Below are 72,089 nucleotides of genomic sequence, written 5' to 3'. Positions count from 1 at the left end.
AAATTTTTTTAACCCTATGTGCAGTGTCGGGATTCGCCAGGTGCGCTGCGTACAAGGCAATCGATTCACCAACTACGCTGCGCACACTCTCCGGATTTTTTTAACTTTAAGGGAATAAGTTTTATGTTGAAGGATGCACATTGGGGTCCGCCAATGTGTTAAAATGGAAAATTTTTCGACTTTCGGAAAGTTTTATAATGAAGGGCAAGTTGAACTTCGATGGTTTTGGGTATTTTCAATGCATAGGGGGGCTTTGTCGCCGATATGCAAAAATGGAAAATTTCCAACTTTTTGGGAAATGTTTCAACTTTTCGGGAAAGTGTCTTTTATTACAGGCAAGTGGTTGCTCCTAAAAATCAATAGTTTTGGACATTTTCAGTGCACAAGGGGACTGTCAATATTTGACACATTGACAAATTTTCCAACTTTTCTGGTAAGAGTTTAGGGAAAGTTGTTGGCAGTTCAAAATCAACAGTTTTGGACATTCTCAATGCACAAGGGGCGCCGATGTCCCCAAATAAAACAAATCTGTTGTTTGTGGAATGAGTTTTATATCGAAGGGAAAGTTGTTGGCAGTGGAAATTCAATTATTTAGGATAATTTCAATGCACAGGGGCCTCCGCAGGTCAAAATGGAAAGTTTTTCAACTTTATGGCAATAAGTTTAATATTAAAGAGCATTGGCAGTTGAAAATCAATAGTTTTGGACATTTTAATGTACACATGGGCCGATCTGCCAAAATGGAAAATTTTCCTAGTTTATGGGAATTTATGAATGGTGTATTAGAGTACTCATTTTACACTTCATATCAGTAACGAAAAAACTAAGTGATGTGTTGCTACATCTTCCCGAAATTGTAAAACCAATGCACTTATTTACAGTGTATGGTAAACTTACTGGCGCTATGCAAGAGTAGTACAGATTATAGCGCCGGAGAGAGAGGAGAGTGGTTTGTAATTTTCTAGATTGTACTGGTTTATTCGAAAAGGTGCACCAGTTGGACGGACAAACATCTACAAATTGGTTGATGGGAAACGTTTTCAGCGCATTAATCATGCCAAACATTTCATAAATGTGAGCACGAAAGCTATTGTACATACCCACAGAAAACATTTCGTTTATTCCATTGCCATTTTGGGGTCAATATTATTCTAAGGTATCATTTGATTCAATTTTGTTTAGCTGGTTTGCTATCTAGTTTTTTTCCACAAATTATTATCCATTGCGTTGGTTGAACAGGCTGCTAAAACATCACCGACTGATTGCTTTCGCGACGAGAGTATGAAATAATTTTGAGCGGCCCAAAATAAGTATTAACTTACATAACCCTTTACTTTGTATGACAGACATGCTAACAATTTCACACGCGCGTTCCTTATTATTGTTCTAGTAGCAAACAGGTTTGTCACAAATGGTTAAGGAAAAATATCAGAATTAATTTACTAGCTTAGCACACGAAATGAGCATGTACAAAAGATGCAGAAAATCAAGAAGAGTACTGTTTTTGTCGCTTTTTATTAACGATATTGTAGCACGAAACTAGTGCATAAATTATTGGCCTCTCCCGGATGCCACACGGTCTCTAGACTGAGCTTGTCCAGAGCAAGTTATTACTGATATTACCTCTTTTTAATTATTCCGTCAAGTAGGTATTGTACAAAGAAATTATCTCTCAAACATATCGAGTATCAATGATTTGTATAGAGAAAGTTTTGTGTATGTCTCTACGCTAGGGAATTTTAGCTCACTACGCAAATCACCCCGGTCTCTATGCTAGGGAATTTTAGCTCACTACGCAAATCACCCCGGTCAGTCTGCTTCGCTCTCCATCAGCTACCATGTGTCCTTTTACTTGTCAGAGTTTATAGTCAGTTCAATTCTCGCAGCTTCCCTTTTAAAAAGCACAAATGCCTCTTCCTCTGATCTGCTATCAACGTCAAAGATGTCGCCTCAACTTCAGCACCCAAAATTAAGACATCGCGAGTTTCATTTTAGTGGTAAGTTATATGTTCGTTTGGCATAAGGATTCTCGGCATAATAATCATTTTATTATAATGGTCATTTGGGATAAAGGGTCCTTTGGCATAATAGTCATTTGGCATATTTTTCACCGAAGCGGCGGCCCCTTGCAAGCAAATCTGTGATTCACTCAATTAGTCGGTTTACTCAAATATAGGGGCTATCGCTAGTTTCCATTATTTTAGGTTACAAAAAACGAAATGATAATAACATTCTATAAATAACATAGAAATGCCACGGCATTATTCTGGTTCTACGACCTCTTTTGGTGAAATTTTATGAGGATTGTTAGTTCGGTCAGCTGTGAATTATTTACCCCTCGACGCAGCAAGTACATCGCGGAAACATCGCAGAGAAAACATTCAACTTTGCATATATTTGAACTTCAAAAATTGGGATTGATAACATCGATTGTACTTTAAAATAATGACCCTGTTGAGATGATAGCGAATAATAGGTTTGTTCCAGTACATGGAAGTTACTCCCTGTTGCTCCGGAGCAAAAAATTCTCGCTCCTTTTCACTCCGGTTTGCCACCAGAAGAAGAAAAAAGAGAAGATGATAGTACAGGAACGATTTTCTCCCTGTTTGCTCCGGAGTACTTCCAGTTTCTCCTGGTATTGGAACAAACCTAATGCTTACCTTTCACTGCCTCCTAAGTAACATCTATTTTTTAGGGGTTGGTGATCGGTTATTCGAGAAATCAGACAAGCTGCTAGCCCAAAATCCTGCACTACTAACAACCACAGTTCCAGTCATTGAAGCAAGTAAACCAACCATTCTCGTAACACCATCCGCGAAAAAAGTAGGCGTTACTCTGGGGTTCGAAATAAACAGCCCGCGGGTACAGTCTCCCTCTGTATCCGGACGCAACACACCGGAGATCAGCGAAGAGGGCAAACAACAACAGACACAGAAACCTATTCCCAGGGAACTACAACGGAATGCTCAGGAACTATTCAATAAGGAACGAGGGGCGGATAAACAGCACATACATATGGTTGTCATCGGCCATGTCGATGCCGGTAAAAGTACGTTAATGGGACACTTACTGTGCGACACTGGCTATATTTCCCAGCGGATAATGCACAAAAATGAGCAAGAAAGTAAAAAGATGGGCAAGCAGAGTTTTATGTATGCATGGGTGCTAGATGAAACAGGTGAAGAACGAGAACGAGGTATAACTATGGATGTGGGAAGCTCAAAGTTCGAAACTGCCAGTAAACAGGTTTGTTTAATGAAGATTATTTTAACTTGCACCTAACAATTTTCTTTTTGCTCATCAGATAACTCTTTTGGATGCACCTGGTCACAAGGACTTCATACCGAACATGATCTCAGGAGCGAATCAAGCAGACGTTGCTCTACTTGTTGTAGATGCCACCAGAGGAGAATTTGAAACTGGCTTTGAGCAAGGTGGCCAAACTCGTGAGCATGCTTTGCTAGTGCGTTCATTAGGAGTTAACCAATTAGGAGTCGTAATCAACAAGCTGGACACCGTGAATTGGTCGAAGGATCGTTTCGATGAGATTGTTGGCAAACTGAAAATTTTCCTCAAGCAAGCCGGATTCAAAGACACCGATGTGATGTATGTCCCTTGTTCTGGTCTGACTGGACAAAATTTAGTGAAAGACCCAACTGATCCAGAGTTACTGAAATGGTATAAAGGACCGACTCTGCTTAAAGTAATTGGTAATTTTCATCGAATCATTCTGTTTACGTTCAGGCTTATTTTCTGGTACGCTTATTTTTAGATACATTCAAAACTCCTGAACGCTTGATTGACAAACCCTTCCGTATGTCAATTTCGGATATATTCAAAGGTACTGGTTCCGGATTTTGTATCTCTGGTCGTATCGTATCCGGTGTGATTTGTGTCAATGATAAAGTGTTGGTTTGTCCCAGCAAGGAGCAAGCGGTTGTGAAAAATATCGCAATCGATGAGGTGCAATACACAACCTGTTTCGCTGGCGATCAGGTTTCGATCACACTGGCAAACGTGGACATGGCTAACATCGCCGTTGGGTTTTTACTCGGTGACATTTACAATCCGATTCCGCTGGCAACACGAATCCGTGCTCGTATTGTGGTGTTTAATATCAAAGTTCCCATTACAATGGGCTATCCAGTGCTTCTGCATCACCAGTCACTCATCGAACCGGCGATAATTTATAAACTGAAGGCACAGTTGCACAAGGGTACGGGCGAGATAGTGAAGAAAAATCCTCGCTGCTTGGGAAATAATTCGTGTGCTCTTGTTGACATTGAATTCCAACGATCTATTGGTATGGAACGATACGCAGACTGCAAGGAGTTAGGCAGAATTATGCTTAGGGTGAGTGGAGTAACGATCGCTGCTGGGCTTGTTACAGATATTGTGAAATGAGGTAGGTTCATAAGGGTGGTTTTTACAGTCAAAGATTTGCAATAAAATGAAAATGACAAATACAACCGTTAAGTCCAACTGTAACTTGCATTTAGGTATCTAATGTTACAATGATATGACAGTGATAGAGGAACTGAAAGAATACTCCTTGTTTTGGATTGGCAGCATTCTTCTGAATATTTAAAATTTTAAAAGGTATGTACCTAATCAGTTTTGTTGGAGAGCAGTTACCATATCTACCACAGCGTGCTATGTAGAAATCATAAGTTTAAATACCGATTTGCGTCAAGAATTTCCCGGTCGTCACGGTTGAGTCATCGTTATTGCACGGCCGGATGGCACATCCTTCAATATTTCTGCGAATCAGTGTAGCTGCGTACTGACGTCGCAAGTCCAAAACAGAGGGAAGAGCTGTCAAGGGATTGTTGAGGAAAGCATCAAGCTTGTTCATCACTGTTTTTTTCAGACGTAAAACGCTTAAATAGGACTGGACAAGCATACAGGTGAGCACGTTCTAATTATAATTTTAGTGTATTTGGAGGCCGTTCATAACCATGTAGACTCGTGGGTGGAGAGGGGTCTAGCGTGGGACCCCCCCCCCCCCCGGTCCATGAGTAGAAGTTGATGGATCGATATCTAGTCCAGATACCCAGTAAAGTTTAGCCGGAATAAACCGGAATTCTGGCTGGTTCCAGTTATTATTTCCGGCTCCAATAAAACAACCGATTCTAGTTAGAATCGGTTGTGTCACTTGAGCCGGACTACGAACTGGAACCAGCCAGAATTCTAGTTCGTTTCCGGCTGAACTTTACTGGGTAGTAGTGTTCACCTCTCTGGCGTCGGTAAAGAAGAAGTAGAATCCAACTTCCTATACTTACTAGCAAATATCCTCCTCCCATGATACCTGTGGAGTGCGTAGTAGTGTATCTACGGCCTCTAGCAAAAGCAAGTATCGGACTAACCATTCCTTCCCTTTCCTTCCGCGATCTACGTTCGGGCCTGGTCGGCACCGGTATTGATCAATAAACAATTTGGGATTACTAGGAGTTGCACATTGAAAGATGTTTCGCCGCTACTCCCAAGCATAATTATCTACATATTCCCTGTGCAACTTCAGATAGTCCAGATCGATAACGGAGTAGCGCAGCCAGGAGTGGTTGCACAAGCTCAAGCTCACGTATTACTAGTTATAAACGAGATTTAAAAAGCGTTCTATTCAGCATACATGTCGATTCAGCTAGATATACTTATACGTAACGCCGGAACCGTTATAGTAATTCTTAAATAGAAATATTTTGCGACAATGTCTTTGGAATCTTAGTAGGATTATCGAATATTTATTGAGGTAAATTGAAGAAGAAAAAATTTTATAGCATGTTGGTCCGATTTTTAGGTGGAAATAAGTAAAACGCCACATTTGAAAAAAAAAATATCCAGTGCAGTAGCAAATATGATTGGTAGTGTGTAGCAGCACTTTTCTCCAGAATAACTTCTTGCAGCCGCCTTGGTATAGATTGAATGAAATTTTATCGCGTTCGGATTAATTTTAGCCCGCTCGTTGATGATAGCTTTTTTCAACTGCTTAGCGATGTCAAATGTCCTAACCTGAGCAAACACATTCGTTGACAGAATTCCCAAGCCTTTGCGATGGGATTCAAGTTTGGACTACTTACTGGCCAGTCTATAACAGGAATGTTATGGTCCATCAGAACGTTCTTGTTTTTAGTGGCTGCACTGCCTATGATCGCAAGTCAATCCCCTAACGTTAGGAAATCCTATAGAAAACGGGACAAACATGCGATCACGGGAAGTGCATGGAACATCTTGCTGAATACAACAACGTCAACAATCAACAGTCGGATACGCCGACCGGAATGTTCATTTCTGCCTTAATTTTTGCAAACGAAAGCTTTGATTCAACAGAGAGATGCTAAATATACCGTTTGTTTCCGTCTGTTAAGGACGATGGATGCCCTGGGCGCCGTTTTGTATCGTATTGAGCACCAAACCGAACATAATTTCTCACTACTCCGGTTTATTCTACAAGCTATCTCGCAGAGAGAAGCTTCTTTCTACTTAAAAATATCGATTTTTCCATGCTCCTCCGTCAATGCCGTCGTTCCCTTCGGCATGGTCCTTGAAAATTTAGAAAATAACGCGATTTAAAGCGTACAGAAGCTCTGTACAATATTTGTATAACCTTAAATTGACTTGATTCACCATTATTTGCAATAATACCAACGAAAAGCGCAAGCGAACAAGCTCAACTTATAAACTGAAAATTATTTCCAACTCTTAATACACAAGACAAGCGCTTTTGTTCACACACACACACACACACACACACACACACACACACACACACACACACACACACACACACACACACACACACACACACACACACACACACACACACACACACACACACACACACACACACACACACACACACACACACACACACACACACACACACACACACACACAAGTATAGATCAATATGTTCGCTTTATTTGGATACATATACTAGTGCGTTTCTTGAAATAAACCTATGGCACTGACACTAATACTCATGGAAATAGTAGCCTCAAAAATGATACCGGTGTTATATTTATATCCATCAGAGCGTACACGGATACGAAAAACTACCCAAAGTACCGTGTTGAAGGTTGTTTCCCTTTAACCACGGCAAAATCACAACTCATGGTAGGCTTTTTTATACTCAACTTTGAGTTTAATATACTTAAATTTATGTTGAATTTACTTAATTTTGAGTATACCCTAAACAACTTAAAAGTACCTTATTCCACGGAAGACCTCGACTGAGTCGAATCTCTCGTTTTGTTTTTGACAACACTAAAAAGTGCGAAAGAGACGCAAAACTAAAAAGTACCTAAATTTAAGTTAAAAGAACTTATTCTTTCGGTTGTTTTATTTTTCCGTGTATATCGTCAACGTGTGCACGGAAAAAACCGTTCATAAATTCATGAAAAAAAGATCACGATTTACAAAAACCTTGACCAAGTTTCTGAAAATATGAATAATCAACCTCGTATTCATGAAACTATTTGTGTTTCCAAAATACTAGTTCGTCCCGAATATACACATGGTCTTACATTAGAATGTTTGGTTGAAGTACTTTTGTTGTTCCATGTTCCATGGACATGTTTAGTTTTTGTTATGATTCTTGTCCTTAATTTGGGAATACACAGATGACAGTCAAACGATGCTTATGGTTTCAGGAGCTTATTCGCAATTTTTGTAATTTCTCATCACGTTACCGTGTTATTTTATTCATGTGTTTACTGATAGACCATCGGGATTTATATTCATAATATCAGGATCTTCGTCACGATGTTTTATATTTTTGTCACGAGTGATGTGATACATGTTCATAATTGCAGGATAAGCTCCTCATGAATTTCGTAATTTCTGATCACGTTATCGTGATATTGTATTCTAGAGCTTACTTTCGAATTTGATTCGTGGAGTAATGGGACTCATGTTCATTATATCAGTGCACAGTGGTCCAGATCGCTAATTTAGGAGGAATTTTTACTTTCTGACAAACCTGTATAATTTAGCCGTATCATGTCTTAGGATGAATTTGTGTACTTTAGAAGATGCTTCTTTTTATTGGAATAGTTATTAGGGTGGTTCTAATTTATCTAAAATACGATAATAAACTTTTTACTGATGAAAGATAGAGCTCCACAGTCTTCCACAAAGTTGTAAAGTAACTTATTTTGAATAAATTTGTTGAATATATTAAAGCTCTATCTCTTTTAGTTTTTGTTATACAAGAAATTAAAAAAAAAAGATTAGGGTGTTCCTGAAAAAAACGTTTTTTTAGTATAACTTTCGTATCTTTTACTTTTTGTTAACACAACCTTTGAACAGCTTATTGAAAACTTCAAGCCGAGTATTTTTCTCCAAGACACCGAAGGTCTAACTTTTTTCTTTAAAAAGTTATGGACACTTTTCGTTAAAAAAATAGCCTATTTCAAGGCTCAATATCGCTGATGCGGGCACCTAAAATTGAATTCTGTTTCCACCACATGAAAGACCATACTTATTAGTATATTTGAGCAAAAATTGGCGAATACGATATTTTTTTAAAATTTGCAATTTAGATTTAAAGTTTGTAGTTTTGCAGGTTCAACGCATTAAAGCATTTACACACATATCGTTGTATTATGAAAAAAGCCACTTTCAAATATCATTCTCTCATCGCAGCAAGCTTTGCATAAGTGAAACGACTGTCAAAAAAGGTTTCTGATTTTATTCGTTTTAAATAAAACTAGTAAATATGGATATTAGTCGAAGAGAGTTGGCGAATTTGCTTATTGCTGGTAAAAAGACAGATGAACTGCTTAAGTTCATTACAAGTAGTAATCCAAATGTAAAATTGAGACTTGTTAGTGCTCGGAAGAAAATAAAAATCTTCATGTTGGAATTTAGAAGGTTGTGGATTCGGAGTAAGCGCACGCAAATTCGGTTTGAGCTGGAAAATTTTGTGTGGCTTGAAGGAAAGCTAAGATTCGAAGTCGAAGGTAAAGGTAAAGGCCGAAAGAGGAAACCATTTTCCGAAATATGTCGCAGAGCCAAAATAAAAAGATTAGGAAAGTTGCGCGATAAGTATTCCACGGAAGAACTTGGTTTAGCGTCAGCCGTCAACGCTAATTCTACTGGTTTCCGTTTAGTTGGCAGACAAATCGAACGATTGTCGAAAAGTCCCGTCAGATCTACCGTAGAGAATTTAGGATCTATGGCTGTCCCGATTGCAGAAGCGTTTACTGCGGAGGAGGCACTTAGATTTATTTGTGAAAATGATTTTTCTAAGGCGCAGTACCAAAACATACGCAGCTCAGTTATGCAGAAGGGTTTGGACATTTATCCCGCGTATAATAAAATAGTAGAAGAAAAGAAACTATGCTATCCGATCGGTATGTACTATTCTCAAAGATTCGTCCCTGAATCAACAATTTTTTTCAGGAATTTCTGTTCAGCCTTCTTGTGCGTATGTTCCCCTTCAAGCTCTTGTTAACCATACCGTGGAACGACTCATCTCGTTTCTGAATATTGGAGTTCTACCACTGCATCCTGAGGATAATACGTTTGTTATCTTTAAGTGGGGCTGCGATGGAAGCAGCAACCATTCCCGGTAGGCAACATTATTTTTCTTCTAAACTTTGACTGACAGTCTCTTTTCCACTTGAACATAGATACAAGCAAATGTGCGTTGACGAAGATGAAAATGGAGAACTATTCGAGTATAACGATTCGCATATATTTGCTCTATCTATAGTACCTTTACGTGTAGTTAGTCGCCGGAAAGATGAGTCAAGAGATTGCATTCTTTGGAATAATGATTTTCCATCTTCAGTATCCCTGTGCCGACCAGTAAAATTAATTTTCAAGAAGGAAAATCCTGAACTAACAAAGGATGAAGTTGCCGCGATGAACAAGCAAATCGATGAATTAGTCCCGACTATAGTAAATGTTAATATGCGCAAGATTCCGATTAGTTCAAGCTTCATATTTTCCATGGTTGATACGAAGGTAGTGAATGACGTAACAGGCACACCGTCTCAAGCGTGTTATATATGCAAACGCTCCGGAAAGCGATTGAATGATCCTTTACAGGAAGCCAGCGATCCACCGGATAGTTTATATGTTTTTTCACCTTTACATGCATTAATACGAGCAATGGAGTTACTATTGAATATTGCTTACCGTTTAGCTCTAGCAAAACCGCTTTGGCGCGTAGGCAAAAATACCAGCGAGCTTAAGGAACGACAAATAAAAATTCGACAAGCGTTACGTGACCGTTTAGGTCTTCGTATTAGCGAACCTTTGCCAGGTGGCGGAAATTCTAACGATGGTAACACAGCTCGAAAATTTTTCAGAAACCGAGATGTCGTTGCAGAAGAAACCGGGTTGGACGAAATGTTGCTAGAACGTATTTATGTGCTATTAACAATCATCAACAGCAAATTGGGAATTAACGCGGATGCTTACCGGAGTTACGCCGAAGATACACGATTGCTTTATGTACGCCTGTATGGTTGGTACGCTCTCTCACTAACCGTGCATAAACTCCTGGTCCATGGAGGAAGCATTATTCAACATAACATGCTGCCAGTAGGTATGTGCAGTGAAGAAGTTCAAGAAACCAGGAATAAAAGTATTCGCAGATTCCGAGAATTCCACGCACGCAAATTCGATCGACTCGTCAATCTTGATGACGTTTTCAAGAGACTTCTTGTTTCATCAGATCCTATAATTTCTCTTAAATGTAAACGTCGAATTCAACGAGCACCGCTGGATATACCTGAAAATGCAATGCATCTACTTTTGAATTAATTGGCATTGAATAAATTCTCCTTATATAAATCATAAATTGTTGTCATAGCCAAATTATTTTTAATGAACACATTCTGTATTGTTGATATGTAAGCAAAACAGAAAAGGAAATACAAAGGCTTTAGGCAATTTCTTTTATGTCGCTATGCGATAAAATTTAAAACTTTGGTTAGTAAATTTAAAATTACATGCTTAAAAAAAATAATATTTTCCAATTTTTGCTCAAATATACTTAAAAGTATGTTCTTTTCTATGGTTCAATCCGAACTTACTTTTATTTGCCCCAATCAGAGATAATGACATTTGAAAAAGGGCTATTTATGAGCGAAAAGTTTCCATAACTTTTGAAAGTATAAAGTTAGACTTTCAGAGTTATGAAAAAACGTGGATTGAAGTTTTCTAAAAGCTGTTCAAAGGTTGTTTTAACAAAATATAAAATTTCTTTCGAACATTAACAAGTCTCAATTTTACATTTGGATTACTACTTGTAATGAACTTAAGCAGTTCATCTGTCTTTTTACCAGCAATAAGCAAATTCGCCAACTCTCTTCGACTAATATCCATATTTACTAGTTTTATTTAAAACGAATAAAATCAGAAACCTTTTTTGACAGTTGTTTCACTTATGCAAAGCTTGCTGCGATGAGAGAATGATATTTGAAAGTGGCTTTTTTCATAATACAACGATATGTGTGTAAATGCTTTAATGCGTTGAACCTGCAAAACTACAAACTTTAAATCTAAATTGCAAATTTTAAAAAAATATCGTATTCGCCAATTTTTGCTCAAATATACTAATAAGTATGGTCTTTCATGTGGTGGAAACAGAATTCAATTTTAGGTGCCCGCATCAGCGATATTGAGCCTTGAAATAGGCTATTTTTTTAACGAAAAGTGTCCATAACTTTTTAAAGAAAAAAGTTAGACCTTCGGTGTCTTGGAGAAAAATACTCGGCTTGAAGTTTTCAATAAGCTGTTCAAAGGTTGTGTTAACAAAAAGTAAAAGATACGAAAGTTATACTAAAAAAACGTTTTTTTCAGGAACACCCTAATCTTTTTTTTTAAATTTCTTGTATAACAAAAACTAAAAGAGATAGAGCTTTAATATGTTCAACAAATTTATTCAAAATAAGTTACTTTACAACTTTGTGGAAGACTGTGGAGCTCTATCTTTCATCAGTAAAAAGTTTATTTTCGTATTTTAGATAAATTAGAACCACCCTAATAACTATTCCAATAAAAAGAAGCATCTTCTAAAGTACACAAATTCATCCTAAGACATGATACGGCTAAATTATACAGGTTTGTCAGAAAGTAAAAATTCCTCCTAAATTAGCGATCTGGACCACTGGTTTTATCATGATATTCGTAATTTCTCTTCGCCTTATCGCGATCTGTTATTTTTTCATCACCATCGTTTTTTTACTCGGTGTAACGTGACAATATCAACTGGATCATTAAAGTGTGACTAATTCGCGGTATTTTTCTTTGTGATATTATATCACGAATGCGATTTGTGGTGCTCAGCGCAATTTTCGTTTTCTGTCCAGACATCACACTGAGCCTTATCAAATGACGATGTTCGAGGTCCTGAACTATTCCACGAGCACTGATATTGGATCGTGACTAATATATTAGGAATAATGAATTAGTTCACTAGGATTGAATAAAAGTCCAAGTTTCGGGAAAGGGTTCACGAGAAAATATCCAGAATGCTTTGATTTTGTTAACTTATGATCCTAAATTCATGAATTACATCATGAGTAAACTTTTGGTTTTGAATAATGTTCATAAAGTTATAATCTTGTTTACGTACAGAAAATCGTTGGCGGAAACCGTGACTGAAGTTCACAAAACAAAGTTTTATATGGGCGTTACTGAAGAGAAATTGAACATATTTATAAAACGCATGATTTTTGTTCATGGTCCAGTTTTCGTGAAGTAAATACATGATTGTTCCAGAATCCATGGCGCTTTATTAACTATCCTATATTTCTCCTTAGTGGGGAACAATTCTGGTAAAAACTATATTTTCTCCATTAAGGAGTAAATTGTTAAAAATTATCTTTGCGCGTGAAGAGCATAAAACCCATAACTATATTAGTTAAGGAATTTACGCTTCGATTTCGTTTCATCGGAATCCGACACTATCTTAGAGACAGGAATTTTTGAATTTTATAGAATTCCATAGAAAAATTCATCAGTTTTACTAACATCTATTGAAATATCATTAATTCATACTCATATCAAAGGATTATCAACAATAAACATCATCCATTTATCGTATTTTCTAAATAGAAGGATTCATGTTAATCAAAAATTCATAACATCATTTTTCATAACATCATTTTTCATAACAAAAAACAACTTAAGTACGTTGATATCACATAATATTTTTCGGAAAGAGATAGTAATCTTAGTTTTCTTAGAGATAGTTTATCTTTTACTAAAATAAATGTTCGAAATCAGTTTTTACGGACTATTCCCCGATAATAATAATTTTGGCGATAAATTCTTCTGGAAATAGTTATGATGAACCAACTCAAACCATTATTTAGAGGCTTGCTATCTTTGGTAACGTTGTTGAGAATGATATTAGAAAAGGGATATTTGTAGACACGAAAATTTTCGACGCTGACGTACTTAAAAAACGGAAGACACAATTTTTCATCATTTTTCTTTTGCTTTCCGAGAAACAATATGTAGTTTTACTACACCGAAGATGTTTTGTTTTGTCGAGCTGTCTTATTTTATGAGCCTCGAATCACCATTATCGATGCGTGAAGTTTCTTTGGTAAACGGTGTTAACGATAATTGACAAAAGATATATGCAACATGGCTCTAAAATGCCATACGTATAATAAAACTTATATAAGTGCTTCGGTTAAAAATATTGAATAACTAAAGTGTGCAAAGTAGCCCCGCACGACGATAGTTAGTGGATAGTGTCATCCTCTCAATCGAATAAGGTAATTAACTTAGGAATATTGAAATTTGTTCACGAGAAGTGAAATTTGTGTGCATGGTTGGTTTAATATTGCAGTCTAGATAATACTAAACATCGACAGCATTATTTCAAATTGTTTCTACTGATTTATCAATTTTGAAGGCTCCAGTGAGACTCAAAAGTGATTGCTCTTTTAGCAATTCTGCATTGCTGGTGTAGGTTGCATTTTGGCCAAACTTGGACTAGGTATAGCCTGAGACGTGGCATGCAAATAGCAAAAAATCGGACGTCAAATGCAGCCAAAGTGTACTGTCAAATGCCGCCAGTCCATTTAAACTATGTGAGACGAACGATAGAATGAACAGAAAAAAAGAAAAGGAAAACTTCTATCGACAAGTCCCGTCCCAGGGTTTAGCAATATATCTATTTGAATATACTTTGAAAAACAGTATTCCGCATCAATTTTGCTATACAAAGATGTTTATATTATATTTATTAAATTTATACCTGTAAGTTATTACGTATTACACGGATTTCGTTTAAGTTCAACTGATCACACAAAAAATGAACATTTCATTACAAACATTACATAATTTATAATTTTTGAAATACGAGTTTCGTATTTTGGAGAAAAATATTTTGATTTTAAATTCTCTTGATTTAGTAATAATTAATTTTAACAGTCGTCAATGTTAAAAGCATATTTGATCGATGTTTGTTTTTGTCCTTATTATTTAAATAAACTTGAAATAAATCTGAAGACTTGACACGTTTATTTTTTATTTAAACATTTCATTCCTTCTAATTTCACATTTTCCACGTATGAAAAAAATCGAAAATTCTTCGTAGATTTTGGGAGGGAGTGGGTTGTAGGTTGGTAAAAATCTACTTAAGGTTGGACAGAGAAAGGGTAAAATTCGTAAACGAAAAAAGCAGTTTTTTCCACACCGTATGTCAGATCTTCATAAAAATCAATCAGCAGGACTGTAACAACATTCTACATATGCTGATTGATTTTTATGAAGATCTGACATACGCACAGTGGCTCAAAACAGCGTTTTGAGGTACTTAATTCATTGGAGTCAAAACTGTTCATATTATTTCATTATGAATTATGAATATCAAGCGATATCGATGTTTACCTTCCAGCAGACGCGCTAGTACACAGAGTGCGCGCCATTCAGAAAAACAAGCGAAAGCGTCTTTGAACACCAGCGCCTACTCGTTCAGTGAGCCATACGCGCGACTTCAAGAGGTCCAGACATACAGTTTTCAACAGGGTATAACTTCTGAACGAGTGATTATGGACAAACGGTTTTGTCTTCGTTTTGTAGGTGAAACCCAGTCCTATTAGAATAATTGATAGTATAATTACAGTTTTTGCCGATAGGCAAGTTACACGGGCTCAAAAACAGGTTAAAATAAAATCAAAATCAGCCATAAGTCTTTACACAGCATCCACAGCTATTTTGTTTCTTCGAAAAAGTTGTGTGTTTTGTAATGATAAAAAATACCTTCGAACATTGTTAACGCGAAAAATCAGAAACAAAAAAGTTATAAGTAAAAATAAGAATTGTAGAACTTCATCATAGAAAATGTCTTATAACTCAATAACGGTGAGTGACAGAGACAACATGTCTTCTGCAAAATTTATGAAAATACTCTCCTCTTCAATTTTGTCGAAGACAGCCAAGCGCTATCTCTTTTGGTTCAAAAGTTAAATTTTTTTAAAGCCTACTATGATCAATTTTTTAAAACAACAATGCTGCCAAAAGATGGCGCTTTTTGCACACACAAACATTGTAGAATATGTGAAATCGCTAATATGAACAGTTTTGACTCCAATGAATTAAGTACCTCTAAAAACTGTTTTGAGCCACTGTGATACGGTGTGGAAAAAACTGCTTTTTTCGTTTGCGAATTTTGCGCATTCTCTGTCCAACCTTAAGTGTACTGTGGGTAGGGGAGGAGTCCAAACGTTTCGGTCTACGTGGTTTATAATGATGCTCCCTAATGACAGCATGGAACGTGTTAACCCGCTTTACCCTCATTCTTCCCATAATTTAAGTTTTCAGTCGAATTAGACAATACATTTCAAAAAGACGCAAAAATATCGAAGAGTTGAAATAGCAATTCAAAATGCTATACCAATAAACAGTGAAGGGCGAATGACCAACTAGGTTGAAGCACCAAATAAACATACATATATACATACATGCATACATACATACACAATGAACCTACTACGCAGATATGATTAACTTGTTTTGGTAATACTATTAGGGCGAGCTGTTTGGAGCTCAAATTGCTATTTTTTCAAATCATAGATTACTTTCGGTAACCAGTGGGAAAGATTTAAAAAACGCAAACACTTCCTTTTCGAGCTACCACATAGCGGCATACGAAGACTACACGCAGAAAAATTTAGCATATTTAAACCAAAAATATGTGTTATTGAATCCAATCATTTAATGTTTATCACTTTAACAAACAAACTTATTGGTTTGAAAATATTTTTTTATTAGAACAACAACAAATTTTTGCTTTCAATAAATACATTTTTAGTATCAATAATTTTCTTTTGATTTCAATAAAATAATTATTGAAAAACGGAACGATAATTTTTATTGAAGCAATAAATAAATTTTATTGAATTCAATAAATAATTTAATTTATTGAATTTAATGCATAATTTTATTGAATCTACAAATGTTTTTTCTGCGTGTACACGCAGAAAAAAATACTGTTGACTTTGTTTTCGAATGGGCCGGATTAATTTAACTCTTACCTGTAATGCCCCAAGCAACACTTGTTAAGCGGGCCCTACACGAGCAGAAATATTGACAATAAATCATATATTGATGGTGTAAGTTCATCTTGAAAATATTGATTCTGTGAAGTTTAAAATGGGATTGATGGATTGAAGCAGTCTTATCAATATATTTATTGACAATATTTCTGTCTCGTGTAGGGTCCGCTTTAGATAATTAACATTGAAATATGATGAAGTAAGTGTGTAATCTGCCAAAATGATCGTCACAACGGCTTCCCTTTTACACGAACAGCCTGTGGTATGATTGTACAATAGAGTAGCTCGCGGTTGTATGGAAAAACTTCAAAATGATGTAAACTAGCGGGCACAGTACTTTTTGAGTTCATTTTGTGGTCCCAAATGCCTGTGCAAAATTTGGTAGCGGTTGGTTGCTTCCCGGGTTTGTGCATTCCATTCAAAGTTTGTATGGGATTTCATATGGGGAAATCAATTATTTTGCATTACGTTTAAACCTTTGTTAACAACTTTCTCAAAGACGGTAACAATCTACGAGTTTTCAAAAAATAGTTATAACGATTTTAAAACTTAGATTTCAATTCAAATGCAGAAATTTATTATTTTTTTCCTACACAGCCAGTGAACCACCGACATCGACATTTAAAACTTAAATAAATAAGAATATATTCATCGCAGAGGCTTGGTATCTTTGAATGAAATGTTCAGAATGAATTGTTGAATAACGTAGACGTAGTCAGAAAATGAAAAAGAGGGGGGTGGGACTTGTGCACTACCCAGTCCCCTTTTTAGAGTGTTTTGATATAAGACAAAGAATTACGTCCTTGTAAATGTGAACGACTGAACTTTCTTAATATTTTGATGGACCCAAATATGTATCATACTACAATTGTTGCTGTAGAAAGTAACATTTAGGATTTACACCAAAAAACTTATGTGTTGCTTTTGCTTGAGGCTAAAACTAACTCAGTTTTGGAAATCGTCGTGGGTTCTAACCTGAAGTATAATTCAGTTTTCTAATATCACTATTTTGCGTGAACCAAACTCAATTTCATCAAAAACTTGTTTCGTTCTTAGATTCTCAAACGAAAACGTCAATAGAAACAATTTCAAGAATTCACTACGGATATGCATTCTTTTAAATGCTGATTCTGAACGGCTAAGAAATGTAGTTACAAATATGTGAAACTTATAAATCGTTGTACTATTTTAAATGAGATAACAACAGAGCCCTTATATAGTAGCATTCAAACACGCAAGATTAATTTTTGATTCGGCGCTATAAACCCGCGTTGAAGATGTACGCCTTATGTTATATTAACCTCTCTAAAAAGGGGAACGGGGGGTACACAAGACCCCTCCCTTAAATTTTGGCTACGTCTATGTTATTCAGCAATTCATTCTGAACATTTCATTCAAAGGTACCAAGTCTCTGCGATGACTATATTCTCATTTATTTAAGTTTAAAGTATCTGTGTCCGTGGTATCCTGACAGTGTTGGAAGAAATAATAAAATTTGGATTCAACCATAAGTGTTAAAATCGTTATAACTATTTTTTGGAAACTCGTAGCTAGTTATCGCCTTCGACAAAGTTGTTAACAAAAGCTTGAATTATCGTTTTATAAAGCTGGTTTTTCATATTGAGTGAAATAGCGATCTTTATTATTATAAATGCAAAATAATTGATTTCCCCATAGAAAATCCCATAACTTTAAACGTAATGCGCAAACCCGGGAAGCAACCAACCGCTACCAAATTTTGCACAGGCTTTGGGAACCACAAAAGGAACTTAAAAAGTGCTGTGCTGAAAAATGTCATATGTCGAGCCACATGTACAATGTACAATCACCAGGTATCTGCTACGCCGCCATGATTTCAACACGCAGAAAAAAGATTGGTAGGTTCAATAAAAATATGAATTAAATTCAATAAATGAAATTAATAGTCGTGAGACAATAAATTTATTTATTGAATTCAATAAAATTTATTTATCGCTTCAATAAATAAAATTGTTCAACTTTTAATAAATATTTTATTGAAATTAAAACAAAATTACTGAAATTAAAATGTTTTTATTGAAAGCAAAAATTTATTCTTGTTGGCATAAAAAATATTTTTAGACCAATAAGTTTGTTGTTTGAAGTAGTAAACAATAAATGATAGGATATAATAACACATATTTTTGGGTTAAATATGCTTAATTTTTCCGCGTGAAAGCCAACATCTAAAACGTCACGCTAAGGTCGATCCACAATGAACAGAATCGATTACGTTCGACACAACTTTGTGAAAGTCGAGTTCGTTTAATTTATTGATGCATCATGGTGTACAGTTTTTGTTATTCATCGACATGTCCAAAACAACATTTTTCATCAATTAGCGGTCCTATATTTTCGCTTTTTAACAAACAACTAAAGATTGAATCATTCCGTACCATGCCTGACTATAGTGAAGATCGAGCTTCGAGCAAAACGAGCAGAACAATTTGAACTACAAATGGGATAGGGGTGCCATATACGAGACAACCACCGATAACTGTCGCTTCAAATTACATTTATTTACTGCCGGTAAAGAAGAAGATATAAGTACATGCTTGACAGTGCTGTCTAACAAGTAACCCAATGAATCTGTCACGCGAAGACATCTACGGCACGGCAACTGTCAGTGGGTAAGTAAAACAACCCAAGGTTGCAAAGAGCAAGCGTGTATTCGCGGAGATGAGAATCATGCCGTTAGCTATTCCATGATTGTATATACGCGAAAGTATCACAGCACTTGGACACACAACAAGAGAAGAAAGTGCGATGATTCGCTGAGAGAAATTCCTCACTACTTTGTGCCCTCGCAGTGAACATTCTTGTCATCATCGCATCCACACATAATTGCACATGCCAATAGAGACTAACACCGTAGTGGCATGACATTTACGAGTTTCATTCATTGTCATATTAGTAGGTAGCAGGTAGAACTTATACGCAGATGTTACGATCTCTGGTGTGCTGTTTAGCAAAAAGTGAGCAACCCAATCCCGTTTCTCCGAGCAGATAGTGTTCTTATTCTCGCTCTCAGATAGCCATCAGTTCGTTTTCTTCAAAGCCCATCAGTCAGTCGATGTAAAAAGGTTTGATGGTGCAGAAATATGTATGAAAAGTGAAAAAATCGACTTTTTCTCCTCGGGATCAAAAGGGAAAAAGTAGAAGGATATACACACAAAAGAAGATAAAATATCCATTTCATGTGATAGGTATTAGATATTTTGGGTTTTCCTTTAGTGCAAAAGTGATTCAATTTTGTAGTAGGCACGGTGCAATAAAAATTTGCAGCAAGAAGAAATTTACGTGGGATACAGATCTCGTGAGGAAGTTGTGAGCCTGCACAGTGATAAAAAAGTGTTGAGTGTAAAAAAGAAAGGAAGATAGCAAGTAACGAAACGTGTGTGGAATATCGATTTCGTATATCGTCACAAGAACCTCCGCTGAGCATTAGGATACAGGAACAACATTTGCATCTTTCCGCCCTGGAAACTAAGACTGCAAGGACTGGAAAATGTTTACGGGTACACTCCGTTTGAAAGTCTGCGAAGCCTGTGGTCTGCGACCGACGGATTTTCAAACGCGACATGCGATGACTTTTGGCAGACTGGGCGATCAACTCATCGATCCGTATGTCTCGATAGATGTTGACGAAAAATTCATAGGTAAACCATCTTTAACATTATGAGTAACCACTGGAGATCCATAATTGCATAATTGAGCCCTTTGTAATTGCTATCCCCTTTGCCGTTCTCGATTTATGATGGACCTTGAGATTTATAAAATTTTCCGCTGGAAAATCATCTACAACTACTAGAAAGAAAAATGCAGGTTGGAAAAATGTCTTCCTCTCATATTGACATTTCAAAATCACGGCAATAGTGTAAAATGAAAATGGCTGCCAGCAAGAAGGAAAATGGAAAAATGTATTGTGATGCATTGGGGGAGGAATTTTCTCGCCACTCGCTCCATTCCGCGAATTCCGTTTGAACACCCTCGGAAGCGGACATATCAAGTGCTGCTTGTATGAGGACGAGTTCTGACCTCATATCGATAAGAATTATAAATGTGCTCTAAATGATCTGCAAAGAAAAATGCGTCCAGTTGTGAGCTGTGAAGGGATCGCATGGTCCTGGATTTTCCCAGCAGAGCGCCAAGTATTCGTAATGCGAGGGGCTGAAAGAAAATTCTCCCTTTTGGAAAAGTCAGTGCTTATGGTATGGTAGCGTTTGTTGATGTTGGAACGAGAGCGAGAGCGAGTAAAATGAGGACAGTGTATATGTTGCTATGAGTCTATTACTCTCGGTGGTCGTGTATGGGCATGGTTGCCAGTGGTTGATGGACAGTTCATGTTTGGTTCTAGATTATAACTGTTTTAACTTTTATGCTCATATTTTTATCATTTCATCACATGTTGATTTTGTTCGACCGCATGTTCTACTCTTGTTACTCGAATAGTAGGAAAACACCTGTTAAAATCAACCTAGTAGTGCAATAATGACTTTCTTATTCATGAACACCATGAATACTAATGGCATTTTCGTTTCAGGCTTGGGTTTACACCGATGTAACCCCTTCTTGCTCAAATTGTTAAGGGACACAAACGTTTTCAAACAGCTATAACTTTTGAATTGCGCAAAAACGAGTAAGATAAATAAATGTGATTATTACCGTTTTTTGAGCACCAATTGTATAACAAGCATTAGTTAAAGAACAGAAGTTATTGCAATTTATCCGATTGGATTCCGACGGAGCAGGGACAATTTACGTTGACGACGAAAAACGAAATTTTAGGCTATCGTAGTTATTTCACAATATTATTGAAAACTGATAAAACCTATCAATTTAGACTGTATTCGGCTACATTTTCCATGCAATTGGACTATTGTAAATATTCTAGAAGAATTTTGTTGAGCATTAGAAGTTAAGGATTGAGCAGCTTCTAACACTGCGAGGGAAGCACCTATCTTTATGAAAAAAGGTTTTTCGGGTTTCTTGAGCCAACCTCTTTCAACGCTTTAGCGCTTATAAATTTTCAAACGCGGTCTCAAGCGTGAACCTACAAATTCATGCGCTCGCGTTATCATGAAACGGTCACTTCCGGAAATCTATCCTCGTACCAGTAGTCTAGGCCCATGCCTTCAATTGGACCAATTAAAAAAAGAAAGCTCTCATATCCACTGGACAACACGTTGCGTGGCGAGATGACCGAGAACTTGAGTGATATGGGGTAACTCACTGAAAACTAAATACACTCAGTTGTTTTTTACGCAGAGGATATATGCTGCGTAAATAAAAATTGCGTAAATTTTAAAATCCGTGTGAATGAAAACCGCGTAAATTTCAAGTTCTGCTTAAATTTCAAAATCCGCGTAAATGAAAACCGCGTAAATTTCAAAATCCGCGAAAATTTAAGAATCCGCGTTAATGGAAACCTCCTAAATGGGTACCTCGTAAATTCAAAAATCCGCTTAAGAAAAACCGCGCAAAAACCGCATTAAAAACAATGAGCAGAATGACCGTCCGCTCAACCATCCAAGAACGCACGCATACATGTGAATAGCCACACAGTTACAACATCGAATCAAATACACGCAGCAAATACGTTAACATACGAACGCTAAATCCCTTTGCGATCATCCACGCACACCTACGTCCGCGATCGCACAAACCTAGTAAGACCCCGGTAATAAGTAGAACGTTTTAGCACTTACGATGTTACAAACGCGGTCACGTCCGGAGGTCTTTTCCCTCCGTCCTAGCATCTTAGGTCCATGCATTCAGTTGGATCAATAAAAAAACAACGCACATATCCACTAGACAACACATGAGAACCGGGTACTCTAGTGATATGGAAGAACTCACTTTCTTCTAGCAGCTGAACAGTACATCGAAAATTAAGTTTCAGATTCGCGGCTCGCGCGCGATGATCCAAGAACACCCGCGAGTATGCGAAAGGACACACGGTTATAAAATAGAATTTATACACGCGAAGCTACATACACGTTAGCAGATGCGACATACAAACGCACACGCGATCGAACACACATATCTGAACTGTGCAATCACATTCAGAATAGCGGCCCGCTGTAACTGGCCTTAAGGTTGAACAGAGAAGGGGCAAAAATCGAAAACGAAAGAAGCAGATTTTTTCCACACCGTGTGTTAGATATTCATAAAAATTAATCAGCAGTACTGTAACAACATTCTACATAAAATGATTGATTTTTATGAAGTTCTAACAAACTGTGTGGAAAAAAACTGCTTTTGTCGTTTTCGATTTTTGCCCATTCTCTGTGCAACCTTAAGCAGTGTTTTGGTGAGTAACATTTTCCGTCTCGCCAGCAATTGTAGTGAGTAGTTCTGACGGGGAACCCTTCTGAGAACCTAACTCTACAGCTCCAATAGGACAACTCTCGGAAAAAACCCCTTAATAGCACAACCATTGACGCATTCCCTATAATATACTGCAGATATCCAAGAGTGATGAAAGAATGCTCTTTATCTGTTGTGTGTCCATCAAAAAACATCTTTAACTGGTCGGCAAGTGTACCCAGGAACCTATGGGTATCTATGGATTTTTTCACTAATTTGGACACTTTAGATGTTTTGGATTCAGGAACTTTTCCACTTTTTGATTCTGTGATATTGAAACGGATGAATGTATCTGGTTCTTGGTAATCCGGATTTTCCGGAGTGGTGTTCCAGTACTATTGCATTATTTATAAATGTTAATATCTATATTAATAATAATATGGGTATGAAAGTTCCTCTAATTGTCTCAGAAGTTTGTTATTTATTGTTACCGGATCATATCATCGCTGTTGTGCTATCTTATGCCAAACGCCATTTAGTTTATTTCGAGAAAAACGATTTTTAAAGTTTGAGATAAGACTATCTTGAAACTTTTAAATGGTATAAACAATTCAAAGAAGACTACTGATTCTTCTATTTATTCTGTATTAATTTCTCAAATGTTACGAAGATCGATTGACTATGTTGCGAGTTTTTACTAAAAATGTAAACAAAAGTCGCACTCACACGTGTCATAGGTGTGTATTGATGACAAAATTTGTATGATGTCATTAACGTGCATGGAAAATTTTCCATAGAAAAAAATCATGAATTATTAACTTTTATTCATATCTTTGGCTACATTTAGTCTATAACAATCGGTGAGATGCATTTTGAAGGAAACGAGTCAGGGAATCTAGAAAAATAGTTATTTTTAGTTACAGTGTTGCCAAATATGCTATATTTCCAGTTTAAAACTTAAACTGCATTTTTCTCACAATTCGTGTATTTTGTTTTGAAAATGATTATGCCATTGTGTTTCTAAGATAGTTTTACACATAAAAACATTATACATCGAGGTAACATGAGCCGATCCCCAGACACAGGCATTTGAAGCAAAAAATTAAAATTTTCTCAGCACGTTTCTCGCTATATCTCAGTTACCAAGCAAAATTCTGAAAACGCCATTTTATAGAGATTTTTTAGATAAGTGATGTGGCATATCTAACTCAGATTATCTCAGAATGGCGTTTGTCATAAGATATCATAACGGCCACGATATAGCAATTTGACCTCGAAACGGTCCCTCACGACCCCACGGGAACCTGCTTCGGGATGTTCGCCCTTCCCCAGGCCCCCGCTTACCGCATCATCAACTTCATTTCCCCAAAAGCTATGTTACCAAGCTGTTCTAAGATGTCACCAAATAACCGGCATTAAGCCGAACCGAACTGAGCACCATAATTTTTTCCTGGTATTTTTAACGCCAAAACTCGTTTTTTGATAATTTACTATTATCATTGACAGTTTTAGGTTGCTTATTTGCTTTCGATTACTATTTGTGTTCTCAAAAATAAATAGATGAACAGTGCTACATTGGATGCGATAGCGATTTTTAGGCAGGAACCCAAAATGGTACTTGGTTCTCTTTGGCTTAACACAGGCCAAATATCAACTTCCAGCTTGGGTAAAAACAATGGAATTTCATGGATTGAAATTTGAAAAGGTAACCGTCAAAAAACCGCGACCTCGGACGAGACAGGCTCAATTTAATTATTTAGGGGGGGGAATAGAGTTTCGATCAATTCGCTTCACCCATCTTTCCAAAATAATTTGACAAAAACTGTTTTTTACGCTAGAACCCTTACCCTCCCTTAAAGCATATTATTATCTAAAAGGTTTTTGTTTTTGAAAATTGTTGAAACTTCATAATCAAAAAACATTCATCGTAGGTAGGGTGTTTTGCCAATTTTAACCATGGTAGGCAAGGTTCCCCATTATGTCTTTGATTATTTTGACGATTACTCGATCTACAAAGGATGACGTAGTAAGACGGGACTATTCTGGTTTGAAGCTAAATAAACTACCAGATTTTCAGAAATCGTTTGCATCCCTAACGGTCTGTTTAATTTTTATGAAAGGAGATGGTAAAACTTTTACACAATCGTGGCTTCATCATCTTCATTTCATTTCATCTCTCGTTTTATCATCCTAAGATTTTCTTTTTTCATTCTAGCGGCGCCTACCTAATTGCTGTTACTTTATAATTGGAAACGGTTGTTTTCTCTATGGCACTATAAAGACCTGTTTTCTAAGTTCACTGTTATAAAATGCATAAAAGTACTGGCACTAGATAGAACCATTAGCATGAAGGTTTTTTTTCTTCCTAAAACCTGCTACATTTCGCTTGAGGTATTCTGCAGAAGATTCCCACATATTTATATCCTCAAGTGGTTGTACGTGTACAATATGCATACCCTTAGCTAATACTTAATGTAAACTGCATTCATCCTAAATTACTTCCGTTGAATCAGACCATGATACACAGCGTAATTTAGTATAGCAATTACAACATATTTTAAAGCGCTCATATCTTTCTTAAAATGTTACAGTTCGAGCTTTTACTTAATTACATGAATTAGTATACTAGTAAGGCAATCAAAGAATAATTATTATCAATTATTGGACATGGTACATATAGAGTTGAATGGGGTCAAATAGGTATGGGGGTACAATAGGTATAGCGCATTATCTTTGCTATGTTATTGCAGAAGTCTCATCTTGTGTGAATTAGAAACACGGTCGAGAACATCGTTGACGACTATCATTTCGGCTGTTACCATGGATCAGCTGTGTTAGTTACGGCGTCATTTATGTTTTCTATGTTCTGCGAAAACGCATTGTCTTTCGTCCTCCGTACAGCACATTTAATCAATGTAAAGAATGTTAAGTGAGTTTTTTCTTACGTTAAAGTTAATGCTGAACACGAGTTTTGTGTTGGTTTTCGACGTTTTTGTATTTTAACAGAATACGAACATCAACATGAAACATGCGCTTGGGGGCAGCCGCTTGGGGACACGATAGGTCAGCCGTTTAGGGGTACTATAAGGTCACTACTGTTCGTCTCACAGCTAATCAACCACGTGAGCCGGATTGGACAACTTCAATTCCACGCTCTGACGACGACGAGGATGCCGAAGAAGTCATTTGCAAGTTTAAAGCCAGAAGCAGCTGCCGGAACATGTTTTTTCAACATTTTCTTTCGCGGTTTCCTGATTTTTCACATAATTTGGAACTACTCATTTTCGTACCTGAATGACGTGAATTTAATTTTTAACTAATCTGCAGTATTAATACTCCTCAAATAAAAGTTGAACCGGTGCTTTTCTAAGCGTGTACATTGTTTAATTTAACCTCGACTATAGTGACCTATCGTACCACCAGATTTTAAAAACATCGAATAAAAGTATTCCCCTTATTGGATTTAGGTGATTTTTGGTGTTCCTGGAATCGCTGACCTCAATTTTCTAAGACCAGGAGCTGTATGCTTCGGCTTTGTGTCAGAGCTTCCTCGAGCTGCTATACATAATGGACGGCCTCTTAAGAGAAAAACTTAAGCCTTTACAATGAATCTCATCTGTATATTGTTTTAGGAGCAGAAAAAATGTCTACATATGGATCGTCAGAGTCACACTCATCCTGCGCGACGAGAGCATTATGATTTCTAGTGGTTGAGCGACGTAGCTTTTTAGTATTTCTGGAAAAGAGTGCTTAGAGCGTCTTCCAATTGAACGCTTTAGATTTCTCGGGCGGTTTTTGTATGCTGGGCATTAGGGGAGACCGGGGCTGGTTGGCCGAGTTTTGCTTTCGGAATTTCTGTACTCATTCTGGTTAGACTTTTTGAAAACCGGTTTGCGCTGTCATAAAGATACAAAATATGTAATTTTTTTCATTCATGAAAAAAATCAGGGAAAAAGAAAAATCGGCCAACCAACGCCAGGGCTGGGGTAGCTTGGCCGAGTTTGGTAAAATAAGTTAAACACGTCAAATGTTAATAAGTTAAACACGTCAGTGGAAAACTTTTAATTAAAAAAAAAAATCGTTTTTTCGTATATAGGTAAGGAAAATAAAATCCACGCTTACACTTTCGTTTGATTTCATTTTTCTGCTCCTTCAATACGGCTTTTATTGGGGAATCGGTCAAAATTTGAGACGATCGGCGTTTACGAACTTGCCACTTCTTCGAAACAGATCGTGCACACGCGGTCTGACGTCTTCAGAGAGGCTTACATCTGCAGCAGATTCTATGCTAATGGACGAGTTTTGTTCGGGGTTGGGTCGATCTCTGACAAATCCTGCCAGAAACTCCTCAGGAGGAAAAATTTCAGGATTGAAGCGGCACACGCCAGAGACTCTAAAACCTGCTTGACATTTAATTCATAAAATATTGGAATCAACTTTTTTATAAACAATTTCCGACTTTAAATGATTCTAATCTCTTATTTTTATTTGGTAATAATTTTAAATTATTTTTATTACTTATTTCTCGTGCATATTTTTGCTTATAATCATCAATATTAGCATAATATCAAATTATGCTTTGAAAAGGTTGGCATTTCACAAATATCAAAGTGTACATTTCTCTACACTAAATTTACAACTGGGCCAACCAGCCCCGCACAGAACTCGGCCAACCTACCCCAATGTATATTTTCGAGAACAATCATGATTTATACAAACAAATATAAGGTTACACTGGTAACCGTTATACCATTTACCGTTACACCACCAAAATACCTGAAATTGCGTCGGTACATTGGTGACCTAATACCCCACCAAAATCACTATAGATGTCGCTACTGCGCATAATAACCTTTTCATAAAAGGCACTCGGCCAACCTGCCCTTTCGGCCAACCAGCCCCGGTCACCGCTATAATAAGTCATATGGGCTTTCACCAAAATAGGCACATTTTTCAGCATTCCAAATATAAGTCATCCACATGATTTTCTGCGCGATTGTCGCACAGATGCAACTGCAATGTCGCATGCTGCAATGTCGCAATTGCATATTTCCATCCGGGAAATGATAACAAACTATTATCTGCTTCCACGTGGACCACAGTCACTTCTCTAAATTTTCTCTAAATTCCACTACAACCTAAGATCACAACTCTCTACCTCTCACTCAAAGAAGGCGCAAGGCAAGGCGTTTGATTTGCGGGACCGCCTCCTCCCTTTATCAACGAAATTGCTAGTGTCCAAAAGCGGGTAACCCACATGTTTAATTTTTACGGGAAACGGGAAAAGTTTACATTTCCAAATTACAGAAATTATTACTTGTAAAAACACAATATTGTGAAAATACATGTTTTAAGTTAGTAGTTAATTGATTGATGTTGTCTAGAAAAAAGATCATTTCATATAATACTTTTCAGTTCACGTACATTTCCGTAATTCATGGGAAGGGCGTGGTAGCTCCGGAGGTACCTATCACGAAAAAAAATCCGTTTATGAATCCATAAACAAAAGGTCACGATTTCGTGATCTGAACGATTTACGAAAACTGGCCAAGTTCCTGAAATTATGAATAATAAACCACGTATTCATGAAACATTTTGTGTATTCAAAGAACTAGTTCGCACCGAATATATACATGGCGTTATATTAGAATGTTTGGTTGGGTTACTGTTGTTGCCAGGACATGTTTAGTTTTTGTGGGGATTCTTGTTCATGATTTGGGAATGCACAACCGACAGTCAAACGTTCATGGTTTCAAAAGCATATTTGCTTATGATTTCTCATCAGGTTGCCATGCTATTTTAGTCATGAGTTTTCTATCGGATTTTTCTGTCAGACTAGCAGGATGAAAGTTCATGATTTCAGGGTCTTAGTCACGATTTTAGATATTTTTGTCACGAGTTGCGTGATTTGTGTTCATGATTTCATGATCTTAGTCACGATTTTACACATTTTTGTCAGTAGTTGTGTGATTTGTGTTCACGATTTCAGGATCTTAGTCACGATGTTCGTAATTTCTGTTCGTGTTATCGTGATATTCTATTTTTTCATATTTTATTTTAGAGCTCCAGGCATTCAACTGTTAGACAAGATTATATCGGAATCGCATTCGTTTGAAAAATTCCCTAGCCTCTGTCACAATATCTCAAGAATTAATAAACCGATACATCTAAAAATTTGACGTGTTACTATTTAAATTCGATATACGAACGTACGAACGTATTTTTTCGGTTGGATAGTACAATTATTGTAATACAAACAATGTTTGAGCATTAATATAATAATGAAATAGTGTACACTGTGAATAGGACGACATTGACGTTGGTTGAATTGAGTATGTATTATAAGCACCTATCAAACTTTTTCCGTACGTACGTACGTACGTTTATAACTTATTTTGACAATAGTCATTCTGAGACAAACCGAAAATCATAGAAATTTAGACACTGAATTGAGTTTAATTTAATCTCATTAGTTTTTTAAATTAGATATTTATCTGCTTTTTCTCAATTGTCTCTAAAATTCAGTCAGTGTTTTCCATTAAGCAACATTTGGCTTTACCGTAATTTTACTGTAATTGAACTTTCTAAGTCAGTTTGGTTTATGAATCAATTTGTGGCGTTAAGAGAATCCTCCTCTTGTAAAACACGACTATAGTTAAAGAGATGGTATCTTCTGCTAAATATCTGAAAATAACATTTTCAAAACCTTGGCTCATGACTCAAACCGTCCATCTTCTTCCGGCAGAAAAGTTGTATATTAGAAATTCTTTTATGCTTCATTTTGGAATATGGCCGTCTACTTCTGACAATACGTTTTAATGACTCCAAACAACTTTCTTGAAGATACCAAAATCCAAAACCTTATTGTTTAGTTGCAAAATAATTAAAAGCATGAATGTAAACATTTTGACTACTGTGCGATACTTTATCATTCACCCATCAATGCTGCTACCTGCTCTTGAGTTGCCATTTTAGGTTATTGTTGACCTGTTTTGCATTTCAAAGCTTGCATGAACAGCGTAAAGTATGTTCAATTTTTTTTGAAAAACCTAGTTAATAGTTAGTGGAGAAATATTCACATTGGAGGTGAAAATAAATGGAAAATGACCAAGCGCCTGGGTTGTATGAACTATTTTTTTTATTTCGATTATAGAGGTTTTAACCTTAAGGTCATTCGCCTCTTCGGGTTAGAAAAATCTCTTAGGAAAAATTTCTAACCCTATGTGCGGGGTCGGGACTCGAACTCAGGTACGCTGCGTACAAGGCAATCGATTTACCAATACGCTACGCCCACTCCCTTGTATGAACTAGTGTTGCAACGAATAACTGCGATTTGAACATAATAGGACATTGTTTGAGATTTGTTCCTCTTTCAAGTTCAGAAGACCTGTTACCAATTAGCAGTTCTGTAAACCTACTACTGGAACTAAAAAAATTAAAATAAAAAGTATGCTTTTTGAGTTAGGTGCATTTCAAGACAAGCAGATATAGTTCAACAACTCTTTAATAGCTGCGTCTTGATGGTAAATATGTGTAGAACGATATGTTTATCTCTAATATTCCTAATACAATCATAATAAAATATTATAAATATTATAATTAATAAAAGTCATTATATTACCCCCTTGAGAGAAATTACGAGACTAACTTATTTGAATGCGTATAGCTGCCTCCTGAAACATTGCTGAAAATACGTCTAAGCATGAGAAATACTTCCGACCGTATTTTTTCCGTTCTCATATAAATCAAGGCTATGCATTCACTCCAAAACAGACTTTTCAATCGCGACCCGGAGGACCAAGTGACATATACCATTCGATTCGTCGAGTTCGCAAAATGTCTGTGTGTATCTATGTATGTGTCAAATAATGTCACTAAATTTTCTACGAGATGGCTGAACCGATTTCAAACGGTATATCGCTCCCAAAAGACATTATTGAATTTTTAGTTGATCGGACTTCTGGTTCCGGAGTTACGGGTTGAAGAGTGCGATCACGCAGCAAATTCCCATATAATCTGTTAACACTATGATGTCCGAATGATGTAATACATATTCAAATACATTCAACATTACTTGGATTTGTGGGTCTAGATCACTAATGACCAATCAAAATACCTTTGACCACATTGGCCACCTATGACAGATCTGGGGAACTCGCCAAGTTCCCGAGCGAATGTCACTCCTATTTCCCTGCAAACTCTTAACAGATTTTTACTTGATTTTAAATGAAAGATATAATACATTCAGTTCTGACTTTTAGCTCCGGAGTAACAGGTTGGTAAAATCGTAATATCTCATAGGTTAAAAATCTGTAGAAATGAACATCAAATTACTTAGATTCGCAGGCCTAGAATACTTAGTCCACTATCGATAATTTCGGAAGTCCCGAATTCCGGGCATATTGCAGAACTAAAACCACTTCGATGATGACTGAACAAATTTTCACTAACCTAGTCTCAAATGAAAGGTTTAATATGCAATTCGGTGTTGAACCCTTCATTTATCCCTCCTTCTCCCTCAAAATACCCCCCTCTCCCCACCTTCTCCCACTAATTTTACCCCTGACCCTCCCCCTACCATTCCGCATTTCAAAATATGTCAATATGAAAATAACATTGAACTCACGCTGATTAAGCTATTTAAATATATTTTTGTTTGTTTCAAGTGTGTCAGCGTCGGCATGTTGCTTCTCTAGTTCATGACAGTCGGCAACATATATATGCTTATCAAGTGGAATAAGAATTTAATAAACATTTCCACAATGTTATGTTGAACATAACCATGTATTAAATCAGAGTTTGGATAAATAAGAAAGGCACAATTGCACCACTAGGTGGATTAAAACAGGTTTTTTGACTTTAGGTTTGCTGGGCGACTAAAAATTTACCCGGAATTGCCCTAAAACAGAAAATGTTTCCCTTTGTAAGTTATAAGCAGAGTTCTGTTGGTTATCTACCATGTTAACAACACCTGGGTACACTATAGGGTTTATAAGGGCAATTAGTCTTTAAAGAAGTACACTCAGGTTTTTTTTTACGCGGGGGATACGAGCCGCGTAAATGAAAACCGCGTAAATGAAAACCGCGTAAATTTCAAAATCCGCGTAAATGAAAACCGCGTAAATTTCAAAATCCGCGTAAATGAAAACCGCGTAAATTTCAAAATCCGCGTAAATGAAAACCGCGTAAATTTCAAAATCCGCGTAAATGAAAACCGCGTAAATTTCAAAATCCGCGTAAATGAAGACCACTTAAATTTAAGAATCCGCGATAAAGGGAACCTCATTGATGGATACCGCGTAAATTCCAAAATCCGCGTAAATGAAAACCGCGTAAATTTCAAAAACCGCGTAAATGAAAACCGCGTAAATTTCAAAAACCGCGTAAATGAAAACCGCGTAAATTTCAAAATCCGCGTAAATGAAAACCGCGTAAATTTCAAAATCCGCGTAAAAAAAAACCGCGTAAAAAAATACCGCGCAAAAAAAAACCGCGTAAAAAAAAACTTGAGTGTACTCAGTTTACTACTGCCAAATAAAAATTAAATTGCCTTCATCATTCTCAAGGAGAATCCGGGAGATGAGCCGAGAATAAGAGTTGTCTGACTCATTATGTCCGTTTCCATTCTGTGTTGGCATTGAACTAAACATAGCGTTTTTCTCCTGCTCGCGCGACTTGTTCTTAGTACCATCCCAGACTACGGTGCTCGATTTGGCATGAATCGTGAGTAGCATCCCTCTTCTCCTACGCATGGAAGAGCTACCAGAGCACCACAAATCAAAAATATTGCAGTATGGTATGTTCTGACCTGCTTTCGTATTCCCCGTTCTTAATTTGACACGGCAAGAAGCACCCCACTTTTGCGTTCATATAGGGTAATGCGGTTTATTTTGTTAATCTCAGTGCGTCGTTCCTAAGTAACAGAAGAATAACAAAACATATCCTGAAAATTGTAAAATACTCTTGTGTGTACCATTGGACAAAGATAGCCAACGCTGCTCTGACCAATAGCTTCAAACTACCCTACCTGTATGAGGGGGAATAGGATGAAAATAGACTCAACACCCTTCCTGTGAGAGCATGATGAGCATATAGACTTAGTCGATATATATGTAGGTACACATCCAGATGCTAGGTTCGAATGAGATGCACAGTTGATTTACGGGCACTTTCAGAGGCAACCTAAAATGGATGGGCGGTCAGGCAGTAGTTCAAGAATTAAAATTTAATTACTGGGTACAAGCGAGTGCAAATGATTAGATAAAAGAAGATAACGTGTCATTCCTTTTGCTTGTTGTTTCCTCAACATAGCGTGATTTGCATATTTTAAACCCATTGAGCAGATTAAGCAAACTATACCCGGCCTACAATCGATGTATTGTGCACGTTATATGCCGTAGTACAACGGACAACCCGATTTGAGTAAAATACGCATACTAGCTCATATAATTTAGTTACATTATATTCATTCTGAAAAAACACTTGTAATGAAAGTTTCACTACTAAAATAACTTCTTTTGAGGTTAAATCCAGTCGTTGAATCGTATGCTGTTTTAGTCTATTCTGAAGTAGCTGACGTTAGTGATACATAGTCGATTTTTTACGTTATATTATAAATAAAAATAATAATTTATGAATTAATAGTGCCACACAATCCTTGCAACCACCCCAACCATAGAATAGGGGTCTATTCTATTGTCATCAAACAAAGACAAATGTTTACATTTTCGTTTCGTTCATTTTTAGGTATATAGGGATAAGTGCCTATTTTCACCATATTAGGAAGGGTGCCTCACTATTTCATTAATTAAAATTACAGCTTTATTCTTCATTAACGTGGATAATAATATGGACTGAATTTATAATTTAAAAACTATTTGTGCATGTGTTTGTAAGCCTTCTAATCTCACTTGGCCGGTATTAATATTACCAGGATTATCAAATGAAAGTTATAATATTATTGCACTACTTCCAATTGTATGCCACATAAAAGTATACAGAGGATTTACGCGCATCATCAGTTTTCAAGTTTCAAGATAGGGATACACTGCTAGATTTAAAAAAAAACGTATGAATACCTATACCTAAGTAGTAAAGTTAATCCGTTCAGTTATGAGGTATCATCTTTTTAAAGGCCTTAAATCGGGGACTTAGCTGAGGGCGTGCACTTGAACCTACTAGTCTTTTAAATGACAACAATCTCACTAGTTTGCTTTTGTTTGCATTTCTTTTCAGACCGATCCACAACAAAACAGCGCACATTCGATCCAGTGTGGAATGAAAGCTTCATACACGAGGTGGAAAGTGCCAACGCGCTTGGCATGACGATATTCCATGAAGGTCCCATAACGGACGTTTTTGTGGCCAACACGACAATTCCTTTCGAAGATTTGATGTCACGGAACGAAACCGACCAGCAAGACTTTTGGGTAAGTGTTTGTATTAAAATTGCCAGTTGGTTGTTATTGTGGTAGCTCCCGTTTATTTATATATAGGGGAAACTATAGAGGAATTCCACGAAGATCCGTCCGAAAATCTTTAAAATCGTGATCGACCATCTTTGAATCCGATGAAACTTTACACGTTTCACCGGCATGGAAGACTACACACTTTGCACAATCAATACGATTATTTTGGCTCAAGATCCATTTCTAAAAGGGTGTAAAAGTTTCTACATGTATCATTCTTGAAAAAAAATTGTTCTATTACTGTATTTTATACAACAAAACTATCTGAGAACGAGTTACTGTAGGTTGGTTTCTCATGGAATCCCTCTATCTATAGTCTAATTCAAAACTAATGAAGAGCCATCCATTTACCACGTGGAGGATTTAGGAGGGTTGGAAGTACACCAAAGTCCATTTTTGACCATAGATACGGGGTGGGGTATAGAAAATGTCCACGTGGACTCTTCGTCATGTTTTTTTCCTTTAAGGGGCTACATACCTTTTTATGAGAAAAATTTCAAGAAAGTTTGAATTTACGTAAAGGCATAAAGAAATATCATTACATTAAACTTATAGTATTTTGATAGCACATTTTTCAGTGAAATAAATAAGCATTATAAAAATGTATTAATAATTGGCGGAGTTATGGCTTTTCCCCCGAAACGTATTTTTATTTAAGAGGATTGCGGTGATCACGATTGAAAACCAATAGATCAACTAAGATCCCAAAACTCAAAAAATCCATTAGTATATGAGTAATCTTCGTACCTTAACGATTAGTTAAATAAATATTTATTTTTTCCTACATTCGGGAACGTTTTTCCTAAATGAGCGAATTTTACAGTAACATATGAGATTTTTCGATTTTCATGAAGCCATTTTCCAAAACTTGAACTTTTTTCTATTTTTTGTGGTTCGTCGACTAACTAAAAGTCCAAGCTTTACAAAACTTATTGAGTTTCCCGTATCAGACAATTTTATCGAGAATTATCGTGTTCGCCGCGGCGCTCTTATACGTGGAAATGGTTAGACGTCTACTCTTGGAAGGCTCGTATGTGTGGCTCCACGTTCCTTGAAAATATTTTTTTACACAATGAATGTACAAATAAATCTTAACATTGCAAAAAGATCCATTGTTACCTTCAAAATCGTAAACCAATATAACCTTCGGATTGATCACTTTACACCAGACGTCCCCCTTAAATCTTAGAACGCTTGTCTCAGTTTGTAACGTTTGTTTCAGACAATCGTATATCGTCGCTGTTGTGCTATCTTATGACAAGCGCCATTTAGCACATTTCGAGTAAAACGATTTTTCAGATTGAATATCTTGTAACTTATAAATAGTAGAAACAATTCAGAGAAGACAATTGTTGCTTCTATCTATTCTGTATTAATCTCTCGAATATTACGAAGATCGGGGTACTACATTGCAAGTTTTTACTAAAAATGTAAACAAAAGTCGCACTCACACATGTCATAGGTGTGTATTGATGACAAAAATTGTATACCGTGTCATAATCGCGCATGAAAAGTTTTCCATACAAATAAAGCATCAATTATTAACTTTTAATCATATTTTTGGTTTAATTTGGTCTATAAACAATCGGTTAGATGCATTTTGAAGGAAATGAGTTAGGGAATCTAGAAAAAATAGTAACTTTTGATTACAGTGTTGCCAAATATGCTATATTTCCAGTTTAAACTGTGTTTTTCTCACAACTTGTGTATTTTTCTTATGAAAATTGTAATTCCATTGTGTTCCTCCGAAATTTTTACACATAAAAACATCTAAAACTTCAATATAACTTGAGTAAATTCCAAAATACAGTGATAAAAACTCATAATTTCTCGTCATGTTTCTCGCTATATCTTAGTAACCAAGTAGAATTTCAAAATTTTGAAAACGCCACTTTGTATAGATTTTTCAGACAAGTGATGTGGCATATCTAACTCAGTTTACACCAAAATGGCATTTGTCATAAGATAGAACAACAGCAACGATATGCTGCTACACTACCGTTTCAGCCAATACGCAAACAACTGGAATTCAACCGATGAAAAAAAATTCATACTTGTTCCACATCTAGTTTGGCATTTCAACAGATGAAAAATCATCAGCATACTGCATATTACAACATTCGAAAATAATTTTAATCTTACGTTACATTTCGGATTTAGTTTGAAATCTGAAAGAGAAAGGTTTTGACAATTTTCGACAATAATTTCAACTTTCAGTAATAAATAGTGAAGACCCGTTTTATCTATCAGCCCCTTGGTGAATTTTATGCTGATAAAACAGGCACATTGATAAAATCGGGACATTGGGTAAGGTGGGGCAAATCCGACAGTGTGGGTAAACCCGACCCCCCTCTGTCACCGAAAATCGGAAGCACTACGCAAACTAATATCAGTGTTGTCGTGTAGAGCATCGAAAAGAATCATAATGGTGGCATGACAGCATTTTATTAGTCTACATTGAGTCTACATTTTTGTGCATAATTTACTAGTAGTAAATTACTACAGGATATTTCTGATTGTTAAAGTGATCGCATAAAAAGGTAGTGGATTTAGATTCATTGATTGAAGTCCTATAAAGTGCATAGATGAATTTGGTTTGATTTTTAAGTATTTTTTTAAATGCCTAGTAAAGAAAAATGACGCGGTGGGACCTATCCGACCTCTAAATAGTGGGGTAAATCCGACCGCTTTTTTAAATCTTTTTGCCTTTCTCATATAAAGAAAGGCTATGCAATCACTGGAAAAATCGACTGTTTAACTGAGGCCCTGAGGGCCGAGTGTCATATATCATTCGATTCAGTTCGTCAAGATCGGAAAATGTATGTGTGTGTGTCATTTAAACTCACACAATTTTCTCAGAGATGGCTGAACCGATTTTCACAAACTCAGTTTCATCTGTAAGGTATAACGCTCCAGTAAGCTGCTATTGAATTTTTAGTTGATCCGACTTCTTTCAAATGAAACAAGATTTCAAATGAAAGATACGGTAATTCCATTGACAGCTGCTGAATTTAATTCGGTTCTGAATCTTGGTTCTCTTGGGAGGTTAGGTTACAGGTTAGTAATGTTACACTGGAATTTCTCATATGAATCGCTACAATCGTAATACCTCAGATGCTAAAACTATTGAAATGGTTACCAAATTACTTCGATTCGCAGGTCTAGATCACTGATTGCCAATCAAACATTCTTTGAATATATTGTCCACTGTTCACGATTCCGGAAGTCCCGAATTCCGCAATTAAAGTCACATCGGTTCTTCGATACTGACTGAACCGATTTTCTCAGACCAAGTCTCAAATAGAAGACAAAATATGCAGTTGAGCATTGCGCCCCCCCTGCCCTTTCACCTCCCTCCATCATTACTCCCTTCCCCTTGGACCACTCTCACACCCGCATTTCCTTCATCCACCCCGTATACCGAAATAAGATGAAAGATTTCTGACGCATAATCCACTCCCACTCTACTAACCCCCCACCCCCTCCGATTCCAAATTCATTCCACCAACATTTCAAAATATGATCACATGAAGATAACATTGAACTCATGCTGATTATGCTAATTAAATATTATACTTTTTTTGTTTAAAGTGAGTAAGCGTCTAGTTTCGTGGTTGTCATGGCATACGTGCTAAGTATAATAAGAATGTAATAGACATTTCCACAATGAATAATGAATCGTAGTTTGGACAAATGAGAAAGGCACAATTGCACCACTAGGTGGATTAAAACAGGTTGTTTTGCTATCAAATTGTTTATTTATCAAATTAAGATGATGATGATTTTTTTATATTTTTTGGTCCCCAGATATAGCTTCATAACCCTTTCTGATAATTTAGTTTAAATTTCCCTTAAGGGGGTCTGCCAGTGCAAAATTTATAAAAAAAAATTGAAAATTTTATTTTTGCATAATTCGGATCCCTAAGATAAGAAAAATATGCTCAAGAAAGGATTCACTCGAATTCAACTTGGTTCGTCTGCTAGAGCCCATCAAACTACCAACTATCAATTTTCATATGGGGCTGACAAAATCGGGGGCAGATAAAATCGGAGGCTGATAAAATCTGACGCTGATAAAATCGGGTCTTCACTGTATATGTATTGAAACGAAATGTAAATCAAAATCATTCCGCATTTTGAAATATGTTTAATAAACTAGTTAAAATCGACAATGAGGTCAGCTGAATATCTGTTGTTCGTGTACTGGCCCAGGTGGATGGGTCCAGACTAAAACAAACGTATGAATCTAAGACAACTACCTTATGCATAACCGTTATGCCCAGATTGTATCAACATAGTTTGCTGGCTCTACTTTGATGTGATGTATTTCAGTAAGGTGTGCATCTTGGCTAGTTTGTCATTCTACACACAAAAAACATCTACCATCTACCAAAAACTAAAAGCATCACATATAATTCAACATTTTAGTTGAACCACAGACCAACCAATAGCGAGCCCACAATACGAAAATAAATGCAATCAACCGTAATCTTCAAGACAATTGCAGCTAGGACACTACTGACGAAAACGACTATTGAAAAAGCGACGCGAATGAATCTGAAATTTCATTAGGCAACGCTGCAAATGCGCCACTGTGGAAATGCATGACTTGCAAATTGAGCAGTATTTGATGAAAACATAATTTTTTTTGAACCGCGATCGCCAATTTTTCAACGTCGAAAGTTTTTTGAGCCTAACTTAATAACTTAGAAAGAAGAAACGACAATTTTTAATAAATTTACGCGATTGAACATTTTCAACCAAGTTTGCCTATTTAGTTAATTTTGGACGATAAAAAAATATTATTTTTATTTTTATTCAAACTTCAAATTTTCAAAAAATTTCGATATTTGTTTCTACGCTGGGTTGTTTTCGCAATAGCATCGGAGGCTTCAACTTTTAGTTTACAACTTTGTATTCTGTTTCCGGTTAGTAAAATTTTGTTTGTTGAAAGTCGTGAATATGATGACCATTGTTCAGTCCCTAGCAACGCTTTTGAACTCGCATCCCTAGATACTTCTAAGGTAGTAAAAGAATTGATTTAGGCAACTCCCTATTGAAACATGTGCTATGTCGTCGCTGTTGTGCTATCTTCTGACAAACGCCATTTTGTTGTAAACTGAGTTAGATATGCCACATTACTAAACTGAAAATTCTCTACAAAATGGCGTTTTCAAAATTTTGAAATTCTGCCTATTTACTGAGGTATAGCGAGAAAAATGACGAGAAATTATCAGTTTTGCCTTTCTCATATAGAAAGGTTATGCAATCACTCTGAAAAACGTCAACCTAATCCCGGCCCGGAGGGCCGAGTGTCATATCCCATTCGACTCAGTTCGTCGAGATCGGAAAAAGTCTGTATGTGTGTGTGTATGTATGTATGTGTGTGTGTATGTGTGTGTATGTATGTGCGTATGTGTCAAATAATGTCACTCATTTTTCTCAGAGATGGCTGGACCGATTTGCCCAAACTTAGTCTCAAATGAAAGGTGCAACCTTCCCATCGGCTGCTATTGAATTTTGGATCGATCGGAATTCTGGTTCCGGAATTACGGGTTTCAGAGTGCGGCCACACAGAAATTTCTCATGTAAACTATAGGAAAAATTAAAAATAGAATTTTTATTTTTGATGCTAAATGTGTTCAAGGTGCATGAAACGTCGAGATTTGATGCAAACTCGAAAAAAAATTTGACGACGATTCACTTTTTTGGATATTGGCACATTTTTGCCTTTCTCATATAGAAAGGTTATGCAATCACTCTGAAAAACGTCAACCTAATCCCTAATTTTTTTTTTCGACTCGCATAAGGTTTCTGGATTTTAACAGGGGCGTAGTTGATAGTTTACGGAGAGGGGTTACACCCCCCCCCCCTCTACTGTTCACTCCCCTCCTTTAAAAATCTCCTTAAATCAGCCCTCAGACCACCACCCCATCCAGCCCTCATACCCCTCCCTTTCAACCCCATCATCTTTAAACCACCACTATATCACAAAGCATACCAATTTAAGCTGGGGAGTCGTTCGTTCATGGGACTTTCGTCCTCCTCACATACCCACCCCCGCATGACAAAATGAGTTAGCAAGCAGATAACATTGATCTAATGCTGATTAGGCTAATGGAGTATGATATTTTTTTGTTTCAAGTGTTTCACCGTCGACACGTAGCTCATCAAGTTCGTAGCTGGCATGCCATTGTGTATAAGTGCAAAGTGTACTAAGAATGTAATGGACATTTCCACAAGTATGTTGAACATAAAAAGCCTCCGTGCCATAGTTTAGAGAAATGAGAAAGGCACAATTGCACCGCTAGGTGGATTAAAACAGGTTTTTTGCTACAAATCACTGTATCTTGAGACTGGCTCAAGTTATATAGAAGTTTTAGATGTTGTTGTATGTAAATTTTTTAAGGAGCGCAATGGAATAATAATTTTTAAAATAAAAATAAACGTATTTCAAGAAATGCAGTTTTAGCTTTACATTAAAAATATTTTTTCCTTTTTTATAAACGACTTATAGTGAGTTAAACTTTTTCCTTTTTTATATTGTAATGACATATAATTAGCAAGGGGCTGGAAGGTGAAGTATTTTTCAAATATTAAGAGCCATAGTACTCAAGGAAGAGCAAGGATTTGAAGTAAGAAATAAGAAAGCTTGTTCGTTGACCCTACTCCACTCTTTTCTAAACTTTCTTACTTCAAATCCTTGCTCTTCCTTGAGTATTATGGCTCATAATATTTGAAAAATACTTCACCTTCCAGTCCCTTGCTAATTATATGTCGTTACAATATAAAAACTTAAAAATATTGCATATTTGGCAGCACTGTAACCAAAAAATACTATTTTTTCAAGATTTCTCGGACCAATTTCCTTTAACATGCTTCTCATCGATTGTTTTTAGACGCAATAAAGCCGAAGATATCAATAAAAGTTAATAATTGATGCTTTATTTGTATAGAAAATATTCCATGTACAATTATGACACTTCATACAAATTTTGTCAGCAATACGCACCTATGACACGTGTTAGTGCGACTTTTGTTTACATTTTTAATAAAAACTTTCAATATTGTTAATCGATTTTTGTAATATTTTAGAGACAGATTTTTAGATAGAAGCATCAATTGTCTTCTGTGAATTGTTTCTACCATTTATAAGTTTCAAGATATTCAATGTCGAACTTTAAAAATCGTTTTCTCGAAATGTGAAAAATGGCGCTTGTCATACGATAGCACAACAGCGACGATGTGTTCTTCTTTCTGAATATAGTTATTTTGAAGCATTGATCAAGCTTCGAATAGTCTACGCAAGATCAAACCCAAAATTAGCGAGGTTTGTTTTAAGGTCTAAATTGTACCTACAATTTTAACACTTGTTGCCCTTCAATAATCCATCACGATAAGAACCGCGCTGGGACTAAAAAATCGCCTGTTATCAGGTTGGCGTGCACGTTTTGAATGGTTTCTGTTTACTCACAAACAATATCTAGAGATAAAGACGCCCCATAGTAAGTTTCAACAGGATAGAGAGAGAGGTGTGACCTTCTACACCACATCGTCTCCAGACTGAGGCGTCATAATAATGGTTATAGCAGCAGCAGTCTTATGGTAGTAAACATTGGTTATTTTTAATTTTTCCGTGTCGAACACCTTCGTGAATGGCATAATATATTATTTTTTGCGATGTGTATAAGGATAAATGAGCGTCAATGGGAAGTTATCGATAGAGCGATCTCTGATTATTATATGGTTGGTAAACAAAATGTTGGGCAGGATAATCCGCAGTGGTTCTCACACCGGAAGTTGATATTAATTTGAATATGATATCAGTCTGCTCCTGTAAGCCTGCGTTTTAGTTATATTATCGTTATATTATTGTTCATCAGAGATACTTATCAACTAGAATGCGTCACAATCTTTTGCTGAACATGTTTTACATTACTATCGTCGTTGTTTCTCCTGTAGGTGGATTTGGAACCACAAGGCCGATTGCACGTCAAAATCGATTTACGATGGAACCAGGAAGCCAACAGTGTAGCATCACAACAGCAAAATTCATGCCGTCGCACTGGCGTCAAGGATCAGCCCTTCTTGAATCGACGGCGCGGTGCTATGAGAAGGCGCGTCCATCAGGTTAGTATTTTCCATCATGCATACACATTGTATAATGTTCCAGATATTGGGCCAAATTAATTTTCATTATATGATCAAGGTAAGATCTATTGCATCAAGCAAACAATTTAAAGCTTCCCCAATCGCCAATTTCTACATTTCGGAAAAGTAAACCTAGGGATTGTCTAACACTTTGGGTTTGTTTATGCTGAGAGGCTCAGTGCAAGAACGGTCCAAGTCGAAAAACTCAAAGCATTGGTTTCAATGTGCTTAAGATTTTAACAGAGACTTATAATTGAAAGTTTCAATTTTGAGCATTTTATTTCAAAAGCACGTTTTCTCTCGATTTCGTTTAAAAATGGATGTGACAAGGTTAGAGGTAAGAAAAATAACGACACAGAGAACATAGACAATACGAAAGTATTCTTCACTCCCAAGGGAATAACAGACACTTATCGATGAGCGGACATATCAACACCCCCAAAAAATATTGAGATAAAAGAACGACAACACCCCCACATAGATATTGTCATTCAAATTCGGCTTAAACAGATTTGGTTCCATAAACTTTCGACTTGACTTTTTGGAAGCCAAAGTTCAGTTTATAACCCATTTTTGACAGAAATTCCAAAGATCCGTAATCGGATTTGCAAAGATCACACGAATAACACTCAGTACGCTGAAAACTAGCCATGTGATAACTGAGTTTGCAATGTCCAGTCAATGCCCTGACTAGAATACTGTAATTATACTTGGAAAATGCAGTAAGTTTTTTGACATTTCGGACTCAGATCCAGCAGAAAAGTTTTTGTTTGAACGCAACTTTACAAGCTACGCCAATGGTTGGCATGTTCGAATGCGTCAGTCGTTCTAGCCAATTCGTCCATCCATTCATTTACAGTAGTACCGGAATAACCGGGTACCCATAATAGCATGTGAAATGTTTTTCTATTTTAGTTCGACATGGGATATTAATTTCGATCTCAAATCTGCCGACCTAAATACTTTTAGGGTAACCTAAATAGGCATCTTTAGAAACATAGATATAAAAACTTCGGATCAAAAATGCACAAGATGAGACCTGTATATCTTGAAACTACACCAAATTTTGAGTCAAATTTGTGATTAACTAATCCATGGGAAACCATCTCAAAAATTGTAAGACGTATAAAGGTAAATGACTTATATGACATTGAATTTCTCAATTCCTTTTTCTTGGGGCAGAACAAACGTAAATGATTTAACTAAGGCATCAAAAGTTATTCATTCTTCTTTCTAAAGAACTTAAAACTACTCCAATCGGCCGTATATTTCTTGAAATATTGCCATTTGAAGTCTGAAGATACGAAAAATTGAATTGAACAGAAATCCTCGACATCACTTGCTTCAACGACATGTTAAAAATTCCTTTTCAATCCGATTATCGTAAAATTTTGTGATAATTTTATTCAAACTAAGAGAAAAAAATAAATATTTACAAAAAGATTTACAATGCATTGATTTTTGGGGCTTTGTCACTCGTCGTGCCATTGTTAGACGGTTTGAGCTCGTTAGCCAAACAGCCAAATCGAGCGTAATACCGTCAGAGCTGAGAGTATTTCTAACACCTCTTCTCTGCCAGTTCTTGCGAATGTTGGGCTATTTCCTACATTAAATAAAAGTAGATTCGTAGCAGAACTCGGTGATTCTCAAATCGATGTTTGAGCTGCCCCAATTATGTGATGAGCTTTTGCATCACTGTCGTTTTACTCCCATATCTCGAAACAAGCTTCATCGAGTTCTTTGACTGAGCCTCTAATTTATTCTGTACCGATTCTCTAGCAAAAACTCTCTAGCAAGAACGACTTGACTGCGGATTGGGTGATAGTAAGATATCCCTTTCTAGCTAGTTACACAATTGGCAGACGAATGTGAATGTTTACAATTTTTATAAGAACATATGTTTAAAAGAAACATACAATAAAAGTTATATTTTTTATTACATGCTGGAAGGGTTTTTGGAAAAATCTATGTTGTTTCCATGATGGACTTTAGAATTGTGCGACTATATGCTACGAAGAGGTAGGGGGTTCGAAAAACATAGAGAAGCATCGTTCTTCTACATATTTCCTTCTTGTAAAATCTTGGATACGTATTCAGTTCTCGTATTCTCTAGTTTTATAGAACCAAAGAAAGTTTAGAATTGATTATAGAAGTTTTAACTTTCGAGTTATTCAAACTAGAATAATCTAATTTTATGTCTGGTTGTTGGTAATTGAACCCATGTCGGCCACGTTGCAGATGAGCGCCTTATCAACTATTTATACATAACTTTTTGAGTGACTTCGTTAAATATCCCATTTAACCCAAGTCTTTCGTATCAATTTATACTGCCCATAAAAGCATAAGAGTCCAATATTGAAAAACAGATTTATATATTCATTGCCCCTTATGGATGGGACAACCATGTTTTGATATTTTTTTTTCGATATTTTCTAAACAAATCTAATCTTATTTGTGCATTGTAATTCAGTGGTGATACAGAATATAATCCAACAGATAACTCATTTTCAACGAAAATCCACATGGGACTCTTATGCTTTTATGGGCAGTATATTTCACAATAATAAATACACAATAAGAAACACAAAAATAAAACAACTCACAGAAGAGGTTCTTTTAACTTAAATTTAGGTTCTTTTGAGTTGTGCATCGCTTTCGCACCTATTAGTGTTGTCAAAAACAAAACGAGAGATTCGACTCAGTCGAAGTCTTCCGTGCAGTAAGGTACTTTTGAGTTGTTTGGGGTATATCCAAATTAGGTAAATTCAACTTAAATTTAAGTAAATTAAACTCAAGGTTGAGTTATAATTTTTGCCGTAGTTGAATGGAAACTAGCTTCAAGACGGTTTACCTATTTTACCTTCCTACACAATTCCACGAGATTGAGTCAAAAGTACTCAATTTTAGGTAACTTTTTGGTGGTGTGTAGGCTCTAGATTAATACAACTGAAGAAGACTATGAGTCATAGTCGAAATACTAGTATCTGCTGTGATAGTGAAGTGCAAGAGCATTTTATCACTGTGTAACATACAATTAAAACGGAAGAATTTTTCTTAGGTGTCTTGAATTGCGCTTTGCATTCCAGGAAAACTTTATTGTACCTACGTAACATTCCAACACGCTCAGGTTTTTTTTACACGGGGGATACAGGCCGCTTAAATGAAAACCGGGTAAATTTCAAAATCCACGCAAATGAAAACCACGTAAATTTCAAAATCCGCGTGAATTCAAACATCCGCGTGAATGAAAACCGCATAAATTCCAAAATCTGCGTAAAGAAAAAAAAACCGCGCAAAAAACCTAAATGTATAAAATTCAAACCATCATCTTCGCAAATCCTAATCTCCAACCAGATGCTATGAAGTAGCACTTGAACAAACGTTTATGGTCGAGAGTTTCATGCAAATATGTTAATTTAAGTACGAACAAACCAATAGATTAAAGATTTAATTAAATTTCATACATAGGTTAATAGATAAGTATAGCAAAGTGCATGCGTATACTAAGTACACTTCTCTTGCAGATTTCAATATTAGCGTCTCATTCCAGTTCATCACATTATTGTTTCTCAAAGGCCTATCCTTTGAACTGCGGTTTTCCGCAAATAGTTGAAGTTTCTATTTATGCCACACCACGTACCCACCATAACTACATGTGATTCTACGGCACAACCTGTTCTGTTGTTCATCAACAAGTGTGCTTGGGAGAAGGGCTTGTGAGACTGTTCCAATATCATCTGTCGGAGAACCTGTCCCTTATTTAGTACATATCTGCATTGATGATGACGCTCAGTGTTAGTGGTATGGAAAATTCTGCTTCAGGATATGTAAAGCACTCTCTCTCTTTCTCTCTCTACAGCAGACGATTCGAATGGGTATCCTATTCGCTGTTGCTTTCAATCATTGTGTCAGAGAGATCGTTTGTTCTACGGTTAAGTCTAAAATAGTGGTTTTTACCATAATTTAGAAAAGAGGAAAAACTCAGCGGCTGTGGTTTTGGTCGCGTGTTATAAGCAGAAGAGCTCTACAGCTGCAGTCAGTCTTCAAGAGTAAATGAAAAGGGAACAGTGACAGGTAGTAGTATCGTGCCAGCAGCATAAGCAACAGTGTATGCACACCGAAGGGAACAGAGATTGAAGAAATTGATTCTATTTTTAGAAGACAAATATTGTGAATAATGTGTTGAATGATTTATTCCAATATGTAGCATCGATTTCCACTGACTATCCAATCCGTTATTTTTTGTTATGTGCGCTTTCGTCTAACATACGAAAGTATAACGATTATTATTTGCACTCTATTTCTCAATTATATTCCAAGAGAATCAATTGCATCCTGGTAAAACCGCGATTCTAAGGCATGGCTCTAGACTGGACACTCTGAATTAAAAACATGTCATCAGTTGGAATGCATATATACATATATGTACATTGTACACATAAAGGGAGCATCGTAGTTCACACGATTTTCCCACCGACTAAATCGACTGGAATCGGTACAACCCCCTGACTACGCAATCGATTAATCGGTGGATTATTGCAAATCGAATCTGTTGAAATCGGCTTATTTCTGCCAAATAAACGGTCGATTAGTTGGTAATTTAAAACTGAATCCAGATTCAAACAAATTAAATCTGGAGATTAATATGCAGACCAAAATTGTTCACCGACGTAATTCAGCTTAGCCAATTGATTAACCCTTAAATGCGCAATGTTGTTTTAAAGCAACGTTGAAAAAATCATTTTAAAATTATCACAGTAACATATTGAGACAATTTTCACAAAATTTGAAAAAAATTGATTTGCGCCTTTAAGAGTTCACCGAGCAACCTAAAAACCCACCATTTCGTCGGCCGACTGGGAAATTTCACTGGTGTCCAATATTCTATGGGGTAGGTACTAAAGGGGAATATTTTAACAGCTTCAGTTTATTGAAAAGAGAGACAAAAATATGTCCCCATTTTGTCAGCCTAAAATATACCAAAGTCTTATAAAACAGGTCTTCATTGTATGTTTCAAGTAATTGATTTCAGAAGCTTTGTCACGAGCTCTGTAATCACCGTTTACTTTATTGTGATATTTTTTTTCTTTAACGTGCTATCGAAATTTCACGCGAAGTATCGTAACTCATATTCAGGATTTAAGGAGCTGAATTACACACTGCTTTACGGAGTAATGGGTCTTTTATACAACTACTGTATCTTGGGGGTCATTCAAATCTTTTTCGCTGTCGTACACGTCCGTGTTGTCGTCCTGGTTAGTGCTTTGGTGTTCACAATCAGGTGTTTTTCCTGACGAGTGTGAACCCTTCACCATTGGCGGTAGCTTCTTCACTGATGGTATTGGCTGTTGAGTTTGTGGTACTTGACGCGGTTTTCGCGGTTGTTATTGTTGGCAACCGTTTGTGGTTGTCAAATTTGGTAACCCTTTGTGGTTCAGGTAATGACATTGGAAACTGAGTGTTGACATTTATATCTGTAAATGAGCTTAGCGATTTCTTGACATTGTTATGCGTAATGTATCGTCTGTTCACAGAACTGGCACGTATTAGTTTGTCCCTGATATGCACAAAGAGTTCGCTGTGCAATGGTACTACCATGTTGTGTTTTGTAGAATGGGTTGGTCTTGGATTCCACTTCTCTGAAATACGACATGAATCTTTTAATAGCCACTTTGCAGGTAAGTGGTGCCAGATCATGTAATTTAACACAGCTATAACTTTTGGTTACAGCAAGATTTTGTTCACAAAAACAAGTAAGCTTGAAACAGCGTCTATTACCTTTCATTTGAGTACTCACAATTGTTAGTATTATCACTAGAACTGAAGTTATTGGACTTTATTGATTGGATTCCGTAGAAGCAGTGCTATCAAGAACAGTTTTAGTTAAAGGTAAAACATGGATTTTTTATATAACTTCGATAAAGTTTTTCAATTTAGACTGTCTTCGACTATCTTTTCCCTGCAATGCAATTTTCCATATATTCTACAAGTGTATTGAGCATTTGAATGTAAAAATTGAGCAGCTTGTTGCACTGCGAAAGAAGCTCATATCTTGATCAAAACAGGTTTTTCGTGTTTCACGGCCCCTACAATTCTAAAAATTACAAAAGTCAATAAACATTTGAATTATGGGGATTTGCATATATTTTATTTGATGCTATCATATTTAAAGACATACGACGCTCGGAGTAAATTCTGACTGCGTTATTGTAATGCATCGGCCAATCTGAACTACCTGAAACTGGCCAACTGAATAGTTTTTCAATCAGATATTGTTCAAATTTCATTAAATAACATTTTTTTCTTTTTCTTTCCAGGTCAATGGTCACAAATTTATGGCCACGTTTTTACGTCAGCCAACGTTCTGTTCTCACTGTCGGGAATTTATATGGTAATATTTTTTAAAAATCGTCATAGCTCATTATTATTATGCCTTTCTTCTATCTAAAGATTATTCAATAGCTACAAAACCGATTCTCTGTCATTAGCCAGACAGACGAGTCAACATTTAACAGCTGTTTCTAGCGTTCTATTGTTTATATCTCACGCTTTGAGAAATTTTTTCGCAAGAACTTTTCGATTTTTAGAAAAAATGATCGAAGGCATTATTTTACAAAATATATATAAAAAAACTATAAAAGCACCCTCTATAAATCAAAACACAATTGGGTCAAATCCAGTTGGATACAACTGTTTTGATTTCGTTCAAATCGTTCAAATCAAAACATTGAACTTTAAAAGTGGCATTGGTTACGAAGACAATTTTAATAATACAATAATTGATCGACAGCTCTGTGATGAGTGGTACAGAGTGGTTGCTGTACTGTTAATAGCAAAACTGCATTGGGTAAATAGCTCACATTTTTCGGAGATTTATGCCATGACACATCGTTTCGTCATTTCCCAGGTGGAGAGATAGAGAATTGGAATTACAACATAATGAAATCAAATATCATGGAATATTTTACTCCTTAAGGAATAATGGATCATGCTGATGAAACCTATAGCTCTATATCACATTGACGGGGAATCCTTAAGTTTGAGCTCCCTCTACGTTGACCATAACGTACATATTTAAAAATAAGAACCGATGATGCCACAGTGGCCTTTCGTGAGTGTAACGAGGTTTCAAGGGCGCGTTTATAAACCATGTAGTCTCATCAGAAGAACGGGGAAGGTAGTGGGTTGGGGTTTTAGTAAAAGTTTACGTTCGTATACGATGGGAGAGGGGGATGGTTATCCTAAAAGTCTATTTAGACTTCATACTAATTTTTTACCCTTCTCGTATTTACTATTATTCAATAGTAGGTCTTAAAGAGAGTTATGTTCTTCAAAGTTATCGATTCGTCTGAAATTATTTATGCAGACATTTTGGTTAGTTATAGGAAAATATTATACAATTTTTTAACAAGTCTCAAGCCAAAAAAGTTGCTAATGTTTAAGAGAAATATGTTTTTAAAGACAATAAAATTATCCATATGAATCGAATCAGTTGGACTTCCGTCAAAAATCAATCATATCAGCATTTCCGCTAAGGATTTTTAAAACTAGCTTGAACAGTCTTGGGCCGAGGACTAATGTAAAGGGTGTCCCACATCAAATCTCATCACGGAAAGAAACACTATAGAAAATTATCTAGTTGACTTTGCAAACTTTCAGACAATAAAATATAACCCATTAGTAAGCTTTTGGCATATTTATTTCATTCAACTTCAATACCATCACCGTAAGCTCGCACCTTACGCTTAATTCCACTCATCAGGTCCTGAACAATATCTGGCTGCAGCTTCTTCTGTACGGAAACTCATTTTTTCTTCATGTATTCCGCAGATTTGACCTCTTTGAGATGCTTCCGTAGTGCCTGCTTCGTAATTTCCCAGTATTTTTCTATGGGCATTAGTTCCGCTGCATTGGGGGGTTCATGTCCTTTAATACGGAAGTGGTCCCCTTGGCTTCGTACCACTCCAGAACAACATTTGAATAGTGGCACGAAGCTAGATCCGGCCAGAAGATCGTACGGCCCTCGTGTTGCTTCAACAGAAAAAGCAGATGCTTGTGTAGACAATCCTTGAGGTAGATCTCCTCTTTTACAGTTCCAGTAGTCATGAACGGCACACTCCGTTTGCCACATGAGCAGATCACTTGTCAAATCATGCATTTTTTGGCAAACTATGAAAGTTTCTGCTTTCTCCGGAAAATTAAACTTGTGCTAGGCGATGAGGAACGGTAGCCCCGGAAGTCCGCTTTCACAAATCATCTGTGATGAGACAATGATGCTTCGTCAGCATCTAGGTGTACAGTTTCCGGACCCGTCACTTTCCCATCGTATTTTGCGCGTTCTGTACTTTGTACGTTTGCAGTCTTTCTCGGTCCTTGGCTCTCTGAACGAAAGACTTGGACAGATTCAACTTTTTGGCCACATCCCTGACCTAAGCACTGGGATTCCGCTTAAACGCTTTCACTACCCGCTTGTGATCCTGATCACCAATAGAACATCCATTTCACCGCACTTCTCCTTCCGTTCGATGCTCGGAGTTGGCAGTAACGTTTAATGACAGAACTCACCGCTGACTGTACGATTCCGGGTTGTTTTCCGATGTCCCGATGAGAGTTTGGGCTTTTCCAGGTGCAAATTCAATTCGCGACGTTGCTTTTCGGGTCACGCCATTTTTTCCATTTTTCGAATAACTGACCGATAAAAATATAGTGTAAACAAGTGTGTAAGTGTCCGCGAAGAAGATTATTTGTCTCGGAAGGAGCTTTTTTGTAACGGACTGAAAATAATAGTAATTAATAATAAAGAGAAGATTCCCAATGGATTATTTCCTACAGCGTTATTTCCGTGACGCATTTTGATGAGGGACTCCCTTTAAATAGTTTATTTTGTCACTGTTTGTTACAAAATTGTAATTAAACCTGAATGTTTAATTTTTAATTGATAATACAATTTACTTTATATTTTCAATTGATAATAATATAGTTTTAGCGAAGACTCCATATGAAGAAGACTGATATCTCTTTCCTTCCTCCATACAATCGAAGAGCGACAGAGGTTCCAGCGTCTCTACTGGAGGAAGGTAGGAAGCTTAATGTAAAAGTGTATATGTGTGTGTGCATCACTATGGGAAGTACCACCTTTACCCGCAAGTGGCGTTGCTGTTGCTGTCTCCAAATTCTGGACAGAGTTGCCAGTCTTCTTGACATGCAGTCTTCGGTTTTAGCTATTTTCTCTTCACAAAAAAAAGAAAAGTCTTCAGTCAAATTTTGGTCTACGTGGTTTATGCACGGTCCCCAAGAACCTCTTCTCACGCCATAAATAACAATTTTGTTTGTCAACAAACCAATTAAACTGAAAATTAGCTTTGTTGCTGAGCACATTTTTTTGCGATAAAAAGTGGATTCTTGCTCAACTTTCCCAAAGTTCATCGAATGAGCATACGGCGTTGTCCATGGTCTCCTGGCTTCACTCCCTGCAATAGCTGGATATTGTCTGGAATAAGACAAATATGTTATCTCATCAATCTTTATGTGCTTAAACGAACAGAGTTTCAACACAAGCAAGCAATTTTGTTTTCATTTGGGACTTCACAAAAATGTGACATTAAAACGCCTAATCAGCAAGATCAAAGAAGAGGGCATTTTGCCTCGGATAAAAGAGTTAAACCTAGCTAAAAGTGAATTTTTAGTGGATTTTCCATACACATTACGACAGAATAATGAATAACCGTTAAACTAGCACCAAAATTCATCAGTATAGTGGTAAAAATATCATTTATATTATTGTTATTGTTTTTTATTTATATCTCGGGCTGCAATTGGTAAAAAGTTGTCAAACTTGGACAGTGTAAGTTTACTCACAGAGAACAGACATATAAGCTAGAACAAACTTTTCAAAAAACCTGTGGAAGCATTTCAACAAAAATACTTTGAAAATTACTATCGCACACAGGTTTGCAAGCGTGAATCAGTGTTGTATCCAAGCTTGCACGCAAGTACTGTATTGCGATTACTGGCCGACGGTAGAGCCGGCTAGTGGCAAGTTGCTACTTGTTTATGGCATTACAAAACGACGGTTTTATTTCTTACAGGTATTGAAAACATGACTTGAATGTCAGTTCTCAGCTCAGGTTTACTATAACCACAGAGAACAGATATTTTTTTCGAAAAACCTGTGTAAACATTCGATTAAAAATGCGCAAATCATCATCGCACGCAATTTCGCATACGTGTAATACCATTGAATCCAAGTTTGTACGCAAGGTTCGTATACCCATTTGCTAGCAGTCTGCTGACTGATCATAGCGCTGGCTAGTGGCAAGTTACTACTTGCTGCTGCCATTTCAAAACGACAATTATCAGTATTCTAACAGACTTCTGGTCGATGTTACTTTATTCTAGAAAATTTCAGCAACTTTTGATAAAAGCAAGTAGTGCATTTTGCACCGGGGGTGATCGGTCAGAAGACTTCCAGCAAACTGTATATGGATCATGCGTTCAAACTTGGATACAATGATTATTCCGTTATGCAAAAATGAGACCAATGCGATTTGTCAGATGTTTTTATTCGCTTTCCCGAAAAAAAATGTTTTAGCGTATATGTAAACTTACTGCGAAGGAATCACTCATCCATGCTATCCAAAAATACACTTCATAATGATTGGTTTCCACCGCTCATTGTAAACCAGGCTTCTAGGAGTGAGATGCGTGGTTTATTTGATACATTGAAAGAAATTATTTTATCGTCATACTATACTGATCTTCAAATCTATAAACTATATAGTTTAGCATATGAGGATTAGCTTTATGAAAAGTTGTCCATTTTTAGTTTTCAATAATTCATACTGTACACTTCTAATAATTTGGGACTGAGAAATTTTGAGAGGTTTTTTCTCTCTTTATTGAGCCTAAACTTCACACAGCTTCGGCAATATTCTTCTATAAACGTTTGAATATGTTGTTTGGCATAACCTTGATAACCAACAAATGAATTGAAGTAATTCTTCATAATTCAACGGAACCGTTACTCAAATGCAAAGAATATAGAAATATTTAAACGTTCAAATGATGTATGCTTTACTAAATTGAGTTCAGAAAGCAATGCACCATATATCGCATAAGACAAAAATAACACTTTGCCGCTCTATTCTTTCTACTTTCTTATCGTATAGGGGAGTAATAGGCAAGCAAGGCTATCAGTGTCAAGGTAAGAAGGACACATGAGATGTCACTGTACAAAACCGTGTCCCCTCTGTCTCCTGAATGTTTTGATTTTTTTTCTCTCTGCTATTGTGTCAAAACACCATTTGTTACTTGATTTGTTAATTTACCTTTATCTAAGAGGTTTGGTTTTCTCGTCTTTCTTTTTACTTCATGGTATTGTTTTCTGATCTCATGTTTATGGGGAGGTTTGCTGTTTTACGCTTCAACTATCTGTTCATTTGATCACAATCGTTTTTCCATTTGACATCCCTTTTTCTATTTTTCTCGTCTTCTTGCAACACACTAATGTGCAATACTAGTTATTAACATTTTACGATTCGTGTTCAATAAACAATGCTTGTTAACAAAACGCAGCAACTTTTTCTGTGATTTTTCGGGCTGTTTTACAACATTCCCGACTGCAAGTGTCTTCTATTTGTCACGAATCAAAATAATAACAGTAATTTCTCATTTCAGTTTGCACATGTGTGGTTCACAAAAGGTGCCACAGTTCAGTCGTTACAAAATGCCCAAAGAAAAAGGATGAGGTGAGGCTTAATAAACGTTTTGTGAACGATATGTCAGAGAATAAATATTTTTAATTTATTTTCCAGCAGGCTAAGCCTACGCCGCAGGACGCGGCCCAGCGCTTCAATGTAAATATACCACATAGGTTTTCAGTGCACTCTTTCAAGCGGTTGACATTCTGCGACCACTGCGGCTCGCTGCTGTACGGCATCATTAGACAGGGTCTTAAGTGCGAAGTGTGTAGCATGAACATTCACCGGCGCTGCGAGGGCAACGTGGCCAACAACTGTGGCATTAACACCAAGCAGCTGGCCGAGTTGCTCAACGAGATGGGCATCACCATGGATAAAACACCACCACGTAGATCTAAGGTGAGAAGCGTTTGATCGATGATACTCAGAACTTTTGAACAAACATAGCGAACATACCCGAGTCAAAGAGCATAACAAAATGCTATCAAAACTATAGCTTTCTTTGATTCTTATAAAAAAAAATTTGTTACCTCGATTAATTTCGAGAAGCTCCATTATATTTCGTTTGGTGATCAGACGCGTCGTCGCCGGATCTCGCCACAGATGGTGCATTTATAACAAGGAGGAGATTCCAATTTTCTGGAAGAAGGTATACTGGTGTAGATATCTGCTGATTAAGTATATTAATATGCTTAGAAGCATCTAGTATAAGAAAGATTATACATTCACAATCATTGATTTAAGGAATAGGAATATGGGAAAAACATTTGAGGGTCCTGAGTTGCCCAGGTATCGCGGATCGGTATATCAGGTGGTCTTCCGCGCGCTTGGAGAACATCTTTAAGTTTTGCTCTGGCTTTACGATGATCTGAGTTAGACTCTGAGCATGACCAAACCATATGCTCATTATCTTGGTAACCTTTCTCACAATGACACAGAGCGCTCTCGACAAACATGCGTGGGTGCTGGGCATCACTGTTGTAGTGGTTTGACATCATGACACTTGACTTGAAACGTTTAAAATCTCTCGGCAGTTCAAAACTCTTGGACCAAGGTTTAAGTGAAACCTTTGGAACAATAGAATGTAACCACCGCTCTTTATCGCCCATTGTCCACCTCGATTGCCAGGCAACAAGTGCCTTTTGCAGAGGATATTTTTGGACACGATAGGTCTCGAGAACATTTTCTTCAGTAGCACCTTTTTTGGCGAGTTTGCCCGCTTTTTCATTGCTCTGAATTAAGCAGTGAGCACATAAATGTCACCTGGAATGATTGGTCAGAACAGAGTCCTTCGTATTTCCCACAGGAGATATGAAGGGTTCCTGGCGGGTTTCATTGCTTGAGGAGCCCCAATAAAGCTAAGGCTGTCCGGAAATATGAAGTATTTGGAAGAAGGCAGAACCTTAACTAAGCCAAAAGCGCAGTGTATTGCTACCAATTCCGCAACATAAACGCTACAGCTCTTTCCCAGTTTGCGAAAGACACTGTGATTTACTTTGAACACTCCGAAATATGTTGATCCATCAATACTTGATCCATCTATGAAGAATTGTCTTGATCGATACGATTATAGTTGGCCGAAAAAATGGCTGGTATAATCGACGATCGCAGGTGATCTGGGATATTTTGCGTAAGCTGTTTTATAGTTACAGTGCGCAACAAAATAAAGTACGCATGTTATGCAAAACGGGTTTTACTTGTATAACTCTTTATATCGGCCATATATTATATGTTCTAGTAAAATGTTCCAGCACCTGTAATATTTCGAATTTGGAAAAAATATGCCAAATTATTAGACTTCATATTTTTTTCTATCAAGGGTATGATTTTTGAGAGACAAAAAAAAAGTACGCATTCGAAAAACAGTTTTCATGTTGGTGAAATTTTTGGTAACTAGTATTTAGTGTGGCCTCCCTTAGCTTTAATGACAGCCTCCAAACGTCGGGGAACACTTTGACGAGGTTTTGTAGGTACTGACCATCAATTTTGTTCCAAGCTTTTTGCTTTATTTGCGATATCTCCCTTGTCAATTTGTTGATCCAAAACAGACCACAAGTTTTCAATTGGCGATTTGCGGCAAAACCAAAATTAGTCATGCGACACCTATGATTCAGCTCATGAACTGGCAAAGTGATACAGTTTGCTTTTTTCACCCGCAAGTGAGTGGTGGCTTACAACAAAAACTTCATTTTCTTCTCGGAAAAAGCTTACCACTGTCAAAATATGAATGAAACCAGTAAGAAATTTAGATTTATTTGCAATTATTCTGAAATTACAGCCATTTGCAACTATTTGGCTCATACATTTCTTCGAAATGTAATCGGGGTATAATTATGGTTATAAAAAATCGTTCCATAAATAAAGTTCCAGCTCGAAACCGAGACCCAATCAGTACCAATGTCAAACTCCTTCATATTTTGGACTACGTAGGAGATTCAGTGAAGACTATCAGAGAGAAGGATCGGCTGTTTATGATACAAAGCTGACACTTTCCTATTAGCCGCCGACTAATAGCCGGATACATATTTTTTCCTCGCGTGATCTGGAGAGTTCCATGAATTTACACCATCTCATGAAGGTTTAGCTTACCTTGGGAGGAACGAGAAATGATGTTGCGGCGGCTACGGTGCTCAAAAAGTTACATTTCGGAACAGCACACATATAGCTCTGCGAATAATATTAGAAACCACTATGTTTTACAGCCTTTTCGCAAGATGTTTACTCATCATAATATAAAATGATGATTTTCCTTCATTTTCATAAACAATTGTCAACAAATTGATCGGTGACTTGGTGTTTAAAAGGTATTTTTTACCAATATTTACAGAAAATATATGCACTATGACAGAACAGAATCAAATCAAACACTTTGCTTCCAGCGCTATCTGTGAGCGGTTTGAACGTAGAAATGCCAATAGAATTCAGGTCTGGACTCTGGGGTGGCCATTCTAGTAACTTAATTCTGTTGGCAAAGAAGAAAGCAGTAGTTTTCCGGGCGGTGTGCTTGAGATCGTTATCTTGCTGGAAGATAAATTTATTTTCCAGTCCAGTTTTCAGCAAAGATTCCTCCAAATTTTCATTTAGAATGCGCGCTTCTAAGATATGTAGCTCCTCGAAATTGTAGATTACGACGCCATGAGCGACACAATGAGAGCTGAAGTCCTGTTAGATCAGGCGAGGCGCAGGAAACTTCAGTTGTACTCATGAGCTGCTGGAAGCATAACGAAACTCTTGGTGGGATATAAACTGATGCAACGTATAGGTCTCTTCCAGGCTACCACTTCAATACCAAAGTGTACATTTTCGTATTTCCAAAAGCACTCCTCCATGATGTTCGTCCCTAAATAGTAGAATAATTTTAAAGTCACGAAAACTCAAAATAAAATAGAACCAAAACTTGTTTCAGTTTTATTTCGCTTTGTGAGAGAGCTCTGCGGTCTTTCTGTACAGTTGGAGGAGTAGGGAGATCCTTGGATTAAATTTGAAAATCATGGATACTAATTTGGTTACTAGTGCTTTTTTGTAGTAGAAGGTTTATTTTTGCATAAAATCGTTATATCCTTTCGAGCTACATACATCCTCGTCAGATAGATCCAAGAATTTGTTTTGCATTGGGGTGGGATTCGGGTTTGACCGTTTCAATATTTTCGCAAAATCGCCCATTTGTGAAACGCTTGAACTTATCCGAGCGTCTGCCCGTCGGACACTCACGTGTAGAGTGAGGATTGTCGCCACAAAGAAAATATTTTTCAGTCTCCTTTGTGCATGAGTCATCCTTGTAGCATTACCGCGCTTTGAGCATTTTACTCTATTGCAACAATAGATGCTGTACAGTTCATAATTCTAGGAACATACTTATGATCAGGACGTAGAATCTTGCCCAGCAGTACATAATTAGAGCTGCCCCTTCAAAAGTCGTCCGAAATGAATTTGAAGGGCTTATAATTCTGGAATCGCCTGTGCCTGATGCTAAGTTTAATCGTTTTACCTCGAGTATCTTGACCTGCGATAGAGTTTCTGGACAGTAGGAGTAAAAGATTTCTCAGTTAAATGAGCGAATGAGGTTAAAGCCCCCAATAAACAAAAGTGCGAATTGCAATTTCTCAGTTAATACGCCATTTATTTCGACGATATTAACCGGAAGATAAGCTGATATTCGATATTGAATCGTTGGTCATTTACTACTGCGTTAGCCTGATTTCGATCAGAAAGAAAGTTATTTGCGTACCACTTTAGTAATTTCGCGTCTTTATTGATCTGTGCAATTCGCAGAAGTTTTCCTTTGGGCCTGAAGAGGCCGATTGATGTATTATTGGACATATGGAGGAGGGAGAGAAACCAGTTTTGTTTACATGTAGAATATGAATTTTGTTTTGTTGATAGGAATTTTATCTTGAATAGGCATTTGAGGTTTCGAGGGAAGAATGAAAGAAGAGTTTTACGAGTAGGTAGGATGATAATAGGGATGAAAATTGGCTTACTACCCTACTAGTATTTGTGCATTTTATGATTATTATTATTAATATTATTATAGTGGAGTTAAACAGAAGACATGCTAAGGTTGTTAATTGTTGTTGATCGTTTTGAAAAACATTCGCACATTGTTCCGTTCCCAAGCTCAGCAAGGATCAACTTCAGCGAGTTCCTTTTCGTCGTACCCAAGTTTCTTACAGTGACGTAGTTTGTTCTCGGCTACCGTCAACTCATCATATCGTTCCCTGTTCTATGTGTAGCCACTGCAAGCGTTCGGCACTTGGCCTTTTCGTCCGTCGCTCTTTGGCACTCAGCGTCGAACAAGCCATTACGCTGGTTTCCACATGTGGTACCCAACAGTTATGTGGTTGTCTCTTCCTGGCCGATCACCATTTTGGTTTGGTCGTATGATAAATATGGTAGAATTGCTTTTTTGAATAAAACGGTTAGCTCATCACGCTACAGCTATTTTCCACCCAAATTAATGTTATGTTTTAATTTCTCCCGTCGGCAGTATATGAATCAAACGCCTAGTGATAATTCCTCCATCTCGGAACGTAGCGAGGACAGTTCGTTGGATTCGCTCTCGACCAAGAGCAGCCAGGATACTGACAGTCAACAATTGCTGCTGGGCGCACATCATGGGGGTGGTCGGGCCACCTCCAGCCAACAGTCAAAGCCATCCGGTGGCACGTCTCAGGAAGACGACAGCAATCGATCGGCGAGCGGGGGTCTGACGGTGGGCAAGACGTGCCTAAATGATTTCAACTTCATCAAAGTGCTGGGCAAAGGCTCCTTCGGCAAGGTTATGCTAGCCGAGAAGAAAGGTACCGACGAGGTTTACGCCATCAAGGTGCTGAAAAAGGATGTAATCCTGCAGGACGACGACGTGGACTGTACGATGACTGAAAAGCGAATTTTGGCGCTGGCAGCCAAGCATCCGTTTTTAACTGCGCTGCATTCTTGCTTCCAAACCCCCGATCGATTGTTTTTCGTAATGGAGTACGTTAACGGTGGCGATCTGATGTTCCAAATTCAGAGAGCACGTAAATTTGACGAACCTCGGGCGGCGTTTTATGCAGCGGAGGTGACGCTTGCGCTACAATTTCTGCACCGCAACGGGGTGATATATCGAGACCTAAAGTTGGACAACATCTTACTCGATGCAGAAGGTCACTGTAAACTCGCTGACTTTGGCATGTGTAAAGTAAGTTATGGTTGTGAAGTCTGTTGTCGACTGAAGATCAAATCATGATTTTTTTCAGGAGGGCATCACTGGAGATAATTTGACCTCCACTTTCTGTGGTACACCGGATTACATTGCTCCGGAAATTCTTCAGGAACTTGATTATGGGCCGTCAGTGGATTGGTGGGCTCTTGGAGTACTTATGTACGAAATGATGGCCGGTGCTCCACCATTTGAGGCGGACAACGAAGATGATTTATTTGAGGCGATATTACGGGATGATGTTCTTTATCCTGTTTGGCTATCTCGAGAAGCAGTATCGATTCTGAAAGGTGAGTTATTTTTGGTTGAAAAAGTAAGGCAATAAAATTGAAAGAGCCGTTTTTTAGGATTCATGACAAAAAATGCAGCGAAACGGTTAGGCTGCACGGATGGCGAAAATCAAATTCGTGCCCACCCATTCTTTAAGGATATGGACTGGGAAGCACTGGAACAACGGAAAGTACGACCCCCATTCCGGCCCCGAGTGGTAAGTATCATTTTTTTTTATTACAACAACCAGCTGAATCGACTCCTGACGAGAATGTTCTTACAGCGGAGTGCCCGTGATGCTCTCAACTTTGACACCGAGTTCACCAAAGAAGACCCAGTATTAACCCCAGTGCCGAAAGATATAATTCGCTGTATCAATCAGGAAGAATTCGCCGGCTTTTCATTTGTGAATTCCGAGTTTGGCCCGGAACGTAGGATTGTTTGTTAAAAGGCGGATTTCGCTTAGTGCACAACACATTGAATATTGCGAACGTACCGCTATAAAGTGATAAAACCAAAGAGTAAAAAACACAAACCAACAGGCACGTGCAACAAACACAGTGGGACGTCGTTCCTTCCACGGGAGCGCGTGAATGTAGTTTAAGCTAGTTTTATAGAAACGGATGAGTCCTAATTTTATTACAAACGTACGAGTGGAAAACGCAAGGCCTCCGGTCCTGCAATACTTGTCGAGTTGTTTGGACATATACCCGACAATTTACACATGAGATTCATAGTTCGGAAAGGCGCTGAAGGAAGCGTAGAGATTCAAAAGGAAAAGGAGCCTGATAGTTTCAGTAGTTTTAATAGTTAACGCTGAAGCATTATGAATGCTAACCTTTCGTTGACGAATTTGTTACTTCTCGGTATTGAATTAGTTGCCATAAATCGAGCTTCTCGATTTTAATTATTAATTTATTTATTCTGTTTTTAGATTTGTTTACTCGAGATAGCTTTATTAATGATTGACGCTTAAGCAAGCCATCAAAGTGCAATATTTGATTGTTAATTAGTGCTTTTAGTTAATTCATGTGATCAGGTTAAAATAATAGAATCTTCAAAGGTTTAAAATGAACTAGTAGCTATAAATTATATGTTGACCTCTGTCAATGAGTGCAATTTTTACCAGTCAAAATTTTATGCCATTTCAGCAAGCCGACGAGATTTTAAGGGGCGAAATAACTTACAGCATGTTGGTGAATTGGCATATATGATAAAAGTTCCTCTGCGACCCTTTGAATAAACTTTGAAAGTATAAGTTCAGATGCCATATTATTGTCAATTGTATTACACCTTAGTATCGCTTTACTAAACACAAACGAAGCTATGGGCAACGTTTCGCTTTTGAAGTTACCTGTCTCTGCCGTGAGCGTGGATGCCTGCAGCAGAATATTTGGTTCCTAACCATTTCTATTTGAACGAATGGCATCAGAAACAAGACAGCTGCGCTCAACTATCAAATCGCGATTTATACTAGTCATTAGAGTACTTTTGTTTCAGATTGAAGTTTATATTCTAAGATTTTTTATCAAATTTACGTTTGTAAGAATGTATTGTTGTGAACCTATCGAAACAGAAAGAATCTAGTTAATCGTATCGTTCAGATACAAATGCGGATCATTTGTGTCGAAAAAGCGCAATCTGTTTAGATGCTCCCTGTTCTTGGAATAATCATTTACTAGATATAAATACCGGATACCCACAACAGTAGCTGTTGTCTAGAGTGGGACTAGTTTTTCGACTATTCTCTGCTAAGGGCACTGTGGAGAAATGGGGGATAAAAGAAAGTTGCTGTATCTCTCTGAACCGAAGAATAATAGCTTGCGATCAGGGTAGGAGACATCTTGACGGTCGAGTGCGTATATTTGAAATTTCGAAAGAAAATGATTAATAAGCAAAAAATGTTCGCTTGAAGACACTCTTACGGTTGTTATTTATTGATAAGATGCACATAACAGTCCCACCTACATAGGACTACCTCTGCAAATCGGACTGTTGGGCAAATCATGGTAGTATATGAAACCTGTCAAAATCCTCTAGCGGACAATGAGCTGATAGCATTCTAAGATGCATTTTAAGACAAAAATCAACCAGATTTCTCTTTCAACAGACTAGCATGTATCAGTACATCGATTATGTTGCTTCAGTTTCACGAGTGCCATCCAGAGATCTTAACCACTGTTCGAGAAATCGACAAAACTGGTCGAATGAAGTCACACATCCCAACCAACTAGTCAGAGATTCGTGCTTTTAACATCGATTACGCATTATTGTACCCATTGAGGTAAAAATCACCAAAAGAAGGAAAGGATGGAGCGAGAACATCACTTTTGTTTTCATCAAGTGAATTCCCATGGCTAAAACTCTTTAAATTTTAATCAATATACTCTCTGTGTTCATTTCCAACACAATCCATCATTTCATCCAACAGTGATCCACAAATGAATTGAGACTCGACACTTCGATCTGTATTTCTAAACGAGTGCTGACAGCGGCATGTGGTCATTAATAATTATATCTTTTACTTCTACTCGGTTCGTCCCGCGAGACAAAATTTTCAAAATCGGACGAATTAGCAACTGTTTGCTAAGTAAACACCGGTCCTTGGGAGGAGGACTAAATTTTGCGCCTGTTTGTCTCGAAGTGTGTTACGTCAAGTCCTCTATTTTGTCTAGTCCAGTGTATCAAGCTCCTAACAACGCATGTTAAATCGTCAGTGATGATGCACCTCACATTAATTCCGCTCCTGTCTTGTTCCTGATCTGCTCTTGGGTCCCCTAGGTCTGAAGCGGATCATTCGACTATTAACTAATTCAGAGAGATAATCGTAATGTCTACGAATACTAATTTTCCTGTAACTATCTATTCTGGAGTTATTATGTTAATGATCATTTTATTTTAAAAACAAAAACAATTTAAGATTTTAATTGTTAGAACTAAGTCATAGAGAACATACATCCAGTTTCGAACAAACAATTTAAAATGCTTGTTTTGTCATTTGAACAAATATTTGCTAGACCATTACTACCACCATACTGGCATATCCCATAATTATAACGATCACTTGGGTATCAATTCAGTAACACTCACGCACTAAACGGCACAACGGAATCACCTTTGGTGGTAACCTCTCGATTACCTTTGGATGTGTCTTTTAAGCTTGAGATGAATGTCTGTTCTCTGTGCCGAAATTGATGTTGCTTCTCAGTTTTGCACGACCCAGGGGGAACTTGGCCTTGATCCCACTGCTCTATCATCGATGTTTCGTGATATTCATTATGGAATATAGTTTGTTTGGGGCCATTCATAAACAATGTCTCGAAGAAAAAAGTCTAAAAATTGTTGGTTTTATTATGCCCGCTTTTCCACAACTGTCAATACGCCATTTATGAACGGCCATTAGTAATATCTTTAGAGCAGACAATCCAATGAAAAGTAGGATAAATAGGAAATAGGAGGATAGTCGAAAGAGAACCCCCTCCCACACCCCCGTTATCTCTCGAGCGAAATGCCTGGCGAAATTCTGCCCAGGTTTTCAGCAGTCATAAACAATTTCTGCAAACTCTACCAGAAAGTTTCTCGTGAGAATTCGATCGTCGCCTTTTTTCGTATTTACACACACAAGCAGGCTTGTTATTTGCTCACACAACGTGCCACAAAGAGCGAAATACACCGATTAAAAATGGAGCAGCACAAAAACACTGTGATGTGCAGAACGACCGCACAAATAGAAACTTGAAAACGGAAAAGAGTAAGATCTGTGCACCAAGAGCTGCACAATTTCGTTCAAAGAGTCAACTTGAAGAGCCACTTTTTTGTGCCTCCCCTCACCGGAAAGCAGGTAGGAAGGCGAATCAAACTACAATTCAGATAAAGTTTGTTCGGAAGAACGTTTTAAAAATGTTTTTTGTTGCCTTCTCTACTTACGTGCGCGTGGGACCAAGATGCACACTAAAGAGCCTCTTTATTTCTACTCTTTGTGGTGTGCAGCCATAGAGTAGAATACACGTGTGGGAGCAAGACACTTCGAAGTGAAGAGGTTTATTGTGAAACAGAAGAGCGGTGGTTCGCATGAAAAGTGCAAAGAGCTTTTGCTATTCTTCTCTTTATTTACTCTGAGGTGCATAACATCCCTGCACACAAGGTTCTCGCAACACCACAATCAGTGAAGTTTTCAAGCTGTAGGATGTGAAATACCTTGAGAAATACTCATTAGATCGGATAAGACGAAATATGTTTAGATCATCTGCGTAGGACTGTAGAGAAACCTGCAGCACTAAATATGCATCTTTGACGTAAAACAAAAACCGCAAAGGCCCCAAGTAGCTTCCCTGGGCTATTCCTGGCGTAACGTGAATATGGCTGCCTGACAATCTGCAATGATAACCACTACTTACTTTTCGATCTGTGAGCTAGAATCGAAACACCTACAAAAACTACCGTTGATTCCAATTTTCTCCATTTTTGCGATTGTTATATTGTACTACACTCTATCATAAGTGACAGAAAGGTCGGCGTAGGTAGTATCAGTTTGAGCACGACGTTCCATACTTCTTGTTAGGTAGGATGTTAGACATGACAGGCTCATCGTCTAGACGTTGAATGTCGATTAGATACTGCTTGCATTGAGCATGGAGTAGTTCCATAATCATCAGCTCGAGACAGCGTTCAATGAAGGTATTCCACGATAGTTATTAATGTCACGCTTATATTCTTATTTATGCACTGGAAACATGTTCGCGGATTTCCAAAAAGATCGAAAAAATGCAACTGGTACGAGATGCTCGAAAGATGTACAGAAGCGGAGTCACCAAAACGTTGAGTGCCTTTTCAGATGCAACCGAGGGTAACGTCGGGTACCGGATTGAAATACGATTTAAGTCGGGAAAAAGTTTGGGTAATCATCGTTTCATCGATATAAATAGCGCCCAAAGTTTGGCATACAATTGGATCCGGTTCGATTTGTTCTTGCAATTTTCTCTGTTTTTCAATGTTATAACAACATGACTAGTTAGTAATAAGAAATATGAATTTCGTTCTTCTAACCATATTTAAAACAAAATTCATCTCTCTCCTTGTATTTATTACCTGCCATCCATCTTTGAAATTTCACATGTAAAACATAAACGCGACGAAATTTAAACAAAGAAACCAAGGTGAATCGGTGTGGCGAATCTACACGTCATAGCTGGCAGAATTATAGCAGACCTCTGTAATTGAACAGGTAACAGCTGTCGAGTATAAGTATGATCAAAAAATGATTCCCAGCATTTCTACTCCGGACCACTCTGAAACTCTTCCATATTTGAGCCAAGTCAGTCAAGTGTGTTTAAATTACTTAAAAATAAAACTAGGTATGATTCAAAATATATGGAAAAGAAGATTTCGGATGGTTGGAATTCTTTCATTTTGTTCGCTTTCATTTCTGCGAGGAATACAAATAATGGTTTTTTGTAATATTGTCTTTTTGCACGAATTGTTGGTGAGGTAAATTTTTGTTATATATTCCAACTGACGTTTAGAGCATTCGTTTATTGTAACCGGTACAGTGAGGCGTAGAAAGTGAACGGGATGCATTTTAAGTAATAATAACAGTATTGGTGTTTCGAAGACAGCCATTAACATGCTCACTATTCAATATCAGAAGTGTTCAAGCAAAGTTTTTAACATTGCTTTCAAAACGAAGCATCAAAATTTATCGAATCTATAAGTATGATCGGCACAATTAATTTCAATGCCAGTAATATAAAATAGTCGGAATATGCATGCTCAATTCGGTTCGGCAATTTCCCAATAGCCGTGTAGTCAGTAAATTTAAAGATTGATATCTCAGTAAAGTGAAATTTGTGTGCTGATTTTCGGTAAAATATTTTCCGTTTCTCGGCTATGAAACTTCACTTTTACTGAGGTCTCAGCAAAAATAATTGTTTACTGTGATCTCAGCTGTTGAGATTTCGGCAAAAAATGCGAAAAAAAGCTGAGATTCGGCAGAAAAAATTAAGTGTGTGAAAGATGCAGAATGCACATTGCCGTGATGCATAATATGCCTTAGCTGCCGTCATTTGGCCATAAACTGAGATTTGGAATTTAGCAAGAAAAAAACCGAATTTTAAATTATTTTATTTTAACAACACGAAAATGTTCTGTTTGCGAATAGTTACGTAAATATTTACGCTACTAAATGTCCGAGGTTCTTCAACTATCCTCAAATGTCTTTGCTGTGACTCATTTATTCAAATCTTGGGTGAAACTAGGGTTGATACGTGTAGACACTTTCACAAGAGCGTTTTTAAACTTCTTTTTTTGGGATTTCACGAACGTTTTGTCGTGATTTTGGAGCTTTAACATAATTGTTATAGAATCCATGATGACTGAATCCGGCTGATTGTTACTGCTGCTAGGCAACGGTTGTTATTGCTGCTCTGCTGGTAGACCACTGCACCGTTGCTCCGCTGGTAAGCTCCTGCTCTGCTAGTAGACTGCATCTCTATTGGTGGACTGCTGATCTGCTAGTGGACTACTGCTTTGCTGGTTAACTGCTTTCCTTGACGGCAGAGTATCCAAAACCAAAAGGACCCTTGGTTTTTATTAGCGCTTTAGAAGCACCCGTTGCTGATGCTAGGCAACGGTTGTTATCAGAGCTGCAAATTTTCACCAGGTTGTTTTGAACTTGAAGGAAGAACAAATATCAAATCATGCCCTACTATGTTCAATTCGTAGTTTTTCGTTTGCATCATTCATTCAAACAGCCGAGCTGCTCAATCATTTTCCATTCATTTTCGATTTCATTGACCCTGTGAATATCTCTGTACTGGGATATTGACTAGGTTTTTCAAGCAAAACTACTCTGAACGTACTTTTTACTGTTCGTGTAAGTTTGAAAACGCAAGATATGTTAACATTTAACCTAAACTGGCCTCTACAGAGCAGATGACACATTTGGTTGTTGAATGAAAAGGCATCAATTTGAAATGAAGACGTACGGTTTGGTTATGAAAATCCCGCCAACTTGAAAGTGAATGATTAAGGGAGACTTTGAATTTGAATCATGGTTGGGTTTGATTGAGCCGGAAGTTGGCATTTGAAAATGAAAATTTGCACCACTGGTTGTTATAACTGCTCTGCTGATAGACCGTTACGCTGCTGGTGGGCTGCTGCTCTGCTAGCTGACTTCTTTCCTAGATGTCCGAGTTTCGAATGAGTCCAACCAGCCGTTACCGCTCCTAGACAACTGATAGAACACTGCTCTGCGGGTAGACTTCTGTTCTGCTGGTGAACTGCTGATATGCTGGTAGACCGCTGCTTATCTAGACGTCAGAGTGTACAATGCGTTTTCCATCGAAACACGTGTGCTTTTATGGATGCGATCGTGTATCAGAAGACTCCACATTTTTTTGTTTGACTAATCGATACAACATGAGATTCAGCTTGCCAGCTATTATTCTTGTATCCTAACTCTACACGTTTGTCTTCATGGCGGCTTAAAATTTTGTAATACAGCTGAGTATAACGCAAAATCAACATTATTGGTTCTGAACCGAGCAAAGTGAAACATTCCAAATCCGGCCAAAAACTGTCGAATCTGTATAAGACATCAAGAAGCCACATTTGGACGATTCCATGTGGATTTGTCCGTTGACAGACCCAGATGTGATGAAGAAAGGAATATTTTGCCACATCAGCAGATTGCTTGCCAAACAAGGTATTCTGGTTGGTTGGCTATGGTCCGGTACCTTCCAAACTTTGTATACAGGGTGTACCAAACGTTTCACTGCTGTTGCTAAAAATAAATTGAAGCTTGAATCGAAATGATAGATTGTAGCACAGAGAACAGACATATAAGCTAGAACAAACTTTCCCGAAGAACCTGTGTAAACATTTAAATGAAAATACGTTGAAAATTACCATCGCATACAGGTTTGCTTGCGCGAGTCACCATTGTATCCAAGTTTGCACACAAGTCCCGTATAGCGATTGCTGGCCGATCGAAGCGCCGTCCAGTGGCAAGTTGCTACTTGTTGTCATTTCAAAGCGACAGTTTTATTTCTTACACAAGTTGAAAACTTCACTTGTATGTCAGTTTTCAGTGATTGTAGTTTGATTTGGTCTAATAGTCATGCAGTGCATCGTTTCCTTCCGCTGTGATGTTCTTTAAACATCTTGATCACATAGGATACGGTACAATGCGCGATTCTGAGTTACTACCGATCTATTGTTACCCAAACACTAAAAAGCTATTGAATAGTTTTATATTCATCCTAAGCGCATGGCCCCCAACAATCCCGGGGTCCTTGTCCCAGTGTATCCATGCGTTAAGGCAGAACTGTCTACCGGCTACCACATTCTCTTTTCAATTTCCATGAAACAAAAGGAAGTTGAAAAGAGAAATTGCGAGGAAATATCGATAGATTTGAAAGAGACATATTTGGCATTTTCTCGTATTTGCTTGCGATTGGTCGTAACTGTGACCTGGATCAGAGTGAATAAAGCGAAGAGGCAAGGAAAAATATTACAGGCTTAGAATAGAAAAAACAGAACAAATGCAGCTTTTTCCTTGTCATCCCAGGACATCAGGACAGTCAATTAAAATCCAGGACATGTCCTGGGAAACCAGGGCGTATGATCGCCATAACCTCGGCTCTTAGGGGATTCAATTTGCCAAAGATACCTTAAAAATTCTAAGAATATGCGCACTTGCATGACCGTCTCCACTTTTTCAATCGCGTGAAGATCGCGCAATATTAAGAACGAATTTAGCAAGCTTAGTTCCAGACAGCGTGAAACAGTCGAATCTCTGATGGCAGAGCATCTGAACAGTTTGTGAATCTAGATTAACAGTTTTTTTTTCTTTCGATAGCGTGATAAACGAAAATACTAGATCGATTGGGGCGCAGTGCCATGATAGATAGGGTCAAGTTGTACCATTATATGAAAGAGGTAGGATCAATTTCGGTCAATAGTATTATATATTTATTTATGCAGTTGCAAAAAGGTTAAGAAAGGAAGGATAGAGCGAGAGCTATTATAGGAGAAGTTGGTTCATTATCGCTATATTTGTGTCGTTAGATGTGTTCAAAATTTATTCAATATTTCTGCAGAAACAGCAACCGTAACGAGAGATACCAAACCTAGATAAATTGATTAAACAACTACATTTATTGCTTCTGCTCCTAGCCTGGATGCAGAGCCTGTTTAATATAATAAACACTAGTGAATTGTCGTTGTTTCAGATTGTTTATTTTTCCACACTGAAGGAAACTGAGTTTTTTGTTCTTAGCATTTTTACGTGTAGGTTTACTTTCTGAGTGGAAATATCAAAACGGGGAAATGTATGAGAATGGCGTATCAGTATCGTAAGGAGAAAACCCGATAAGAGTGTTTACTAGGCATTTACAAAGGAATAAAAAAATAAATGAAATTTAATAAGGAATAAACGCAGAGAAAATGAAAATCCGTCTGATTGTATAAAGCAGATTAAACTATTGTACTACAATGAATATATTATGAGATTTTAAAACGCATAGGATCCGGCGATAGGCGGGTATGAAATCAATCGTTTTTTTAATCTCGATAAATGTGTTTAGGGTACCTACTAACAACAGGAGACAGGAAGGCTACATGAGTGTGCGAAATATGTTTTGTTTGAAGAAATTGCGCTACTGTTTGTGAAATGCAAGAAAGACTCGAATATTTTCCCACCATGAAATCTGATTCTATGATGTATGCCACCAACGAATCCTATAATACAACTGCGAACCGTACGAGTTGAAGTAGCGACGTAGTGCAGCATATTAGAAATATATTTCTTACAGCAGCTGAATGTGTAATCTTCCTCGGTACTTGATATCGTTCCCTAATTTACAATAGAAAGAGTAGGAAAATCAAAGTGTCGAAACAAGTATTTTTGTTACGAAGCTTATGGTTGTTTTTGTTTTTGAGACAGAAGTAATCAGCCGCAGAAGACAAAATAACACAACTATAATTAGGGGAAAAGCAAAATAAGTTACGTGAACATCCGTGTAAATTAGTTAAATGTTAGGTAGACTAAAACACTATACTACTATTCTAAAACATATTGCAGATAGAACAGCATCGAGGTGGGAACTCTTTGGAAATGAAATGCGTAACACGTATTATCTAAATATATGCAAAAGATACACAACAAATATGAAAAAATACACCGACAAAACAAATCTATATCGTTTCTAAAAAGGGTGTAAACGTGGAAGCACTGAGCTGTATGTATATGAGGATATAAATATTCAACGGCAAATGATATCTGACAGCAGTCAGTAGTGCACTGAATGTTACGAAAAAAAGTGAAAAATACAAACAATAAAGTGATGAAAAATGTCACCAAAACGACGTTCTGACCGCTGTTACACTAGATTCGTACGAGAAAACAGATCGTGCTTTTAAAAAAGCAGAAATATGGAATGAAAGTAGAAGACGCAATGTGTAATAATAAAAACTAGAATTTAACAGACGAGCACAAAATCGAGAAAACTTTAACCAAAAAATATTGCAAAAAAGGAAAACAAAATACACAAACTTTAACTGTTGTGCATGATTTATTGATGTTGTATTTAGCGAAATTCATGCTATTTATTTGCTGTTGTTTTGTTGACGATAACAACGTACAATTTCGTATTTTCGTGACTTTAGATGCAATTTCTTTGTCAGCTTTATTTGCAAATAATCTTTAGGTTTGACTCCCATTTTAGCACAAGGAAGAGAAGCTTAAGTAACAATATTTAGAAGACAGGAATACAATAGAGAAACATTATCAATAAAAAAAGCGAGCCGATTCACTTGCCCTCTGAAAACGTCCCACCGTGATCAAAACGAAACTATCCCAAAACAGCCACCCTTTAACAATTCTTTACTCATGTGCTCGATTTCCTCACCAACCTCCTTGCAAGTTTCTCTACTCATTCGACAGTTCAGTTAATGACGTTAGCGCAGTAAACCTAAAATTATGTATAAAGACAGGATCAAACCAAACAAAACTGGTTAAACCCCAAGCAGATGCGTGCAGATCTGGTTCAACTGTTTCGCCATACTATTCGTTAACAACCTACATATGTTCGATAGAAAAAGTATCTGTAACTTCTCTTCTCAAATCGCAAGAAGACAGTCAAGCAAAGATAGAATACAAATTAAATTGACAGTCATACAGATGGATTGAACAGCGTCGAACCGAAAAAGCCGGGCATACAGAAAAAACAGCGTTTTAAGAGTTTCAACGATAGACGATGTTAAGAGGAAAACATTGAAAAACAAAACAAGAAAATTAATATATAAATACCAAAAATATTATATAATAACAAGAAATAAATATATATAAAGTATGTGATTATAACAATATAAAAACCAACGGCAATTAAGTTGCACATTGTTTTTGAATCCTAAAATCCTATTGCTCAAAAGGTTATGTATGTTGTGCTACACTAAATAATCGAACGAGCTTTTTTGTATATATTTGAAGTAAAAAGCTTCAGCAGTGTTTACTCAAATTTTCATGGCGATCTGAGTACTAGAATAAAAATCACAGCTCCTAATAGCACGCTACCTCTGAACTGCACGCGTGCATACTTCAAACTTTGAACGCGAATAATACTGTGTTGACTTTTTCGAAAAGTGACCTCGCGATGAACATATATTTTGAATACCGTTGAAATTTTCTTTGTTTATTTCTAATCACAATAACGAGTGATTGGAATCAGCATTACGGGTCCTTATGGCAAAAATCTAAAATAAATCGATTTTTTGGAGGAAAATCTTTACCATTTTTGAGAAAAAAAAATCCTCTCAACCCTTCGTGAATCACTGAAGACTGCTATAAATTACCCTAATAAACATCTTATGATCCAAGAGCCTAACGACCTGTTCAGGGTATAATCCAAATAATGTGTGGAATCGTTGGACTATACAGGTTAAAATC

General features: G+C 37.1%; 2 protein-coding genes across 6 annotated transcripts in view; both read left to right on the top strand.

The window, feature by feature from the left end:
* LOC131684413 (protein HBS1-like) overlaps positions 1 to 4,464 on the top strand; it is an 11,979-nt gene extending 7,515 nt beyond the window's left edge. Inside the window, exons 4-6 of the mRNA XM_058967268.1 lie at positions 2,696 to 3,246; positions 3,305 to 3,710; positions 3,773 to 4,464. Of these exons, the coding sequence (XP_058823251.1) occupies positions 2,696 to 3,246; positions 3,305 to 3,710; positions 3,773 to 4,404 (1,589 nt within the window). The 3' untranslated portion in view covers positions 4,405 to 4,464. The remainder of the gene's footprint in view (positions 1 to 2,695; positions 3,247 to 3,304; positions 3,711 to 3,772) is intronic.
* A 14,725-nt stretch (positions 4,465 to 19,189) lies between these two features.
* Positions 19,190 to 63,501, top strand: LOC131684412 (protein kinase C-like). 5 transcript variants are annotated; one of them, XR_009304650.1, is made up of 11 exons: positions 19,191 to 20,206; positions 34,092 to 34,285; positions 42,287 to 42,454; positions 48,793 to 48,866; positions 53,644 to 53,678; positions 54,152 to 54,222; positions 54,289 to 54,573; positions 59,162 to 59,854; positions 59,913 to 60,165; positions 60,223 to 61,011; positions 61,080 to 63,501. XR_009304650.1 is itself a non-coding variant. In XM_058967266.1 (11 exons), exons 1-11 carry the CDS (start codon positions 20,056 to 20,058, stop codon positions 60,591 to 60,593), a joined length of 2,229 nt encoding a protein of 742 aa, XP_058823249.1. In that variant the 5' UTR covers positions 19,194 to 20,055; the 3' UTR covers positions 60,594 to 63,501. The 5 variants fall into 5 exon arrangements, 4 of the variants coding, with proteins under 4 accessions (XP_058823247.1, XP_058823246.1, XP_058823249.1 ...); XM_058967266.1 differs by having other exon boundaries at positions 19,194 to 20,206; positions 60,223 to 60,362; positions 60,429 to 63,501; XM_058967264.1 differs by having other exon boundaries at positions 19,190 to 20,206; positions 54,292 to 54,573; positions 60,223 to 63,501.
* The last annotated feature ends 8,588 nt before the right edge of the window (positions 63,502 to 72,089 follow it).

This window comes from Topomyia yanbarensis, chromosome 2, assembly GCF_030247195.1.
Source record: "Topomyia yanbarensis strain Yona2022 chromosome 2, ASM3024719v1, whole genome shotgun sequence".
In the NCBI taxonomy this organism is placed as follows: Eukaryota; Metazoa; Arthropoda; class Insecta; order Diptera; family Culicidae; genus Topomyia; species Topomyia yanbarensis.
This window is presented reverse-complemented; position numbering and strand designations above follow the sequence as displayed.

Excerpts from the sequence above, each read along its gene's own strand:
- LOC131684412 (XM_058967263.1), top strand. The coding sequence starts at position 20,056 with ATGTTTACGGGTACACTCCGTTTGAAAGTCTGCGAAGCCTGTGGTCTG. Across the intron at positions 20,207-34,091 it reads TGTTGACGAAAAATTCATAG|ACCGATCCACAACAAAACAG; the intron begins GTAAACCATCTT and ends ATTTCTTTTCAG. Across the intron at positions 34,286-42,286 it reads CCGACCAGCAAGACTTTTGG|GTGGATTTGGAACCACAAGG; the intron begins GTAAGTGTTTGT and ends TTTCTCCTGTAG.